The sequence below is a fragment of the Talpa europaea genome (assembly GCF_964194135.1).
Source record: "Talpa europaea genome assembly, chromosome: 3".
NCBI classification, from domain to species: domain Eukaryota; kingdom Metazoa; phylum Chordata; class Mammalia; order Eulipotyphla; family Talpidae; genus Talpa; species Talpa europaea.
This window is the reverse complement of record NC_140069.1, coordinates 61,043,781-61,100,152: the sequence shown is the minus strand read 5'-3', so window position 1 is coordinate 61,100,152 and position 56,372 is coordinate 61,043,781. Positions and strand designations below refer to the sequence as shown.

Sequence of the window (56,372 nt, the reverse complement as noted above, 5' to 3'; positions counted from 1 at the left end):
TATACTACATAATCTTAATGAAAATCACCTCAAATCCTTTGTGTAAGAAACAGAAAATGAATCCATGAAAGAGACGGAGGGAGAGGGAGAGACAGATATACAAGAGCAATATATGTTGTCACCACACCAAAATTATCTCACTAATTGACTTACTGCTATTATTGTTCCTCTGGAGAGGGAGGACTTAAAGTCTAATTTCCTTGAAAGCAACAGCATTTACTTGCAATACTTCACTGCTCCCTACTAGATTCAGATTTATACAGTAAACCTGTCCATTTGGTGATTTCTTAAGTGTCAAGGCAACAATAATGAATGGCAAAATTCTATTTTTCTCCTTGTCTGAATTCTTAACTCTTTCTTTTTTTTTTTTTTTAATAGAGGCATGATTTATTTATTTATTTATTTGCTTGTTTGTTTGTTTGTTTGTTTATACATGCACTGGGTACAGTCAGAAGCGCGGGAGGGTGAGAGAATTCACCAGAGCCAGAGCGGGGAGCAGAGCAGGCAGAAGGACCGAAGTACACTGCTGAGGGGAGCAGCGGGCGGCAGGAGAGGTCTGCGCGCCATGTGGGACCCTCCTCCGGTGGCCGGGGAGCAGCCGGGGATCGAACCGGCGCCGCAGAGGCCGCGGGCAGCTTCGCAACCCAGCGCTCTACCGCTGCGCCACCGGGGAAGCCCAATTCTTAACTCTTTCAACTATTCCTCAGACCTTGGTTTCTTAAACTTTCATGACTCAGGTAACTCAGTGATTGGCTTCAGTTATCTGATAGTGAAATGATATATATGTGTGTGTATATATATACATATGTGTATATACATATATGCACACACACACGCTCACACAATAACACTATATAGATATTATCCCTATCTTACAAACATATATGTGCATATAAATATGTGGGGGTAGAGATATAGAGCAAGATTAAGAGGGTTATGGAGGTTATGGAGGGTTTTGGTGCAGCAGTTGAGCGCTGAGCGCTGGGCTGCGAAGCTGCCCACAGCCTCGGCAGCGCCAGTTCGATCCCCGGCCGCCGGCAACGGTCCCACATGGCACACAGACCTCTCCTGCCATGCCTGCTGCTTCCCTCAGCAGTATATTTTGTCAGTCTGTCTGTTCTGTTCCCCGCTCTGGCTCTGGTGAATTCTCTCACCCTCCTGCGCTTCTGACTGTACCCAGTGCTTATATTAAAAAAAAAAAATTTAAAAAAAGAGGATTATGGAGTTCTTTAGCTGTCAAGAGGGGAAGGTATTGCTATGTAACATAGTTTGGGAAGTTACTCTAAAATTTAATCAGAGACCTAAGTGAGGAAGCAAATCATGTGTGTATTTGGAAGAGAATTCCTAGCTAAATGAACACAAGTACACAGTGTGGTCTCAGAAGCAGCAAGGTAGGAAGGCTGAGAAAAATAGGGAGAGCAGTCAGAAATGGGTATAGAGAGGTAGCATTGTAATACCTGTAAGACAACTCTTATATACGTGAGAAGGAGAGGTGTGAAGCTTTGAGCAAAAGGGTGAAATTACCTGACTTGGTTTTAAATAACTGCTATGTTGAGAATATACTATACAGGGAACAAATAGAAAGCTACTGCTATATATATGTAAATGAGATGAGTGATGTAAGTGACTCGGACAGTGGCAAAGAGACGGTGGCATGATGAGATCGGTTTCTGGATGTATTTTGAAGATAAAGTCAAAGGACTTGCTGATAATAGGTGTAGAATGTGAATGAGAGAGATGTTTGAGATGACTCCGTGTTTTTGGCAACAAGGGTTTGTATCATGGGCAAGTTACCTACCTGTATGACCTAGGAAAGTTACTTTACATCTCTCTGTCTCAGTTTCTTTACCTGTAAAATGAGGAAAGTAACAGCACCTACTTGTAGTATGTGTTTTGAGCACGTGAAGTTTAAGATTCTATTCTAGTAAAGGCATGAAACAGACAACTAGAAATAAGCAGAGTTCAGCAGGAAGGTCAGAGCTACAGAAATATAAATATATAAAAATTTCCTCATATAGGAATTGATATACAGAAGTATTAAAAACCACAAAACTTAAGAAGATCCTTTAGGGGGTGAATACAGTATAAACAGACTTTCCAGGACTGAGCCTTGGAGCACTCAACATTGCAGAAGTTGGTGAACAAGGAGTAACCAGCATCCTCCTTCCAGAAATCTCATCCTGCGTCTCAAAATAAGAGTGTTTAAAGAAGGGAGAAATAATCAACCAGCTGTTTCAAATGTTGCTGAGTTTAGTGCGGTAAGGAATGATAACTGACCATTGGATTTTATAACATAGCAGTACTGGGAACCCGTGATAAGAATTATTTTGATGTAAGGTATGAAATTCCAGGAGGGGGCCACTCTCGTGGCACAAGGGATTAAGCACAGCACTGTGAAGTTAACCACAACCTCTGCAGCATGAATTCCATCCCCAGCAGGCCAGAGAGTTACCCACATGACACAGCAGGCCCACTGCTCCCCTCAGCAGTGCATTTCAGTCAGTCTGCCTGTTCCCTACTCTGTCTCTGGTGAATCCTCTCACCCCACCCCACCCCCACACCGCTGGCCCGTACCCCAGTTCTTGTATGCATAAATAAATAAATCTTAAAAAAAAAAAAAAAAATTCAGGTAGGGAAATACAAGAATGAATGGGAACAAATGAAGTGCAAACAAATTCCTCCTTCAGAGGAATACAGCTGCTAAAAAGGTACAGTAGAGAAGCAGGTGAGTGTCTAGAGGGGAATGTATATAACTTTGTTGTTGCTTTAAGATGAAATAAAATAAATCAGCATTTAATGCCAGGGGTAATACATCACTGGGAAAGTGAGAAATGGATAATACAGCACAAAAGATAATTCCGTGGGGCCTGTCCTTGATTAAGCCAGCGGGGATAAATATGGCATATTAGAGAGGGGGTGGTCCAGAGAAGACCTGCTTCCTCGGATTATTCATTTATTTACTCTATTAGATACTTATAGTTTGTCCTCAGCACTAATCCAAACACTGGGGATAAATCACTAGATAAAATAGTTAGATGAGAAAACATAAGTAAAGCACTTAGAATTATGCCTGGCACATCTTAGATATCTGACAAAGATGTGACAATTATGTTCTTCCAAATCTACAACAAAAATGTAGAGCAAGGGACCTCCCCGGTGGTGCAGCGGCTGAGCGCTAGGTTGCGAAGCTGCCCACAGCCTCTGCAGTGCTGGTTCGATTCCCGGCCACCGGGCGAGGGTCCCACATGGCACGCAGGCCTTTCCTGCCGCCCACTGCTCCCCTCAGCAGTGAACTTCATCTGTCTGCCTGTTATGCTCCCCGCTCTCACTCTGGTGAATTCTCTCACCCTCCCGCACTTCTGACTGTACCCAGTGCTTGTATAAATAAATAAAATAAAATCTTTAAAAAAAAAAATGTAGAGCAAAACAGTGTCCTAAAACTTGCCAATGAAGATCAGAAGAGTATGTATAACAATGCAATACTTACAAGTGATAACATGAGAAAATGGCTTTAAAATTCAACCAGATGACCCTTTAATTATGCAGAAAACAAGTTAAAAACAGGAAGCCAAGGTGATACGCTCAAAGTTTCTAAATTAATTAGGTAAAGAACCAAGAGCCAAAATTAAGGCCCAGTTTCTACTTCCTAGTCTTGCTATCATTGCACTTTGTTTACTCTCTCTAATAGACAGGCTGAAAATATTAAGAATCCAATTTCCCTCTACTCTGCCTAGCTCTTCTGCCCCCTTCCCATAGGCTGTACTGGACTCCTTACCACTTTATTTTAAACCAGTTAAAAACAGGGCCTTCCTGGTGGTGCAAGGGGTTAAGTCTTAGCACTGTGAAGCTATCTGCAGCAGCATGAGTTCAATCCACAGCCAGGGAGGTACCCACATGGCATAGCAGACCTCTCCTGTCGCAACTGCTGCTCCCCTCAGCAGTGTATTTCAGTAGATCTGCTTGTTCTGCTCCCCACTCTCTCTGGTGAATCTCCACCCCCACACCTCTGACCTATAACCCAGCTCTTATGTGCATAAATAAATCTTAAAAAAAATAAACCAGATAAAAGCTAAAGTTCATAAAAGGTGTTTTTTGGCAGATATGTTTTAGTTACCAAATTGCAGGTTATTTCCTATCCCAAAAATATCTGCAATAAAACACAGTCCTATGTATCACATACAAAGTATCTTAATTTTTCCAGCTAGAATTCATGTAACTCATAAAACAAAGTTGACAATCTGAAATATCACCATGTTGATGATGAGAAATATTTAGTAAAATTGATTTTCTAGTTGTCTAAAATCAGAATATTTGAAAAATTAATAAATAAGAACAGTGGATTTTTTTGCTGGCTTTCCTGGAAAGCTTAAAGAAATAAAGCTTTTTTTTTTTTAATTGTTACTGAGATAGCATTGGCTTACAGTATTAATTGTGTTTTAGAGGTATAGGAACTTGCCCCTCAAATGCTGTTACTATACCACACCCACCAGCAAAGCACACAGTTTATCCCCACAGTCCTCTGTGCTCCCTCCCCACCTTGCTCTTGCTGTTCCCCTACCCCCTCAAAAAGAAATTGATATTTAAACCCCCATTACCAGTATGTGTACTATCATGGATGATAGCAGATCCATTTCTTACTTCTAGTTTATGAGTCATAGTGAGGATAGTGTGAAAATGTCCATTAAAAAATACTCACGGAAATTCAAATTAATTTTCCCTTTTTCTTTTTTGCATGTTTTAATAATGGAAATTAAAGTTCACCTACTATTTCAGTTAGGTTATCTGACAAACCCCATCATTTTAACTTCAAAACAATACCTTTTCGATTTCAAGCTTTAAACTGTAAGGTTATTGTTTTTTTTTAAAAAAAAAAGATTTATTTATTTATGCATACAAGAACAGGAGTGTAGTCCAGAGGTTGCAGAGGATGAGAGGATTCACCAGAGATAGGGTGGGGAGCAGAGCAGGGGAATCTACTGAAATACACTACTGAGGGGAGCAGCTGGCAAGGCAGGAGAGGTCTTCTGTGCCATGTGGGTTAGCTCCCTGGCAGGGGTTTGAACTCATGCCACAGTGGCTGGTGATAGCTTAATAGGCTGAGAATTTAACCCCTTTAACACCACCAGGGTGGCCCCAAATGTAGGTTTTGATATGAATTATCTTTCAAGGTTTGGTTTTTTGTTTGTTTGTTTTGTTTTTTAAAATCTTAGACTGTCCCTCAAATTTTAATTAAGATATCCCCCTGGGTTTGATAATTACTGTTCTCTCCTTATTTTCTTAACCTAGCCTCATCCCCAAAGTGTTGCATATCTAAACTGGTGTATCCATAACTTTGCAACACTCTTACCTTCTTGAGTCATTAAAATGATTCTACCTCTGACATCAACATAAAGCTGTAGGAATTAACCTTTCATTTGTAAGTTAATCTTCTATTTCCACCCACTAGTAAATGCAGCCAAAATAATAGTGAATATTTGTTTTCATATTTTCAAAGAAATAAATTCTTTTCAATATCATTTCAGCATTAACACCACAAACGAAGTCCTAAGTGCTCCAACAACTTCAAGTCTGTACATGCTTCTTTGAAGAAGCAGCCTGGGCAGTTTCAGCGAATACCACGCACTATCTGCTTTTTTTTTTTTTCCCCCAAATTAGCAGAGCTGTTCCAGTTTTCGACACTCTGGTTATGTGCACATGTATTTTTCTTGTTAATCAGTAGCTTGAGGGAAGAGAGCTGTTTTACAGGGTGCAAAAACTCTTGAGACCGAGTCAGTGCCTGGCGTCTACAAAGTCTGTAACGACTCCAACTATTAATAGCACAAATGAAAGGTTTGATATAGCTAGTTTCAATTAGACCATCTCAGCAGCTCTAAGAAGCAGGTATTAAACATCCCCATTTTACAAATGATCACAATGAGGCTCAGAAGGGTTAAGTCGCTTGCCCGGAGTTCTAAGCCTGATGTGTCAGGACTCGAGCACCCGTGCAGCCTCGCCACTCCATTCTTGAGATCGCCAAATGATTCCCGTCAGCTTTTACAGACACTAAGCTCGAACCAGGTCCCAGAATCGCAGAGGTCAGCGGGACAGCCAGGGGTCTCTAAAAAGGTTGGAGCACCCTCGTCCCACCACCCACCTATGGTAAACCAAGACGAAACCCGCCGAAGTTGGGGGGGCGGGGGGGGGCGCGCCAAGACAGACACTGGGCGATGTGAATGGGCTCGTTGTGACCCAGGCAGGGCCTCCCCTCCCGCCACTCCGGCGCCCCAGGCCGCCGCCCGCCCGGGTCTGGGATTCCAGAGAGGCCCCGGGAAGACCAAACAGCGGCCTCGGCCGCTCCCAGCGCCCCGTGACTGACGCGCCTAAGGGCGATGAAGAATGCGGGAAGGCTACAGCGGGGGACCCACGCACCTAGGGCGGGAGGAGGCAGGGGCCGCTCGCCGTCACTCCCGAGCAGCGACGGAGCGATCCGGTGGCCCAACGACCGACGGAAGCAGCGAAATTTGAGCGCCTGGCTCTCCCGGGCAAACGGAGGGGGAAAAACAAGCGCCAAGCGGCGGCTGCAGGCCGAGCCGCGTTGAGTGTGACACCACCGGTCGCCCCGCCTTTTCCTGTGGCCTCCCGGAACCACTTCCGGTGGTGGCGCTCCCCGTTACCTCCCCGCTCGAGCTGCCCCGGGCCCGTTCCTAACCCCTCACCCGCGGGCGCGCGGCGAGACCTTCTTCCGGTCCTCGAGGAGCGAACCGGGACGCCTCGTTCCTGCCACTTAGGACGGGGGTGTCGCCTCTGAAGTGGTATAATGTGCTGCGAGAAGTGGAGCCGCGTGGCGGAAATGTTTCTCTTCATTGAAGACCTGGAGGAGGATTATAAAATCCTTTGCCTCTGCTCCAGGGCGTTTGTGGAGTAAGTAAACACGTGGTCGTCTTCATTTCTCGGAAATATGTTGTAATTGGTCCTTGAAACCTCGGCGGCCCTCGAGCAAGGTGATGTTTAAGAAAAGAAGTCCCCAGACCTTACAGGGTGGTCGTTTCCTGGCCATTAAGTGAAGGAGTATATTTTTCCTGTTAGGAAAAAATTGGTGCCTGATATATGCCAGCTTTATAAATGCAGGGGACACTTAAAAATTGGGGGGAAGTGGGCCTCCCTTTGCGGCGCAGCGGTTGAGCGCTGGGCTGCGAAGCTGCCGCCAGCCTCTGCAGCGCCGGTTCGATCCCCGGCTGCTCCCCGGCCACTGGGTGAGGGTCCCACATGGCGCGCAGACCTCTCCTGCCGCCCGCTGCTCCCCTCAGCAGTGTATTTCGTCAGTCTGCCTGTTCTGTTCCCCGCTCTGGCTCTGGTGAATTCTCTCACCCTCCCACGCTTCTGACTGTACTCAGTGCTTGTATAAATAAGTAAATCTTTAAAAAAAAAAAATTGGGGGAAAGTGAGGCGTAAAAATTTTTTTTTAAAGATTTATTTATTTATACATGCACTGGGTACAGTCAGAATCGCGGGAGGGTGAGAGAATTCACCAGAGCCAGAGCGGGGAGTAGAACAGGCAGAGTGACGGAATACACTGCTGAGGGGAGCAGCGGGCAGCAGGAGAGGTCTGCGTGCCATGTGGGACCCTTGCCCTGTGGCTGGGGGATCGAACCAGTGCTGCAGAGGCTGCGGGGCAGCTTCTCAGCCCAGTGCTCAACCGCTGCGCCACCAGTGGAGGCCCAGAGACGTAAAATTTAATGAATGTAACCTTAGAAGGTTAAAGTTTGAAGATGAGTGATTTGTGTTCGTTAAGTTTTTTAAAACCTTAAGATTCATTAAAGCGCACGTTCACATAAATAGAACTCTAGCTGAGATCAAAATTTTGACTATAATTTCATCAGTTTTTTGAGCGCTTTATTTTGGCGGTGGGAAAATACTTTTTTTGAGTAAAAATTCCCTGCATGGAAAAAGCTAGTGGGTGAAAAAAAAACTGACCGAAGAATTGGAGTCTAGGGATGGCATCTTTATACTCTTATCAGGACTATGAGTTCAGCCACTTTGTATTTTCAGTCCTAAAACAGGTTTATTGTTAGATTCCACTGTGGAAGTGAATTTTATGTGATATTTCTAACACAGTTCAATGTACTTGAATTTGTTTGAAGGAATTCTTACTATTCTTAATGTGTTAAGTTAAGTTAAATACAGTTTAATGTAAAAGATTGTCTTTGTAGCATGCGTGCGTGTATTCTCTCATTCTTTTGTGCTATGTATGGATAGACTGGTCTACAAGTCAAAGCTTGCCCTACACCCTTTGAGTTTACTTTCTGGTAAAGATGATGAGTGTTGACAACTGTTAAAGAATTATTTAATTTTTTTTTTTTTTAATAGAGGCATGTTTTATTTATTTGTTTGTTTGTTTGTTTGTTTATACATGCACTGGGTACAGTCAGAAGCGCGGGAGGGTGAGAGAATTCACCAGAGCCAGAGCGGGGAGCAGAGCAGGCAGAAGGACCGAAGTACACTGCTGAGGGGAGCAGCGGGCGGCAGGAGAGGTCTGTGCGCCATGTGGGACCCTCCTCCGGTTGCCGGGGAGCAGCCGGGGATCGAACCGGCGCTGCAGAGGCTGTGGGCAGCTTCGCAACCCAGCGCTCAACCGCTGCGCCACCGGGGAGCCCCTGTTAAAGAATTATTTAAATGCTGTGGAAATACCCTGCGCAGGAGAAGTCTGCACACCATGCGGGACCCGTGGCAGGGGCCAGGGATCCAACCAGCGCTGCAGGGGCTGTGGGCAGCTTCACAATCCAGCACTCACTGGGGAGGCCCTGGCTCAAGTTTTTAAAACCAGCCTAGACTTCTCCAGAGTTCCAAACCAATATATACATCTACTATAACGTCTCCAGACAGGTACTACAAAATCAAAATGGACAAAATAGTTTCTTTCACCACTTAACAAAATAAAACCCATGCCTCTCTAAAGATCCCTATCTCAGTGAAAGGCATTAATACAAGCCAGAAACCAGGGACTTGCCCTTTCCATTCTTTGTTTTCCTTTTATCCCACATCCCCACTTCAATCCAACCCCTTAAATCAAACAATTTCTCTTCTATATTCTTCCTTTCCTCCAGTTCCTCTGCCACCAATCCTAATCCATAATCTGTTGGCTGAAAATGGTTTTAAGTAGCTCTTCTCCAAGCACCCACACTGCTGCTAGTGTAATCTTTAAAAGTAAGAGTTCAATAATACCTTCTATGTCCCTGGCCAGGGTCCCACATAGCGTGCAGACCTCTCCTGCTGCCAGCTGCTCCCCTCAGCAGGGTATTTCATCGGTCTGCCTGTTCTGCTCACCGCTCTGGCTCTGGTGAATTCTCTCACCCTCCCACGCTTCTGACTGTACCCAGTGCTTGTATAAATAAATAAATCTTTAAAAAAAATTTAAATAAAAATAATATAAAAACTTGAGCCATTCTAGTGCAGATGATAATTGAAACCATTTACATTTTATACTTTTTACCCACTTTGCACCCACACCCTGAGGTGTCACGCGTTATTCTTCCTTTATTGTAGAAGAAAACTAGGTCTCAGTAATGACTTAAAAAAAATCCCACCACCAGTTAAGTGGCAACCTGGGTCTACGTGACTTTGTAGTCTTTCTGTTATCCCACTGATTAGCCTAACACGTACAATTTTATAAAATGTTCTAGGTTTAAGTGGTATAAAATCTTTTAGGACATACAGGTGACCTGGTGAAACAACAAATTCAGTGCCATAGATAATGGACAAGTGGCATAGGTGTCAGATAGCTTCTCAATAAGTAGGAGTTGATTATCGTACCAGCATTATTTACACACCTCCCTTCAGAGGCAGGCAATAGAATAGAAAAGTCTGAAAATTGTAATTTTCATTTTCTGGAGGTATTTACAAACATCTTGTTTTATGAATTCTATAATTAGAGTAGTAATTCTGTTTCATCTGTATATTCAAGTTTCTATACGTGTCCTATATAAAGAAGATATGATTGCAATGTTGTGGTGCTCTTTAAAATAATCATACAGTGACTCCATAGTGACATGAAAAAGTCCTTGTGCTCATTAACATCAGAATATAAAATGCATTATGATTATAATTATATGAAAATTTTGTGTGTTTCTGTACAAAACTTAGAACATAGGAAAATGCTGGCATGGAGTTAATAGATTTTTTTTATATAAATTTGATTATGCTATAAATAGCAGGCTTAATTATTTTTCAATAATTCGTCTTGGGCCTCCCCTGGTGGCGCAGAGGTTAAACGCTGGGTTGTGAGGCTGCCCACAGCCTCTGCAGCTCCAGTTCGAGCTGCGGCCACCAGTGAGGATCCCACCAAAAAAAAAAAAAAAAAAATTGTCTTGAAATAATTTCAAACTTAGAATAGTAGTTCAAAAAAACTCCATATTCCCCTCACATATTCAGTCAGTTTTAGCACCTAACTGCAGTCCTTCCATCTTTCCCTCTTCCATACACACACAAATTGAGGACCTTTTTCTGAATCACTTGAGGGCAAGCTGCAGGCATGTTTCCTCATCATTCCTAAATACTTCATTGTACATTTCCCCAAAACAAGAGTATTCTCCTCCATGGCCACTGTAGTAGATTCAGATTAAAATTTCCCCAGCTTTCCCAACTGCTTTTTTTCTTTCTGATCCAGGATTCCAGGTATGAATGACCCTACTATATTTACTTATTATCTCTTGTCAGTCTCTGGAAAAATTTCTCACTCTTTTCATGCTCTCAGGAGTATACAAGATACAGACTTTACCTTCTATAGAATGACTTTACTTAGGTCTGTGTGACCTCTCAACAGGAACATAGTTGGGCCATACAGTCTTGTCAGGGATGCCACAGAAATGATCCTGGTGCTTGATTCTGTGTCATTTCCAGGGAATACTTTCTGTAAACCTCTCCTACCACTATGGATGTTGAACTCCATTGCCTAATCATGTTGCTATCTCCCAATCTTCTCCACTGTAAAATCATAATGGTCCCCTTGTACTTATTACTATTTTGTGAGGAAGTCTTCCAGTGTTAAAAACCTTTTGGGGGAGGCCTCCCTGGTGACACACACAGGGGTTGGAGACACAGCACTGTCAAGCTGCTGCCAGCCACTGCTACATGAGTTCCAACCCTGGCTCTGCCAGGGAGCTAGCCCACATGACACAGCAGACCTCTCTTGCCTCACCCACTGCTCCCCTCAGCAGTGTATTTCAGTGGAAACAATACCCTATTCTGCTCCCCACTCTATCTCTGGTGGGTCCTGTCACCACCCCCAGCACCTCTGGCCTACAACCCAGTTCTTGTATAAATAAATAAATCCTTAAAAAAAAAAAAATCCTTTTCCTGCCTGAATCCACTATCTCTGAAAGTTACTGAAGAGTGATTCTGTCTCCATCGTTCCTTCTACATTCATGGGTTAGCATTCTCTATGGAGCACTTTTTCTCTCCCGGTGGATTTGTTTGCTCCTTTATATTAACTTGGGCTATGGGTTCTTAGTTTATTAATGGGTATGTTCTATTATTTTTTTCTGTTTTTGAATTCGTACTGTCACAGATGAGGCTTGTGGGGGCTTCTCAAAGTGACTCCTGTACCCTTTCTATTGATATATGTCCCTGGTATTTTCTAAGCTCTTCCTAGTCTGGGATAAGTTCAGCCAGGCTTATCTTCTATACTGTGTGCTTCAAGTAGAAACCACTCTATTTCCATGGTACCCTGGTTCCTTTTAGGGAGTGTTTCTTGCACTTAATTGCTTCTGCATTTTCAGTGTTTCTGTACCCTCACAATAGACAGTATGTACATATATATGTGTATTTTACATACGTGTGTGTGTTTGTGTGTGTAGGAGAGTCTTGGCTATCATCATCCTCAGTGTAACCAATCTGGGAATCTCACTGGCTCAGTCCTCCACTTGACACCTTGATGCCCCATATTCTCAGATGCTGGTGGGCACAGCATTGATCGCTTATGTGGCTGCTGCTCTCAGTCCTACCTCCCACCCTACCAATGCACTCACTGCCTCTCTTATCCCATATTTCTTGGGAGTCATGAGGCATACTACCAGAGCACTCTTGCAGTTGATTCCTTAACCCTTTCACTGTCCTGCTATGAGTCACCACCTACTTTTATGTTTTATAAAGTATTAAAAAAGATAAACTCATGCAATTTGCAGCAACATGGATGGAGCTGAAAAGGATCACGCTCAGCAAAATAAGCCAGAAAGAAAAAGAAAAATACCGGATGGTCTCACTGACAGCAGGAATTTAAAAAACCTAAATAAGGGACCAAGAAAAAGACTAATGCTAATGAAGTAAAAATCAAAATCAACAAGCAACTATAAACCAGAGACATACTACGGGGGTGGGGGGGATTGTATGGGGACTATAACCAAGATGAAAATGCCTACATTGTGCAAAAATGAAAAATGATATAAAAAAATATATAAAATAAAAATAAAAAATAATAAAAAACAACAAAATAAGTAGGTTTGTTAAGAAGAATTAAGCCATTAATTGTTTTTCATAAGTCAGTCATTGAGATTGCATTGCTTTGTCTTGATTTATGTTTCAGTCTGATAAAATATTTCAGTAAGAACTTTGTAATATACTGTCAATCCTGATAACAACTCCTTAATATGTAGTATTACATCTGTATTACAAATGAGGAAAATGAATAAGCAAATTGCTTTTCAGTTCCTTAAGTTTTATGAGTCTATGCTGCCTTCAACTTGTTTTTCCTCTAAACATATAGTTTAATTATTTTTTCAATACTGACTGTTTAATTTGCTTCACAGAGATCGAAAACTATGCAATTTGGGCTTAAAGGGCTATTATGTCAGAAGAAACGGCAACAGTGCAGGTAACACAGTATAAAACAATATAATTCTTTCTTGCTAAAGTTAACTATTACTATATTAATTTGTTAGAATAAAATATTATAAGTGGAAAGTAATCCTGTAATCGTACAGTCCTTATTTTTTATTATAGCACAGTTCTATCAAAGCCAGGCTTGTTTTCCTATAGGTCCTGTCCTGTGTGAACTTGACTTCTTTTTCCTGTGTAATGTTCCTTAGTTGTCTCCATTAAATAAGAGTAACCTGAGATGTGAAGTTTTGAAAAGTATATATCATACAGTTTTTTAGCAGAATTTATTGTGTTAAAAGTTAAACTGAGGCACATAAATATTTTTCAAAAGTTTATCTGAGCATACAACAATTTACAAGAGACAGGGCCAAACCAAAGGTGGTTAAGGAATGTTCCACTAACAGAAACTAAGGGGAAAGTTTCTTGGTTTTTTTTTTTTTTTTTTTTTTTTTTTTTTTTTTAAAGGAGAGGCATTTTTTTATTTATTTATTTATTTGTTTGTTTGTTTCTTTTGTCCGTACATGCACTGGGTACAGTCAGAAACGCGGGAGGGTGAGAGAATTCACCAGAGCCAGAGCGGGGAGCAGAGCAGGCAGAAGGACCGAAGTACACTGCTGAGGGGAGCAGCGGGCGGCAGGAGAGGTCTGTGCGCCATGTGGGACCCTCCTCTGGTGGCCTGGGAGCAACCGGGGATCGAACCGGCTCCACGGAGGCTGCGGTCAGCCTTGCAACCCAGCACTCAACCACTGCGCCACTGGGGAGGCCCCTAAGGGGAAAGTTTTTTACAAAAGAAAATGGACAAGCAAATCAAGGAACTTACTTGATTTGCCATAGTTTTAGTAGTTTCTTTCTTTGGGAAAGTCTAGTTGGCTGTACTTAAATTTTCATTTTCTCAGATTCAATTCATTGACTCAGTTAGGTTTGATTTGCTTGAGTAAGCTATCAAGGCATTAGAGTCACCTCAATTTTATAGCCTCCTTATTTAACTACCAGTTGTATTGAAAACAATTCAGGATAAACTCTTAAGTGAACATCATTGTCTGTTGTCTGAAGTAAAGAGGCCACAGTCTAGGTAATTTTCCAAGTAACAGACAGAATTTTTTGTACTTTGAGTTTCGCCTAGCTACCTAAAAGCCATTTTAATGTCACTCAGGCCTCAGGACCCAAGTTTTCCTTTCTACCCAGATATTTTATGTTTTTCTAGCCATGGGAAAAACAGCAGCATGAGTTATAGTTTAAAATCAGCACAAGTGAAGGATGTCATATTACCCTCAAAAATCTTTTTAACTGCAACATTGAGGGAATAAATCACTTTTTTTTTCAATTGAGCACTGGACAAAATGTTGTGCTTGTAATTCAATATTATGTTGTACAAAAGATTTATTTGGATACTAAGCTCTCACCAAACACAAGAAAATATGCATTCATGAGAGGAACATAAAATTTAACAGATTTATTTTCCCTATTTTGCTCTTCTGTGCTTTAATAAGTTAATTGAATAGAATGGTGAGTTGAATCCCCTTCATTATTTAGATAAATATCTTGGTTCCCTCTCTTTCAGTAGAATGTATACACTTGAGATTTCTCTTTCAGTCTTTATTTTTACTATTTTCACTGTTCTGTTGCCTGAGATCATTTAGCCAGTATGCAACTCAAGCCTAACTGAAAATGCTAATATAGAAAATTCAGATTTTTAAACGGTTAAGGGCATTTAAATGGCATTTGTCCAGTTAGTGGAATGAGCTACTTTTAAATAACCATGTGAGGAAAAAGTAAAACTTGTTAAAATAAAACAGGTTTTCTGGAAGACCTAGATTCATGGAGTTTAAAAGGATCTTCCATGATGGTGGATTTCAAATTTTTAATAGCAGAGCCCTTAAATTAATTCAACCTTCCCACAGAACCCAGGGTATCAATCCCACTTGTGATTAAGATGCCTGTGAAGGGCTGAAAGATGTATTTCTCATTTCTCTTATTAACAATTGCTACGATAATTCCACAGATCATTTTTAAAGCCACATAGTTAACTCAGTAATTTTTCAGATAACGAATGTAAAGATTTTACGCATTTTCCTGTGGTAACTCTGCTATGGTCCCTCTTACATCCTTACTGTTTGCCAGGTGCTCAGCACAGAGAAGATAATGGTTAAGTATAAATTGAATGGGAAGCTAGATGGATAGTTCAGGCAGAGCCAGACTAGAAGTTGTGTCTTGATTCTTTATTAGCTATTTTTTCTATTTCATGTTACCATCTATTTCCATTTCTCCTTTTTTTATTCTTCCCCTGAAAAATTCTAACATTTGCACACCTTTCCTTTGAACAAGTTGTAATTACTCTGGGTCTCAAGTTCTTTAAAATGAGGATGATAAAACCTGTGTCTATATTTTCTCTAAAACTAAATAAATAGGGCCTCCCCTGTGGCACAGTGGTTGAGCACTGGGTTGCGAAGCTGCCCGCAGCCTCTGCAGCGCCAGTTCCATCCCCAGCTGCTCCCCGGCCACCGGAGGAGGGTCCCGCATGGCAAGCAGACTCCTCCAGCCACCCGCTGCTCCCCTCAGCAGTGTACCTTGGTCCTTCTGCCTGCTCTGCTCCCCGATCTGGCTCTGGTGAATTCTCTCACCCTCCCGCACCTCTGACTGTACCCAGTGCTTATATAAATAAATAAATCTTTTTAAAAAAAAGATTTTTAAAAAAGAAACTAAATTAAATAAACATCTGTAGGAGACCAAGCTACAGATGAGGAGGATGGCAGTCATTCCACCAGCATTACAGAATCACATGACAGCAAAGGCCTGGACCAAGATGAAAGTGAACTTGATTCTGAGGCTGAACTCATGAGAAGTATGGGACTTCCCCTTCAGTTTGGTGGGATATCTGCACATAAGAATTTTGAGGTAAGTATTCATTTATATTACTTGTTACTTTGTTTTGTTTTGTTTTGTTTTGTTTTGTTTTGTTTTCATAAAATACCACATTGAAATTTTTCTTATCTCAAATTTAATGTATTCATGAGTTAGAGCATTTGCTCTCTTTAAATGTATTTATTTGTAAATTAACCAAAACTAAGCTGTGATGTGTGCCATGTGTGATTATTTTTTTCCCCTCTTCTAGGAAACTTAGTAAGATTCATTTGTTTGTATAAGGACTCAGAGTATGTGTTTGAATTGAAAGTTGTTTGTTTTTTTTTTTAATGTCAAAAGAGATTGTATTATCTGTTATAGTTTATGAAGTACATTTTATATTCAAGATATTTATCTTATGTAGGTATCTATGAATACTAGAAATAAAGTTAAAATTAAAAAGAAAAAGAAAAAACATCAAAAGAAGTACTTAGATGAAATTATAAGGGAATCTTGGAAACAATACTATGAAGATGACGATGTTTTGGCTTCAGATGATCCATCTTCAGTTAAGCAGTCTGAGAACATCAGCAAATATAAACTTCAAACCAAAAAAGATAATGAAATTGAAAATCTTCCTGTTGAAACTGCATTATCTCCAAAACTAGAAATTACAGAGAAATGGGAAAAGTATTGGAATGAATATGGTGGAGGACTGTTGTGGCAAAGCTGGCAAGAAAAACATTCAGATCAAACACAGTGTTCTGAACCATGGAACATACCTGAAACAAAGGAAGAATGGGAACAACATTATAGTCAACTTTATTGGTATTATCTGGAACAGTTTCATTATTGGGAAGCTCAGGGTTGGACATTTGATGCCTCACAAAGCTGTGACACAGATACTTATGGGTCTAAAACAGAAGCTGACAATGAGAAAGATGAAACTTGCATGAAAGGTGACTTAAATTCTTTTCCATCTGTTAGAATTGATAGTGAAAGCTCTAGTTCAAGTGACAAAGATCATAGTGAAATACTTGGTAGAATGAGTAATATAAATCTAAATTCAGAGAAAGTAGAACAGAGACTATTGGATTCCTCTGTAAGTTGTGATGGACATCAGTGGTTATGTGAAGTTAGCAACAGAAGAGAATGCCCTGCTTCTGGCCAAAGTGAACCATGTAATGGCGGAACCAAGGAAAACAGCTTGTCCAGGAATAAATGCACAAACCAATCTTCTCAAGGTAAGATTGGCCAAGTTTATCTTACAAAGTAATGGTTAACCAAATGAGTCTTTTACAAAATAACACCATCCTTTATGGTAGAATTTAGTCATGACAACTACATTTTACTGTACAATTAAGGAATTAATTTACACATCTCATTTTTGTATTTCAAGTTATTTATTCTCCTTTTATATAAATTGGGAAAAAATTCCATAAGGTATCAAAAGTATTGTTTCTTCCTATTGTACCTTGGTGGCCAATGAATTTAAACTTCAGAATCCCTTAAGAGATCTAATTTACATTGAGCTTGGAATTTCCGAGTTTCTCCAGAGGGCCAGAGTTTAGAACACAGGTTAAGGAGTGATTGGGAGCACACATTTGACATCTTGCAAATCTGATTGTGAATCATTTGGAATTCATTTGGAACAATTGAAGTCTTGCTCTATTGAGAATCTCAACAGAGCCTGAAATTTATAACTAGAAGGATTGATTTTAGGATTCTTATAAAATATCCAAGGTAGGGAGCTTTGTTGACTCCTACCTAAGTGAATTAAAGGAAAAAAAGAAAAAAAAAAAACCCTCATCATGCAGACTGATACCACTCTCAGAACTAAAGAAAGCCAGTAAGAAGTATTTGGGAGGGCCTCCCCGGTGGCGCAGCGGTTGAGCGCTGGGTTGAGAAGCTGCCCGCGGCCTCTGCAGCGCCGGTTTGATCCCCGGCTGCTCCCCGGCCACCAGAGGAGGGTCCCACATGGCACGCAGACTTCTCCTGCCGCCCGCTGCTCCCCTCAGCAGTGTGCTTCAGTCCTTCTGCCTGCTCTGCTCCCCACTCTGGCTCTGGTGAATTCTCTCGCCCTCCCGCGCTTCTGACTGTACCCAGTGCATGTGTAACCAAACAGACAAACAAACAAACAAATAAATAAATAAAGCATGCCTCCTTTAAAAAAAAAAACAAAAAAAAAAAAACAAAAAACTTAAATTGTTAAAAAAAATAAAAAGAAAAAAAAAAGAAGTATTTGGGAGAAGTTAGAGTAAGGTGAATATAAGAATGCTCTTGCTGCATGGGAGGGTCCTACCAAGTCATGGCTCTGGGAAAGTGGCAGAGGCAGGAAATTTCACAACATTTTGATTTCCTGAAGTCCACTGAGATATTATTTTGACATTCTTGATGTTTAGTTTTAGAAAAGTCTGGTTTATCAAAACTTCTTAGCCTTATTCCTAGATGAAGCAAAAGGTTTTGGCCTTTGACTAAACAATTGGTTTTGCTTTGCTCATTTCAGATTGATAATCTTTATCTGGTTCAGTTTCCTTTAAAGAGTACCTATAGAACTCCATCTGTTTTTTTATTGGCGTTTTCTCTACACTCTTATAATGGAGCTTAATGTAGTATGGTATTCTCATTCTTTTCTGCTTGGTGTTATTTTTATAGTTAATGTGATTATTTTAAATTAGTCCAGATAATTCTGTTGATTATTTTTTGTACTTATTGACCATTAAACTTGAAATTTGTATATTGGTCAATATGTTAGCCCTTAGCTTACTGCTTCATGTTACTCGCTTTGATTTTCCTCCCTTCTCTTTCTGCTTTTTTCTTATGTCAAATGTAAATTTTACTGTCTATGCCTTCTGTTGCTTGCTTCCTACATTATATGTAGAGATTAACCATTTTTATTGCTTGTTCTCTTAGTTGTATAGGTAATTGGCCATTTCTCTAATTAGCTCCATTGTGACTGCCATCAGGATCAATTTGAGAATTTTAGGTTTTGATTTCTTTTAGGTCAAACACAAAGCACATACTGCATTTCTATCTTTCTACTTCTGTTGGTGGTTGGGCATTCTTTTTTGCAATCTGAAAATAAGTGAAACAAAGACACAAGCCTCAGATGGAGCCATGACAAGTAAAAAACATTCTTTTTAAGTGATGATACTTATCTTTCTGATGTTTCCACTATTTAAGAGCTATAGTAGAAACAAATGCATTTGCTTCTTCATAAAAAGAGTTACTTAATCCATGTGATCATGCTGTTGTTAAAGTCATTAAATTAAAATTTCATCAAAATATGATAGCTAATGACCATCACAAAGTAAGTTGTGGACTAATTTGTGTAGATCTGGATGTCAATAAGTAGTTAGAACTGGAAACTTAGACTTTAATAGAAGTAGCTACTTTTTTTTTTAAATTTATACCAGTTAAATTTTAATAAAATACGGAAACTGTGCTTCTTTACAACTTTGTCCCAACCCTTTGAGTTGTTGATGTCATAAATTACGTCTTTATACAATGTGTGCCCCAATTTATGAACTAATATTTAATTTCATTAGACTCAAATTATATAGGAAATAAAAGGTGAAATTAAAATCAGAGTCATAATATTAACTTTTAGACTAATAATTTTTGAACATGTATTAGTTTCTTAAATCACACAGAAAACAAAAAGTGGTGTTACAAACTGTTGTTGCAATAATACTTCCTTTAATGTATACCAAGATCTTTGTTTCTACACATGGTGTAGGCTGTTATTTAGTGTGCTTTCTGCTCACCATGCCAGATTGCCATTTCTTGCAGAGCAGGTTTAGTGGTAACAAACTCTCTTAACTTTTGTTTGTCTAAGAAAAATCTCAATTTCTTCCTCAAATTTGAAACCATTTTGCTGATGATAACATTCTTGATTGTGTAACCTACTACTTTACTAAACTGGTTTATTGTTTAATTACTTTTTCCATGGATTTTTATTAGGATCCTCTCTAAATAATATCTTCTCATCTGCAAATAATGATAGTTTTAGTTCTTCTTTCCCAATTTGGATTCCTTTCATGTCTTTCTCTTGCCTAATTGCTCTAGCTAGGGAATTCCAGTATTATATTGAAAAGCATTATGAGAGTGGACAGTCTGTCTTGTTCCAGAACTTAATGGGAAGAATTTTGGTTTTTCACCATTGAGAGTGATGTTAGCTGTAGATTTGTCATACGTGTCTTTTATTATGTTCAGATACATTCCTTTTTATCCCTAGTTTTCCTAGGACCTTCATCGCAAATGGACATTGAACTTTATCAAATGCCGTTTTGGCATCTATTAATTAAATTACATGGTTTTTCTTTTTGTTGATGTGCTGAATCACAATTGATTTTAGGATGTTGAACCATCTTTGTGACCCTGGAATAAATCCCACTTGGTCATGGTATATAATCCTTCTGATGCATTATGGATTAGTTTGCTAAGAATTTATTAAGGATTTTAGAATCTTTGTTCATTAGGGAGATCGGTCTATAGTTTTCTTTGTTTGAGTTGTCTTTGGTTTTGGTTTTAATGTAATGTTGGCTTCATAAAAGGAATACTTAGTACTATTCCTTTTTTCTTGATTTTTTTTTGGGGGGGGAGCATTTTTGTAGGATAGGCATTAGTTCATCTTTGAACATTTGATAGAACTTGCTTGTGAAACTATCTGATCCTGGGCTTTTGATTTTGGGGAAGGTTTCAATTTCTTGGCTTATTGTTTTAAAATTCTATTTCTTCTTCAGCTTAGGGTGATTTTGTGATTCCAAGAATTTGCTAACTTGTTTGCATAAAAATGTTCATAGTACTCTCTGATTATCCTATAGATAGATCTCTGCTGTGTCTGTTGTAATTTCTCCTCTTTATTTATTATCCTATTTGAGTTTTCTCTTTTTCCTTGTTAGCCTAGCTAAAGTGTTTTCTATTTTGTTTATTATTTTCATTAATCTTTTTGTTTCGTTGATCCTTTGGACTGACTTTTTAATTTCTATTTCATTTCTTTCTGCTGTAATTTTTATTATTTCCTTCTACTTTTTTGGATTTTTTTTTTGTTGTTCTTTTTCAGTCCCTTGCAATGGGAGATTAGGTTGTTCTTTGGGTTCTTTCTTATTTTTCTTGATGTGGACCTTATTGCTAAATATTTTCCTCTTAATACTGCTTTTGCTATGACTCACACATTCTGGAAGGTTGTGTCCTCATTGTCATTCACCTCAAGGTTTTTTGTAATTTCATCTTTAATTCCCTTGCTAATTCAGTGGTCTTTCATTAGCATGTTGTTAAATCTCTATGTGATGGGGGAGTGCATTGATTTCTTTTCATAATTGATTTCTAGTTTGATGCCTTTATAGTCAGAGAAGATACTTAGTATTATTTCAATCTTCACGTACTTATTTTTTGTCTTGTGATCCAATATGTGGTCAGTCTTGAGAATGATCCTGTGTATTTGGATTTTGGGGAGTGTATTGTCCTATAGATGTATGTTAGATCTTTATTTAGGGCTATTGTGCTCTTGTTTATTTTTTGTCTTGTTGATCTGTCCGTTGATGAGAGTGGGGTGTTGAAGTCTCCTACAATGTGTGTATTTTTCCAATGTCTGTTTTCAGAGGTATAGTAATTGTCTAATATATTTTGGTGCTCCTTCATTTGTTAAGTATATGTTTATGAGCATTATGTCTTCCTGGAGTGTTGTCCTCTTGATCATTATATAGTGACCATCTATGTCTCATCACCTTTTTTAGCTTGAAGTTCATTTTATCAAAATATGGTTGCCCCTGCCTTCATTTAGGGGCCATTTGCTTGTAAAATTGTTTTCCAATCCTTTACTTTCAATCTGTGCTTATCTTTGGAACTTAGTTGTATTTCCTGGAAGCAGCAGAAAGTTGGATTTTGTTTTCTAACCCAACATGTTACCCTTTATCTTTTTATTGGTGAGCTCAGACCATTAACATTTAGAGTGATTATTGATATGTGGAAGTCTGTTATTGCCGTTTAGCTTATCATTTCGAAACCTTGTTTGGTTCTTTGTGTTTATTCCCCTGTTGGTTTAGGGTCCAAGGCTTCTTTTAATATTATATCTTGAAGTGGGGGGTCAGTAGTAGTGAATTTCTGAAGACTTTAAGAAGGTCCTTAATTTCTCCTTGTATGGAAAGGAGAGGAGAGCATTGTAAGATAAAGTATGTTTGTCTGTAGTGTTTTAAACATAGCTACAGTTATTTTATGCTCCATCTCTACAGGTAGTATATAATCAGTAGATGTGGTTTGACACTTTGACATACACATACAATTCATTGCAGGAAAGGCACTGAAATATTTTGATTGCCTATGCAAATGGCAGAAGAGTTGTCAAACCAAAGGGAGAAATCTACTACAATACCTCTGCCTCTTTAGATTTGCAGGAGTCTTCAAAAGCAAATGCAGTCAAAGAAAAAACACATACCAACGGTGCTGATGGAGATGAGAGTGAAGAAGATCCACCTGAGCATAAGCCCAGTAAACTCAAGAGAAGGCAAGTTGCATGTTAATGTTCTCTCCAGAATGTATTAGCATAAGCTAGTATGTCTGAATGAGTCTTTAGAAAGTACTTGTTAAATTAAAACACTGCTAATCCATGAGAAAAAGAGGCAAGACATACTGGGAAGACTACATTTTGAAACATGATCATTTCCCAACTCTACCGCTTATTCTGCCACCATTTCTCATAAGATGGAATCGATGCCTTTTTATGTGAGATCATTGGGACGACTGGAACTAATGTGTCTCATATCTAACACTTAGATCTATCAATAGGTGATAGATTTTAAGTAATACTGATAATAAATAGGTATGGTCTTACAAGAGAGTCCTAATTTTTTCAAAAGTCTAGGTATATATTATCACAGGATTTCATTTCTAGTAAGATCTCAGTACATCAAAGCTAATGCTTTCATTCTATAGATACAAATACTAAATTGAAAGGGGGGTGGGTGGTAAATGCCTTGCCCAGAGTTACATAGCATGAATGGCAGCTCTAAAGCTAGAGATTAGACTTTAGAAGACAGTGTTCTTTCTAGTATTAATAAATATGGAGCAGCAAACAGGGAATAATCTAAGGTAGAATATGGTCAGATGTTCATGTTATAAAATACAAGGAATGGATTGATATTATAGAATTTGGACATTAAGGAAACATTTATTTCTCTGACAGAATATGAAGTGCTTCCATAAACCTTCCATTTTTTACAGCTTCCGAAAAACAGAACGATTTGGAGGTGTAGTAACATAGTATGGGTATTCTTTTAAGTAGTAGTAACATAGTACTTAAAAGCATATCTGTAGTATGTTCCTTCTGCATGGTAGACATTGCTTGTAAACCCCTCCATTAGCTCCTGGAAACTATATATGCACATATATTCCTGGGACCTTGTAGATACTCCATAAATGTTTAGTGCACTTAGCTTAATTTATAAAAGCTATTTTTCACCATTTTTATTTATTTGGTGCTGTTGCCCAGGTAGTGTAGAGATACCTAGAAGGCATTCCCAGTAGGTAGATGATCCCATATTACTTAATATCACTTGTATCACAACCTTGTTCTTCCCTAACAGTATTTTTCCTTTTTTAATTTTTTTGGTAGGGTTCAACTTCTTGAATGTTACCTTGCTTGATTTTAAGGAAAACCTCTAGATATATCAGTCTAGGAGATTAGTTTAAGGCTATAACTTTTATTGGTGTTTTTTCAAAGGAAAATGGAGAATCTTTATTTGTACCATGTTCAGTGGCTTATGATTTGACATAGTTTGTTACTGTGTTCTAAATACTGCTAGATACTATATCCAATTTGGAAAATTCCAATTTAAGTACTCTTTCTTATCTTCCTAAATTTGTGTGCTTATAGTTGATAGTCATGATGGAAAAGTTTGCATTGGTACCTTTTGATATTTGCCTGAACTGACTCTGGGGTAATAGCTAAGTACCATTTACCTTTTGTTTCTTTGTTTAGCCATGAACTGGACATTGATGAAAACCCAGATTCAGACTTTGAAGATGACGGTTCTCTGCTAGGATTCAAGCATGGCTCAGGACAAAAGTAATTATACATAAATTCTGTTATCTTTCAGAAATCTTAACTGCTTGAGCTATCTTAAAGGTCTCCAATATTCGGATAGCTAAGAATGATTGATGATGTATTCCATGGTGGTATGTTACAATTAAAATATTAACCTCTCATTTAATAAGAACTGTAGGACTATCACCATACATTGTGACATATTCAGATGTTAGTTAAAGTTGCACTTTATAGCAATCCAATGCCGTTACTCAATTTCATAGCTAAAGCAACTGCAGCTTAGAGAACCTTTGAATTGGTCAAAATCATATAATTTCCTGGAGAAAGGATGTAATCCTAACTGTTGAGACTTCAAAGCATGATTCTCTTTTCATCTAGAGTCTCACATGTCTACCCTGGTACACTATCTGAACTGTTTAAGCAAACATGCATGAAAAGTTAATAGCCATGGTATTTTTTTTTCTTTTTTCTTAAGAAAGTAGCAAAACTCAAAGCAGAAGTACCAACTATAGAGTAAAACTCTTTTATTCAAATCATTCCTAAAATGTAGACAAAACTTGGCATATATCCATCCACATTAATGTGTGTGTTTTATAATTATGTGCATATAAACACACGAGTCCCTTTTTATAAAACATAAGAATCATTTTATAAAACACAGATATGCATATTCTGGGGCTTGCCCTTTACCCCAACAGTGGACAGTGAACACCCTGCTGTGTCAGTACACATACATTTACTGATCCTTTCAGTGGGGCTGTGTGTTTCATGCACCATCCTATATGCACATCTATGTTACTTTCTAAGATCTAAGCATATGCCCTTGAGATTCCCCCAGGTTATTGCATTGTACAGGTAGCTCATTCCTTCTTACTACTGGAATAGTATGTCATTGTATGGATATACCATTTGTTAGATATTCATTTGTTTAAGGACACTTGAATCATGTGTGATATTTTGCTGTTACAAATAAAGCTGCTGTGAACATTCATATCCAGAAGATTCAAGTTTTTCTCTGGGATTAAATGCCCAAGTATTAAATATAAGGAAACTGAAGGATTTATTGCACACAACACAAAGATTGAACTTGAATTAAGGCACACAAAGACCTACTGTCTCAAGAGCTAAACTTAAATCCTCTCCAATTTACACCAGTGATTTTAGTTAAGATTAAGGTATTTGATATTTCTAAGGGTTGAGATTTATTTTTGTTAGCTGTGAAAATTTAATGGGGACCTACACATTATGAAGTTAACAAGGAGATTGTTCTTATGGTTGACCTGTAAGTTGAATTCAAATTAGTTCAGAAATGAACGTTCATAATTATAGTACTGTGAATATTTTTATTATTAAAGACTCAGTTATCACTTCCTTATGGTACTTAAAGGCAATTGTAGTTCATATAGTTATCTAAAACTAAAGATGAGAAAGATTAGTAATATAAAAAATTTTTCTGATATTGCCATGTTTAAATTGCTAGTAGAATTTATTTCTACCCACATATAATTTTATTGAGAAATTACTTGGATAGCTCTTGGCTTATATACACAGATTTATTCTTTTTTTAACTATCTTCTTTCTACTTAAAGCACCCTAAGAGTAAGATACACTTTTTATAAAGAAGTTTATAACTAAAAAATAAACTTTATTTTTTAATTTTAATTTTTTTATTACATTGTTGTTACTTTTAGGACAGTATTTGATTTCTCCCCTCCGGTGTAGTCCCTGTAGCTCTCCCTCCACCATAGTACCCATGATCTGTCACCATAGTCCCTTCTGCTCTTCCCTCCCTGTTTTGACCCTTCTCCCTCTCCTGCTGTCTGCCTCAGGTCTATGGCCAGCTTGCAAGTTTTGTCTTTTACCTGACTTTGGTTTCTCTGTATTCCACATGTAAGTGAAACCATTTGTTATTTATGTTTTTCCTTCAGACTTATTTCACTTAGCATAACCCCTTCTAACTCCATCCATGTTGCCACAAATGGCATGAATATGTCTTTTTTGATCACGGAAGAGTAAGCCATTGTATATACATACCACATCTAGATCCATTTGTTTGTCTGGGGGCTTTTAGGTATTATTTCCCATATCTTGCTGTTGTAAATAGTGCTGCAGTGAGCTTAGGAGTGTGTTTGTGGATTTTATTTTTTGTGTCCTTTGGAACATCTGACATTTACAATTAAATTACTCAGGAATATATAAGTGCTAAATTGTATATTATAGTCCAAGACCCAAGTAGTGTGTAGGAGGGCCAGTTAAATGAGACTTGATATAGTCAAAGGAGGCTTTATAGTGGACACATATTTTTAGGACTGCAAAATTCAGATGGTTAAATCAACATACATTCTCTAATTATTTTGATAATAGTGACTTGCTTCTTTGCTAAGCATGGACTAAATTTGATTATGAATATAGGAACCATTTTTAAGATAATTCAAACTTAACAGATATTTGGCATCATCTCACCTTCACATTTAGCTGAGAGTTAACATACAAACTGGACCTCAGAGTTCCTTCCCTTCATTTTGAACTTTATTTCATAATTTTCTTCACTTAGAAAAATGAAATGAAAATGGTGACTACTAATAGAAAATAGTGAAAATTGTTAGTTTTATTCTCTTTTCACGTAAGGAGACAAGCCCATAGAATTATGTTTGAGTCCAGTTCTTTTGGTTTGGTCACAGATATGGTGAGATTTCAAATTTTAGTCATCGACGGGTCAGGTATCTACAGAAGAACGTAAAGTATAAATCAAAGTTCCTGGATATGCGAAGGCAAATAAATATGAAAAACAAACACATATTTTTTACTGAAGAGTCAGAAAAACCGCTTTTGAAGAAAAGCAAAGCTTTGAGTAAGGTATGTATAAATTTTTTTTTATACTTACAGATAGAATTTCATTTTGTGAGCGTGGCTCCTTAAAACTGTTGTTTTCAAATGGAAACCCTTTTTCTACCTGATAATAAGGGTACCTAAAAAGCATATATTGTATGAACTAAATTTAAAAACCTAAGTTGGGGGCAGTGTGTAAAGGAGATGTGTCAAAACTACAAAGTAGTAGTGTCTAGGAAGATAAATAGGTAAAATTGCCCTTTATAAAGTAGTAAGGATAGTAGGATTTCACATCTCATTCAGTAGGATCCTTGGTAGTCCATTTCCTTATCACCTTTTATTGTAAGCCTTCCTTTTTTAGGTCATCCAGAAGCAATAGATCAAACTTTGTACTAGTAAGTTCAGCTTAATAGCACGAGACTCAGGATTAACTTAGTAATTTACAACCTTGCTAACTGGAGTATTCACATCCCCCTCTCTTGGACTTTGCTATACCTTTCTGTCCAAGTAACTCGCATTATTTTTGCTTCATTTGATGAGTTATCCTTCATTATAGAAAAAACACACCTTCAAATGAGCAGAACCTTGGTTAACAAAATCTTAGAACAATACTGAGTTTTAACCTAAGGTACATTATTCTCCCTAACTTCAGCATATTTCCAAAACATGCTACAAATTTACAACTACTTTTATTTTTATATTTCCATTGGTTTTTTGCTGATGGTCTGTTTGAATAAATATTTCGGTGACTCTGTTTCTCTCTGAATCTGTTATCCCAGTATCAGTCCAATCAATCCTGTGGGATTTTTTATGATGTATTTGATGTGATGGTCCCCATCATTTATATGTATCTAAGAATAGAAACATAATTGCTAAGGTTTGGTGAGGAAAAAATAAATGTGAGTGTTGTGTCCTTAGATATCTAATTGTTGTGTATGGTTCAGTACCGTCAAAGGAAGATTCTGGGTTGTTGTCCATTTTCAGCATCTGTGTTCAATTCTTGTTCTGCTTTATTAACTCAAGAAGGACATGAAGATCTGTTATGAAGAATATTCATGTTACTGAAAATGCAAGGAAATATTTATCATCTGCCTTATAACCTTGTTAACATTTCAGAGAATAAATCCTAGTTTTTGGGCATCATCTTACTGACTCAGCTGATTTCTTTCTAAGATAACACTGCATTTATTCTCTTCTTTTTTTTTTTTTAATTAAAGATTTACTTCATTCACACACAAAAGAGCTGGGGCATAGGCCAGAGGCGTGGGGGATGAGAGGATTCACCAGAGACAGCAGGGAAAAGAACAAGCAGATCCACTGAAGCACCCTGCTGAGGGGAGCATTGGGCGAGTCAGGAGAAGTCTGCTGCGCCATGTGTGCTGCTCCCTGGCGGGCCGGGGATTGAACCAGTGCTGCAGAGGCTGCGGACAGCTTCACAGGCTGTGTCTTAACCTCTTGTGCCACCAGGGAAGCCCAACACTGCTTTTATTCCTATAGACAGATTGGCAGTGTCCTTTTTTGAGTTCATCTTTGATTTTGAGTACCACAGATTGTAGCCTGAACCATTGCAGAAAGCTCTACATAATTTGAAAAACCAAAATTAATAGCTCAGTAATAATTATATTTGTGATGGTAACATCACACAGTATGGTTATATGTTAGGAAAGCTACAGGAACAATTCAGCTTTATCCTTTTAGTGTTAAATGATAATAGAGTGGCCACAGTCTTACGTTTAATCTGATGCTTTTTCTCTTTTAAAGAAATCTTTAATAAGGTTGTGGTATATCCAGACAGCAAAGTGCAATTAGAATTATTTACTCATAATAGCATGTGTGATGCGTCATACTTCTTGGAGATAATAAGTATGACACAGCTTGTCATTAAGTAATAACTGGTAAAGCAGGTGGAAATATTTTGTGTAATTTGGGATTAACTCATGCTTATTGACATCTTTCACTCTTAGGTTGAAAAATTTCTAAAATGGGTCAATGAGGAAACATCAGCTTCTCACAATAATGTGCTAGACACTTGTACAAGCAGTGATTCAGAGGAACAAGAAATTTCTGTTAAAAAGGGTGATGACCTGCTGGAGATTAGCAGTCCACAACCTGAAAAGTGCCATGCCGTATCTTCAGGTTGTGAACCTGAAACAGAAAAAAATGAAATGGATAGCTCAGTAGCAGCTGTTACAGATAAGCAGGATTGTGTTACTCAGGATATACCAGACTGTCTTCAGGGAGAAACTGAAGGTAAGACTAAATCTATTTCACCTTGCTAGGGGGTTTAGACAAATACATTTTTTAAATGTCTTTCCTTAGTTTTCATTTATGAATCATCTCTATCTAAATTATCATACCTGCTATTTATTTTTTTAAGTTGAAAGAGCATATTAAAGAGAAATGTTCTAATGGCTATGGCTTAGCACCCAGGGCATACTTAACTCTTTGCTGAGCAAGTACAATAAAATAAAAGGTAAAGCATGTGGAAAAAGGACCTCTTCTGCCAGTAAGATTGGTCTCTGCCACCATGGGCATGACGTTCCGTGGGCTAATGGTGGTCAATTTCCTTTAATTTTTTTGGTTTTTTTGGTAGTGATTTTTGTTTGTTGATGATAATTTTTTTTGATGGTACATATATGTAAAAAGTATAGTACATGGCTTTAATGTATGTAGAAGAGAATAACATGTTTACTATGCCCTTTTGTACTATTTGAATATTTTTTACAGCAAATGTTCTTTTATAATTTAAAAGAATAATCATTGTATTCGATTTAACATTGAGGCTATTATAAGGTAGAAATTTCATTTAACATTATTCAGTTTTATTGAATTTTTCAGACATACCGTAAATGGAGCCAGTAAGTATTGTTAAGATCCGTCATAGTTTTAATTTAGTATTGAGGAAAATACTTTACTTGAACCTTGATTTTTTTTTTCCATCTGTGTGTGTGTGTGTGTTTGTTGACCATTGCTTTTTTTTTTTTTTTTTTTTTTTAAGATTTATTTATTTATTTATTTATATAAAATCACTGGTACAGTCAGAAGCGTGGGAGGGTGAGAGAATTCACCAGAGCCAGAGCAGGGAGCAGAACAGGCAGAAGGACTGAAGTACACTGCTGAGGGGAGCAGCGGGCGGCAGGAGAGGTCTGCGCGTCATGTGGGACCCTCCTAGGAGGCCGGGGATCGAACTGGCACTGCAGAGGCTGCGGGCAGCTTCGCAACCCAGCGCTCAATCGCTGTGCCACCAGGGAGACCCGACCATTGATCTTTGTAATGCACATTTCGTTGCCTTTCTAAACAATATACTTAAGGTAGTTTTAATTTTATTATCATCATGCAACTAATGTTCACTGGTACTTGGAGATTTCTGAATGTTTTCACGTTTTATTCTCATTTAATCTGTAAAGTAACCCAGTGAGGTGAGTAGAATTATCCTTGTTCAAGAAATATAGAAAGTAAAGCTCAAAGAAATTAAGAAAGTTGGGGGCTTCCCTGGTGGCGCAGTGGTTGAGTGCTGGGCTGCGAAGGTGCCCGTAGCCTCTGCAGCGCCGCTTTGATCCCCCTCCCGCGCTTCTGACTGTACCCAGTTGCATATATAAATAAATAAATCTTTTAAAAAAAAATAAGAAATTTGCCAAGGATCATTTAGGTAGTATATAGTAGCTATGACTCAGTACCAAGTGATCTGATTCGTAAATTTCATTTTCCCTACCCTACTACTCTCGGGTATTTGGAAGATATTGGTTGTGAGAATGCCTTCAGGAATGCTGGCATTTAATAGTCTAGGTTACTGTGTGGTTTTGCAGAACAAAAAATTGTTCACTCAAAATATAAGTATCCCCTCTCTTGAGAAATCTTACTGGATTTTGCTATTGATGACATTTTTGCTGGTAATAATGACCACATGTCCATATTAAGACATGGTCCTTTCCTTGGAATTATTTTAAATATAGTAGTTTCATGTGTCTGTATCATTTTTCTCATTATACATAGTTGATACAGCACACTCATCTTTCTAAGTCACTGCTTCTGATTTGCTCAAAATTGAAATCAAATAGTCAAACTACTAAAAATTGCAGGTAAAAAAAAAAATCAGTCTTTGATTGAATGAAATAGAGATAATTACTCCTATTTCACACCTTCTAGTTGATAGCTAGGTTCTAAGTACTGATGTGACTAAGAATGAGAGCTTTATCAATCCTTAAGTGATTTTATTTTAAAGAAGGTAAGGGAAATATTTAGATTTTTATAATTCAAAAACTAAGTAGTGTCTTATCTAGCAGGGGTAATAACTTTTATAGCTATGATAGTATTTCTGCTTATTGCCTAACATTCCTATGAAATAAGTAGGTGGTTAAATAATACTCATTCATTCACTCCTGATAAGGAATTAAAAATAAGAGCTTAGAGAACTCAAGTCACTTTATAAGCTCAAGGAGCCAGTAATAGCAAAATGGAGACTGTAATGTAAAGTGCTGTTTCCATTTTGCCTTCTGCTTCTCCATACATGTTCTGGAGCACAGTCCCAAAATGTAAACATTTGATATGTCTGTACTTTTAGATCAATTCACTGTGATTTTCTTTTTTTAGACTGAGCTCTATGTTTTTTTATATTCTTTTATTGTAGCTGAAATTAAAAAGAAAAAGAAGAAGAGAAAAAACAAGAACAAAAAGGTAAATGGTCTGCCTCCTGAGATAGCTGCTGTTCCTGAACTGGCAAAATACTGGGCCCAGAGATACAGGCTTTTCTCCCGATTTGATGACGGGATTAAGTTGGACAGAGGTGAAGTATATGTATTTTTTTACTTTATTTTGAAATTATTTCAAATATACAGAAAAATAGTAAGCGCTGTGTAGAAAACTTTCAAAATTTTCATATCCCCATTTTCAACTATTAACATTTTGCCACATATGCTTTTTCAATCTCTGTAGATGTGTGTGTGTGTGTTACTTGTTTGTATTGCTAATTCAGTTGTTCCTACCCCTTAACTTCAGTGTGTTTTCTTAAACCAGAATATTTCTGCATAACAATAGAAAAATTATAAATTATAAATTTATAATTATAAATCTAACATTGTTACATTATAATAATCTACACAACTTATTCTAGTTTCTCCAGTTATCCTAGTCATGTCCTTTATAGCATTTTTTTCATCCAGTATAGGGTCATGTATTTTCACCCAGTATAGGGTCATGTATGCACTTAGTTCTCAGACTTTTCTGTCTTTCATAACACTGACATTTTCAAGGGATGGTCATCAGTTTTCCACAGTATCCCTCTATTTGGTTATATACATATATATGTGTGTGTATGTGTGTATATATATATATACACACACATACATATATGTGTGTATACATATACATGGATACATACATATATACATATATATACATACGTATATGTGTATATATACATATATGTGTATATATAAGTTTTTTAAACTTCAGGTTTTGGATTTAGTTTGTATTTGTAGTCTAGGATAGATAGCAAAAATATTTGATAGATTATTAATCAGGACATTTGATGAAAAAATATATAGTGCAGAAAAATAAGTTTAATAAATTAACACTAAAATTAGGTTTTTTCCAGCTCTTCTGTTCAGCTCTTGAACAGCTTACTTAACTTGATCCTACAAATTGATACTTATTTTCATATCAGGGCTACCTAAATATTGGTATTAATTAACTCAAAACCAGGAGCTGTTAATCTGGTGAAAATTGAGAGGTTCTATGAAATATGAATTATATACAAAAAATTGTGTATTGAGAAAAGTATATTGAAGTTTGTTAATGGCAATATGACTGGAAAAAGATCTTCTAATTCTACAAAAAGTTTGTGTTTTTTATTCTTTCAAAAGCAAGGAGAAGCTATTTAAAGTTTCAGTAAAGAACAGGAAAATTGGTATATCATTATTTTCAGAGAAATATCTTTTTTGAGATCAAATGGCAAAGTTGGAAATCAACTGTACTATAAACAGGAATTCTGTGGGTGTACAAAACAGAGAAATATCTTTTTTTTTTTTTTTTGAGGGAGAAACTATATTTTTTAAGTCGATTTTTTTTATATTTTTTAAATTTTATTTTATACATTTTTTACATCATTTTTGCACAATGTGTGCATTTTCATCTCGGTTTTAGTCCTCATACTATTCCCATCCCCCTTGTTTTGATCCCTCTCCCCTCCCCACCCCCCCCACCCCCTGGTGTGTCTCTGGTTTATAGTTGCTTGTTGATTTTGATTTTTACTTTATTAGAATTAGTCTTTTTCCTGGTCCCTTATTTAGGTTTTCTAAATTCCTGCTATGAGTGAAACCATCTGGTGTTTTTCTTTTACTTCCTGGCTTATTTCGTTGAGCATGATCCCTTCCAGCTCCATCCATGTTGCTGCAAATTGCATGGGTTTATCTTTTTGATTGCTGAGTAATATTCCATTATGTATACATACCACATCTTCTTGATCCAGTCATGTATTTTTGGGCATTTGGGTTGTTTCCATAGCTTAGCTATTGTAAATAGTGCTGCTATAAACATACAGGTGCAGGTGCCCTTTAGAATTAATGTTTCAAACAGAAAATTATCTTTTTGAAAAATATAAATATCCTCTTGGGAAAGGAGGACACTATGCTCTCTTTTGGAGTGAATGACTCGGCCTCATTTCTGAAAATAGTTAGTGTTCTGCCATCCCTACTACACTTCTTTTGCGATCAGCTTCTTGCATTTCCTGACACTTGAATAATGTGAGAATTTTTCCAAAATATCCAGTGCAAATGTGGTTCATTGCTTCCTTATTAGGTATGAAGTAATTGAAGAACTGTGTGAACTTAAGAGAGTTGGCAAATTAGAATAGCTAACTTTCCATTTTCCCTAGTCAGTAATGGCTCAGGCAGAGAAATTGGAATTATATTCATTTATGGACATATTGCCAAAGAATCATACAAAAATGGAAGTGATTTTTTTTTTTCTCTGAAGATTGGAAATAGTAGTTAATTTTTAGAAAGCTTTATGGAACTCTTCTTTAAAACTAGGTAATTCATACTTTTTTTGAAAGGAATGAGTTTTTAAGTATATAATATGTAGTGATGTTTGTTATGTTTGTTTTTCTTGGCTTCTTGATATTGAACATTATATTTTAAGAGAAATACTTTTCTTTCACAGAGGGCTGGTTTTCAGTTACACCTGAAAAGATTGCAGAACACATTGCTGGCCGGGTCAGTCAGACCTTCAAATGTGACATTGTAGTGGATGCGTTTTGTGGAGTTGGAGGGAATACCATTCAATTTGCCTTGACAGGAAAGAGAGGTAATTAGCTGTCAATGGAAGAGACCTATTTTATTCTAATTTATGCAGTAAATGTTTCATTTTGCTTCAGCCTTTGTTGAGATTTAATATATAGTTAATAAATTAATACCAAATATTTAAAATAGTAGTATATATTAAACACTTTGTATCACATCTTAATGTAAGTACTTAATATGTATTAATTTATTCAGTCAGCAGTCTTGCAAAATGTTTCTTTTACTATCTGTGTTTCATAGATTAACTGAGAAATAAACTGATGAAGTAATTTATCCAAGATTAGACAGGCACAAGTTGGTGGAACCAAGGTTATAACTTATAAAACCAAAAATATTAAAATGGAAGCCTATTCTTTAGAAGAAAGGGACAGTGGCAGTGCACAGAGCCCCAGGTTTGCCATACAGTACCGTTCTGACTTTGGACATCATTTATCCTTAATTTAAAGGACACAATAAGTTGAGATAATCTTTGTGATATCTTTCAGCTTTTAAATTCCTAAAATTCCAAAAACCTTTCAAGTATTAGGTTATCTTTGTAGTTGTTCGATTTTGGAATCGCAAGAAAGAAAACTTACTATAATAACTATATATCGACCAGGAACTACGTCAAGTGGTTTTATATGCACTCTTTCACAGGGCAAACAAAGCTTTAATAAATTGAACAGTCTGTCCAAATTAACATAATTGAATCATAAAGCCAGAATTTATGCTCAATTTTTTGTATCTAATACCCTGTTCTTTATAAATCCTTTTTAAAGTATAGCGTGGTTGGATATTTTAAAGATAATAAGTTTTTAAGTCATACACTGCAGATGCCTTTTTTTAAGTATCTTTACATTATGTATATCAGTAATAATTTGTCTTTAAACACACCTCATACAAATCACATTTGTTTACACAAAGTTCTTAATATTAACTGGGAAAGCATGTAACTTTGAAAAGCTGGAAGCCACAGAAAATGCAAAGTGATTAATTCTAACATTGATTTTTTTTTTTAAACCAGTGCTGATGGATTGTCTCCCTTATTCAATCACTCTGGTGTTTCAAGCATGACATTTGCTAACTTTATTATGGTCTCCTAGCCTCCCTATATTGAAGCTATTTTCACATGTACCAGAATAGTAATTATGTCCTTGTTTTTCAAGACTTTGCTCTTTATTCTTAAGGTTCTCTGCCTTTGCCTATCCTGTGAACTCAAATTAGTGTTTATTGCCAAAAAAGATTTTTCCTCAAAGTTGTAAACCTTTATAACTTTTATTTTGGCATTGTATCATAACATGACAATAAAAATGTCTTATCTCTGATAAAGCAGCAAATCTGGAAAATTTCTCAAAACATTATGGAAACAGTCTATATGGTATATTTGTATTTCTCCAAATACACCTTTATTGCCAAGGGTTTCTGGAGCTTAATACACATCTTACACATTTCGTAAAGGTAAATGTCTTAATGTTGGTCTCAAGTTAAAAGGAAATTACTTCTACCATGTTCTCAAAGTTTTTAGCTTCTTTACATCACTTACACTTACAAATTATCAGCCTAGCCTCTGGGAAGGAAAGGAGACGCACAGCAAACACTTTCCCATACCATGGTGATCTGGCTTCTGTCCTTGGAACATATGGAAGTGGAAGCTTAGGAACCTTCTAGCATGTTCAATATAGTGGTATCTGCTCCCCAGAGCAGAATAACTCATTGGTACTTTAGTATTAGTCATATATGTTGCTCTAGTATGCTTGAGCTGACCACAGAATAGTAGAAAATTCAAAACAAAGTATAATTGATTGTGTATGAATGTGTGTGTGCACATGTTTATATACATACCATATGAGAAAATGGCATTATGACATGTTTCCTGTTTCCATTCAGATACACAGAGTCAAACAAATGGTTAGAGTATCCCCAAAGGTTTACATTTTGTTGTTAAAAGATTTTTTCCCCCTTTGTATGTATTTCAGTAGTGCATTATCAATGTTGCTCAATAGAACTTTAGTGATGATGAAAATAAGTCTCTATCTATCCAGTATGATAGTCACTAGCCACTGGCTGTTGAACACTTGAAATGTGACATTTGACTGAGTATTTTCTTAATAATTTATCAATGTAAAGGTAATCACCACTAGTGGCTGCCATTACTGGACAGTTATTTATATAGTATCATCCATCATTTGGCAACATTGCATGTATATGATAGATTGCTTATGTTCTGTTAGGCCTAAAAACAAAATATGACCTCCAAGGGAAGGTGAAAACATGAGAATTAACTGTGTATATTTGATATTCAAAGCCATTTTTCCCTTTGAATTTTTTGGTAGTGTCAGCATATCTTTCCATCTGTCTCTGAATTATAAATACAGCAGATTGAGCAGCTGAAAAGGATCTTTTATAAAAATAAATGTTTATTTTGAACAGAAAACATAGAATTATAAATGCATGATTTTGCAACATATAATTTGTTCTTATATTCTTGATTCATGTGATTTATTTTGTGCAATATTTCTCAAAAACATTAACAAACACTGAAACCTGCATTTTCTAGAAAATAACTGTTTCCATGACTACCATTCTGCATGCATTAGGGTCCCACTTAGCCCTTCCAAACAAAATATTGCCATTAATATACAGGCACACATACAAGTGCGCTTGGTAACTTACTACAGGACATGAGTGAGCTAAAATTAACTTATGTTTGTGCTGCAAATTATGAAATTACAATAAGTTAAATGAAAGCGCATTCAAGGAAAATAAAAACATTACCTGTTCCCTCTACCTGACATGCCTCATTAAACATCATTAACAGATGTCTTTACATTTCTTCTTTATAAGTTGGCTATATAGGTTTCTTAAAATGTGTTTTATTTTAGTTTTCTGTAGAAGTTGTCAAATTTGTCTTCCTTTTGGGAAGTTGCTTCTATTTGAAGAGATTGGGCTTTTCTGAAGTTTTAGCACTATAAGCTTTTCATGTGGTTGGTGACCTTTCCAAGAATTTGCTGCTCAGACTGTTCATAGAGCAGAGTGCCAAGCACATATTTGGCTCTCTAGGTGGCAGCTTTCACTATTTGCTTTGGTAAAACTGGCTGACTAAGATAGCTTTGAAAACTAGGTTCTTCATTCATATTTTCTTGGTACAAGACAAGTGAATCTTTAAATTGAAAAATTTGTCTCTGTTTCTTTGTGCCTATACCTCCCTTAATCTGTACTTTTTTTTTTTTTTACAGAAGATAAGTAGATTGCTCAGAAGATGAACTGTTCTCTGTAACTAATAATCACTGTATTTGATTCATTTTTGTTTTCCCCTTTTTAGTGATTGCCATTGATATTGATCCAGTTAAGATTGATCTGGCTCGCAATAATGCAGAAGTTTATGGGATAGCAGACAAGATAGAGTTCATCTGTGGAGACTTCTTGTTGCTGGCTTCTCATTTAAAGGCTGATGTTGTGTTCCTCAGCCCCCCCTGGGGAGGGCCAGACTACGCAACTGCAGAGATCTTTGATATTAGAACAATGATGTCTCCTGATGGATATCCTTTGGAATTCTAAAAGTTTACTCAAAGAATAATTATGGAGAAAGAGGGAGAAGAGAGTTTCAGAGAAAGAGACTGAAAGGGGAAGGCGGACACTTATTAGATTCCAGGTTTTTTGCATCTAAAGCAGATTGTATGTAAAATTAAGTGGTGATTGATATCCAAAAGTAATGGCAAATGTGAAGTCATGGTTCCTTTGGTTACTGTCTAGTTTTCCCATTGCAAAACAAGAACTAGAATGCAATAATTTTTGGCATTGTCTGGAAATAGGTAATTTGCTCAACACCTATCCCTAAACTACGTCACCATCCCTTACTTAACCTTTATTCAACTCATACTAACTTTTGCTAATTCTCTGTGTATCTTCAAATTTTCCGTTATTCTTCCAAGATACTCGAGCAAACCCTGATTTCATAAATAATAGCACAGTTAAATTTAGAATGTAGACTAAAGTATGTTTCTGACTCTTAGCTACCTAACACTAGGATAATCTAATAAATAGGTTTAACTTCTAACCTCTGACCTATCAGGGACAGTATGTTGCTGAGTTACAAAATCTGCTATGTATTTCTCTTCTAGGTTCCATTTAAAGATTTAGGTTTGTTCCTTACTGCTACATATCAACATTCATTGGAATTATAATAAGTAAAGAACATACCTCTGATAAAAAATTAACTGCTTTTTTTGTTACTTTTCCTTAACTGTTCACCACCTTTGAAATTTTCAGACTCTCCCAGAAGATCACTAATAATATTGTTTATTTTCTGCCAAGAAATGCTGACATTGATCAGGTAAGCTATTACTCAAGAACATACATGAGCCTCTGGCATCAATCACTGTTACAGAGAATGGGCAGAAAAAGACACATGCTATTTAATTAAGAATTTTTATGAGTAGTCCTTGGTTTTTCCACCACTAGGAAACTGGAAGTGCTTGGTACTTAATTTATCCCTGTTTCATTGTCTTCATCTCCACAGTTCTTGGCAGACATGTATATGTAAATAGAGCTCTTTAAGCTTTTATTACTTATATTGAGAGGATGATTGAATATGTTGTTTCAAATGCTCAATACCTAAACTAGTCAAGATTTATCCTTCTTAAAACCTACCTTGAGAATAGAGGTTTTGGTGTTATTGAAAATAACCTTAAAAAAAGTACAGATAAAAACCTTAATTTGTCCAAGAACAATTTAACTATAGTTAGGATATAGAACACTTGGCTAACATTGAAATATCCTTATTCTATTCTTAACTGTAAACATGACTACTTTAATCATGTTTTTTTTTTTCTTAGTACAGTTGGAGCTGATATATCTGCCTCATAAGATTAGATGATATCTTTATTTCATGCTTTTGTTGATTTTTCTATAAACATTTTATGTTTTTCTGCTTTATGCTAAGCAATCTGTTGAAAGTCTTTTGTTTGTCTTACCCTAAATTTTGGTTTACGTTTGCTGGACATGGGTTTTTCTTTTCTCTCCTGTTTGATACTTTGAGAACTGGCCTTATCATTCTGAGATTCTCCCTCATTTTTGTGGAGAATTTATTTCTTCAACTGTGTTTTCATCATTTTTTTTTTTCCTTTTTCTGGGATGTCTATTATTTGAATGTTAGTCTTCCATAATTATACTTCCTGGTGTTTTGTCTCTTTTTCCTTCTGTGAAATTACTTCAATTATTCTTTCAAGTAGTACATTCCTTAGGTATATGAATTTTATTGTTTATCCCATGTTTTATGCTTTTCAATGGAATAATTATACTCTATTATATACTTAATATTTCTGTATTTTTATTTTCTTTTGCATCCTAATAACATCTCATTGTATATTGTTATAAGAAGTTTAAATTCTTTTTATATATATATTTTTTAAATATTTATTTATGCATACAAGAGCTGGGGTATATGACAGAGATGTGGGGGCTGAGAGGATTCACCAGAGACAGAGCAGGGAACAGAACAAGCAGACTGACTGAAATACTCTGCTAAGGGGAGCAGCAGGTGAGACAGGAGAGGTTTACCTTGCTATCTGAGTTGCTCCCTGGCCGGCCTGGGATCAAACTTATGCTGCAGAGGCTGCAGGATTGCTTCATAGTGCGGTGCTTAACCTCTTGAGCCACCAGGGAGGCCCAGGAAGTTTAAATTCTTAATCTATTCTATCTTTTTCTGCATTTTTTATAATTTATAATTCATTTTGTTTTTCTTCCATGACACACTCGTGATCATCACTTAATCTTGTTTTATTGGATACTGGCTATTCTCAAGTAATGCAAAAGGAGAAAGGCTAGGCCAGAACCCAGTATCAACCCTGGTTGCATTTTAGAATCACTAGAAACATGCAAAGACAGACTGTCCACGCTCCATTCCAGAAATTGACCTAACTGGTTTTTCAAAACTCTGAGGCAATTTAATGTGTAACCTGTGTTAACGTCAGGGATAAACTCAAGCAGTGAAGGTGGGTATGCTTTGAGTTAGCAAACCCAGTTACTTATCACAAAATACATTGGTCTCAGGATATACCCTCCCCTGTGGGGGGAAGCTGGATAAAATCAGTATCTGAAGACTACTCTTTAACTTAAGGTTTAACTTCTCCATTATGGGGGTTTGGAAAGGGAGGAACAAGAAAGCAGCTGCAACTTCTCACAGCAATACTCTCTCAGCTTCTCACAGCAATACTGCTTTCTGTATTACTCTAAATTTAAATGTAGACCAAATAGAAATAAAACTAGATCTTGTTGCCTGTCATCTATTTATGAACTGTTGTGTCTACCATCAGACCATCCAAGGCAAAAGCACTGTCTCCTTGCTTCATGCAGTTTTTATATTAAATATACTATTAAACCTGTTCATGTGACTCATATCTGCATCCCAGATTAAGCCAGTTCATTGACATTTTCTACCTCTAGAGGGAGTAATGACACTAGAGAATAATAAAAGTCAAACAGGAAGTGCATTGTTTTGGTTGATATTGAATTTGAATCAAATTATAATGGAAAATCAATTTTTCCTTTAAAAATGAAGGAAATTTGTACATATGTAGGATTTTTTAAATGACAGAAGAGATAGTTCTATAAGATTGAAAGAGAGATCTAAGTTACAGAGAAGTTCACTTTTTTGTTAAGGAACGTTAATTTAGAATGTCACAACAATCTGAACCCATTAAACTTACTTGGGTTAGGTTTTCAAATGTTTATGAGACTCTCATTTTAAATTCAGACTGCATTTTCCCATGGAAATGTTTCTAAAAGAACAATTAATTGCCTGTCAGGGAAAAATTTGTACTCTGGATAATATTTATATTTAGAGACGCTAAACTGAATATGGACTAAATACTAATACAACTTTTCTTGCAAGTTTGCCATTCAGGAGATGAGGCTGATTGTTTTCTGGTCTAGTAAATTGTTTTTCTAGGACCCTATTACTTTGATCTCATATTTTCCATTTTCTGTTTGGAGTTATTTGACAACATGTGTCCCTTTTTATCTGAATTCTCACTATGAAACTCAAGAATGAATAATTTGGAAAATCTTTTTATAATAGGCTCTTTGAAAAGACGGTATATCTCACTCTCAGAAATCACTATTGAAACTTGGAAACTGATTAGATTCAATTCAGAGAGTCCAGATTTTGTCTTCTTGATGCCTATATCTTGCTATTTTCCTTTATGTCTTTGTTTTGAGAACCATAGACCTCTGGCCAATGTTGGCTTTGGATCTACCATGCTTTTCAAAGATGAAAAACTTTTCTTTTAAGTGGTAAATATATATATAAGTAGAGGACTCTGAGCAGAGAAAAGTGGTTAGTTTCCCCAAAGAATCTATACTGCAGTGATTTTCAGACACCACTGTGAATGAAATACCTGTGGTAGAATCTTTAACTGGATGAGTCCTGTCTCCTGACTAGCAGCAGGAATGTGGAAGATTAGCTACTGGATGGTTTATCTTTTTGCAATTTCCTATCTCTTAAAATGGCTAACTTGAGAAAAGTAATGATAGCATTTGTACCTTTCAGCACAAACTTAAGTTACTTTTCTTTGTATTCTGTTCATACCAGTACAGAAAACAGGGAAATCTTGAAAAGCATCCCCAAAGATTGAAATAATTAACTAGAAAGTCCAGCATCTTTCAATTTCTGGCACTTGGGCCAAACCCCACCTATTTTATTTCCTGATAATGCAGGAAAATATTTACAAATTAATCTGATACCATAGGAAGAACTTACTCTGTAATTAAGTTGTGTCTTTAAGTATAGAAATTGCTGTTAGATTTAATCAAGATATCTTTCTAGTTGACTGGGTTTGTAAGGCATCCATTGAATTCTTATATTCCATTCCATCATGAAAGAAGGGAAAAGTTTCTAACTGTAGAAGTCATTATACTTTTTATTAGTTAGGCACGTCTATCTAATAGATAGGTAGAAGGGAGGGAAAACTTATTTATCAGCATGATTCTGACATTTTTAAAACTTAACATGTAGAAAAGTATGTGCTTTTGACTAATTAAAACTTGATAAATATGTAAACTATTTGGTGACAGTTATTTAGAGAATAATTTGACTATAACTAAATTCACTTAATTATTTTTTTTTGTTTTGGAATGAATGCCAAAAAAGTCTGCAAACAGTTTTATTTGCAAGTATTTTGGTTTTTAGCTATGGTGCCTGCATATTTAATAAATAGAAGATTGGGGCTTACTGGTTTTCTAAATATTAAAATTGATAAAAGACTTACTGTTCTAAATGAAATTTCCATAGTGAAAATCTGGTCTTACAGCATCACTTTCATAGTCAAAACCATAACCATGGTTAAGTATTATAAAGTCATTCCAGAAGTTCTGGGCACCAGCAGCAGAAGAGTAGAAAGAGGGCTAAGAACTGTATTGGATTTATGGTACATGGTACTTGTAGGATTAATAAACTGCAGAGCACTGAAAAGTACCTTTTACTATTAAGGAACATTGCCCTACATTTATATGCAACATAGGAACTTAATAAATGTGTCTTGTCTAAATGGCATACTTAGAATTTGTAAGTTTCTCTGAATTGGATCATCATCACAGCTTTGGAGTAAGCAAGTCAGGTTATCAGCATGATCTTATTGACGTGAACTAGAGAAGTTTAGTGATTTACCTGCTTGTTCTGCCTCACAATGACAGAACTATCTTCCGCTATCAAGGTATTCATTACCAAAAAGGAACAGACTCATCTCTTATCACAGTTAGCCCACCAAGAACTTGTTGGAAGCAGTGAATAGAAATTGAAGTGGCTAACAAAGCAAAGGAAAATACAGAGAGTTCTGCTAAATCACTTCTGTTCCATTCCTGATTGGTAAGACAGTAGAAGGCTAAAAATTCACAAGACAAAAGTCACTAGCTGCTGAGCTTTATCTGCCACAGATATTCTTTTATCTCTGATAGTAATCCAGGTTTTTAGTCCCACTCTATACCTTGTGAAATCTACTACTTAATCGCTATTAAGAATACAAAGTTGATTAACTTAATCTTATTTGCCAGCTTTTCTTTTGGAAAGTTTGCCCCTGCACAGTTGGAGCAGTATCATATTATTGGCTCTGGTATTGCATATATTTTTCTCAAGCAGTCTAGTAAAATGGCTTTGTGAGTCAAACTGAGAAGGCACAGAGGCTTTTAAATATAAGCTTATATTTCTTTTATTCCGCTGAATAAATTTTCAGTGAGGTAGATACCACATACAGTGTTACACACATATAGTGCTAACAGCCAGGGCCTTACTGATTCTTGCGTCTATTGTGTTTTATTTAAGGACAATCTTTACATTACCACTGTCCTGTTCTAAGAACAGGTAAAGTACAAAGATTAGTGAACTGGATATTGGTAGCCACCTCCTAAAACACTTTGTAGATGAGCTTTTAAACATCACAGATATTTTGATCAACAAATAAATGTTTGAAAAAAGATAAAAGAATATCTGTGAGAGACTGAGGTAACTTTCAAGGAATCTGAAATGCTATCTGCAAAAAAAAAAAAAAAATTATACACTTACACATTGAAATCTCATTTAACTTAAAGAAAGAGTAAGGAGCCAAATAACTTCTGTCAAAAGTGAAAAGTAAAGACAGCTGGTAATTGATGGCATTGAGTTTACGTGAAGCAAAGTATTATTAATTGGCTTGAAGTATATAGTCTTTATAGTCTTCAACTCCAGAATTCTAACATTTAAGATATATATAGTTGTAAAATGTGAAAAAACTATTTCTAGTTAGAACCCTTGAAAATTTTTAATTTCTTTCTAAACACTACAAGTTTTCTCATATTTTGACATATTAACCTTCCAGTTTTGTCTGTCGTCTGACTTTAACTAAAATGTAAGATTCATGAAACCAGAGAAGTTTTTGTCTGCTATGCTCCACTGACCAGAACAAAAATGTCAGTTCTGGGCAGTGGAGTTGGTAAACAAAAAAATCTCTGCTCAGTAAATAGTTGTAGAATAAAATAATCTGACTGTTTCATAATTGACTTCAAAAACTCCCATGTAATCATATCTTCATTGCTTCTTAAAAAAGGCCTAGAAAGTGGACAAAAAGAGTAAAAAACTATCCCACCTTTTCAGAGATGTATTTCAGTGTAATTTTATGTGTGGCTTATATTTTTTAAAGTAATAACCATCCATTTTTATATTGCTTTTGATTTTTTCCAAGTAAATTTTAGAAATCTTTTTTCAGAATGCCCTATTTTAGGGAGATAATGATATTCTGTTTTTCAGATCTTGAAAGCCAGTGCCTATTTTAAAGACTTTTTTAATTGATGTAGGAAATTAGTGGTAGGACTGGTAATAAAATTTGCCTCTGACTGCTTGTTTCTGCTAGGAATATCCCAGCAGAGTTTTCACTATTGTTTGACCTCTGACTCCGTTCTCAATCTGTTCTCTACTTTGCCCTCCCCTTTTTTACCCAACTCCCCTTCTCCCTTAACCCCAAAGAAAATGTCAGCTTGCCAATCTCACTTTCTTTAAATAAGTCACTTGTTTAAAAGAACAAGAGAGGGCCTCCCCGGTGGCCGCGGCCTCTGCGGCGCCGGTTCGATCCCTGGCTGCTCCCCGGCCACCGGAGGAGGGTCCCACACGGCGCGCAGACCTCTCCTGCCGCCCGCTGCTCCCCTCAGCAGTGTGCTTCGGTCCTTCTGCCTGTTCTGCTCCCTGCTCTGGCTCTGGTGAATTCTCTCACCCTCCCGGCTTCTGACTGTACCCAGTGCATGTATAAACCAAACAAACAAACAAACAAACAAATAGATAAATAAATAAGACATGCCTCTAGAAAATTAAAAAAAATAAATAAATAAAAGAACAAGAGAAATACTTCATTTAATACCTTATTCATATAAAATTTATTGTGATAAACTAGATGTACTAGTCAATATGTCTTTGAGTATTTATTCCGTTAGCTCTTTATCCAACATGAGAATTCATAGACTTCCTCCACCAACAAGCAATTCTCAGACACCAGCAGGGTATCAGAGAACTCTATTCTGTCACTGCCTATCCCAAGATAGTCTCTGATTCCACAGGTTTAAAACTCGGTCTCCCAAGACCACCCTCCACTTTAGAAGCCAGTCATAAGTGCAGGTTGTCACCTGTGTTTTCATCTACCAACTTTAGACCAGAGGTCCCCAAGACACCCTTCTCAGTTTCAATTAATTTGCTAGAATGACTCAGAACTCAAGAAACCAATTTACTCACTAGATCAACAATTTATTGTAAATGATGTTCAGGGACAGTCAGGGGAAGAGATGCATAGAGCGAGGTATGGGAAAAGGGGTGAGGAGCTTACAAGACTTTTAAAGCCATGCCACTTACCCCAATTTCCATGTGTTAACCCAGAAGCTATCTGAGGGGGTTCTTTAGGGAGTTTTTTGATGGCTGAATAACTCGTTAAGTCATTGGCTGTTGATTCAACCTTCAGCTCCTTTCCCCTACCAGGGGGTCAGGAGAGTGAGAACAAAGTTCTAACCAGAACACATCCTTAGGTGCTTCCAAAAATGTCACTTCAACACTCAGAAAATTACAAGGGGTGTGAGGCTGTGAGCCAGGAGCTATAGATGAAGAACAAATATGTATGAGAAATATACTTTGGCCATCCAAATGATAGAATACATACCTTATAAATCGCAATATCAAAGCCTTTTTATTCGTTAAATTCAGAATCTTCATTTTTGTCATTCTTTGTGAAAAATCAGACTGATATAAACATATCAAAATAGTAAAACTATTATACCTAATAATTGCCACTCTGAGACTACATAGCTCTCTTTGATTTCTAGTGCTACTTTAATTATTATTTCCTTATTAACAAATAGTGGGGTATATGTGCTTGTTACTATTTTAACAACTGGGTTTGATTTGTATTGTCATCTATTACTATTCATTGAAAAAAAAAACAGTTCTTTTGTGTCTCTTTGCTGGCAGAGATTAATGTTGACCTTTTTACCTACTTGGTAGACAGCTAGCTGTGACTTTTTTTTCCTAAGAGGAAGTTGCAGTACTTTAAAATACATATTCATGGGCGATGTACATAAACCTTACCTTCTGTCAGTGCGGGTATAGTATGTGTTATACCACTGAGGTGCTCTCGGTCTCCAAACCAAACTAGACCAAAATACACAATTATAGTTTTGCTGATTACATTTACAGAATTAATTTCAGAAAATGCATGTCTCCTATTGTTTGTACCTGTCCCTGCTACCTGGTATTCCCTTATCACAAAATGTCTCCTGTTTCTCTGAATCCCAGGGTTTTTCACTTCATTCCCCTTTCCCTTATTCCTTACTTGCTACTCTGATAAACTGATCTCTGCTGATGTGATCATGGGTTACAAGGTAATCTGTTTGCCAGTTAATAAATCTGGGAAGCTAGATGAAAGATGTTGGCCCCAAACACAAGTTTTATCTATGTAAGAACTTGACAAACATTATTGTCATGGAGCAAAAAAGAAGTCTTTAGCAGCTGTCTGTCCCTGTTACCAGGTCATTTGATTAGCATCCTTTTCATATCAACTCTGGATGGGGAGGTGACGGTGCTTTTAGCTTCCTAAAAAGAGTTGGTTGCATTATGGTCTAGCAGATCTCAAAGAATAATATGTTTTTGCAAAAGAATGAAGCTTGACTACTACCTCACACCATGCACAAAAACCAACTCAAAATGGATTAAAGAACTAGACATAAGTCCTGAAACCATAAAATATACATAGAAGGAAATATAGGCGAAACACTACATGACATGCCCTCAAAGACATTTTTACAGACACATCACCCAAAGCAGTGATAGTGAAGGTAAAGATAAGCAGCTGGGACCACATCAAATTGAAGAGTTTCTGTACAGCAAAAGAGACAGTAACCAAAACAAAGAGACACCCCACTGATTGGGAGAAGATTTTTGCACACAACACTAATGATAAAGGACTGATCACAAAAATCTACAAAGAGCTGATGAGACTCAACAAAAACAAAGTAAATAACCCAGTTAAAAAATGGCAGAAGAGCTCAAAAGAAACTTCTCCAAAGAGGAAATGCAAATGGCCAACAAGCATATGAAAAAATGTTCAGCATCACTTGTCATCAGGGAAATGCAAATCAAAACTACAATGAGATACCATCTTACACCAGTGAGAATGGCACATACTAAAAAAATTAGCAACAACAAATGTTGGTGAGGATGTGGAAAAAAAGGAACTCTCCTGCACTGCTGGTGGGAGTGCAAACTGGCCCAACCAGTTTGGAGAGTTGTGTGGCAATTCTTCACTCTGCTAAAGATGGAGCTTCCATATGATCCAGCAATTCCACTCCTAGGTATTTACCCAAAGGACACAGAAACAATTCAAAAGGGCACCTGCACCTCTATGTTTATAGCAGCACTATTTACAATAGCTAAGCTATGGAAACAACCCAAATGCCCAAAAATAGATGACTGGATCAAGAAGATGTGGTATATATTCACAATAGAATATTACTCAGCAATCCAAAAAGATAAACTCATGCAATTTGCAGCAACATAGATGAAGCTGGAAGGGATCATGCTCAGCAAAATAAGCCAGAAAGAAAAAAATACCAGATGGTCTCACTCAGCAGGAATTTAGAAAACCTAAATAAGGGACCAGGAAAAAGACTGATTATAATAAAGTAAAAATCAAAATCAACAAGCACTATAAACCACAGACACACTACAGGGGGGTGTGGGGGGAGGGAGTAGAATCAAAACAAGGGGAGTGGGAAGTGTATGAGGATTATAACCAAGATGAAATGCATACATTACATGAAAATGAAAAATGGTGTAAAAAATATATAAAATTAAAAAAGAATAATATGTTTTACCTCAATACAAAGGAAGGGGGATTTTAAAACACTAAAGAACAGCAGCTGGATGGGGTAGTTCAAGTTGAGAGAACAGCAAAAGGGATCAATTAGAAATGGAAAAAATGGCTGCTGAAAACTAGAACCCCCATGAGAGTGGGGTCGCACCTGTCTTGCTCTCTGATATATTTGTAACATCATATAGCAGGTACTCAGTAAATATTGTTGAAAGAATGAAAGTGGATAGAGAAGCTAAGAACAGGACAGAAGCTTTCAGGAAAGGGAATTAGTCTTTAAATTCCTATTTTAATAAGTAAACCTTGTGTCACACTTGAGATGCCTCATTACTTGAAGGACTTAAATATGAACTAGTCTTCCTAATTCATAAAGAATATTTAAAAATTATAAAGCATATGAACGAAAGATTTCTCTTGAAATCAAGCTTATGTGTCTGTGATTTTGTTCCTTTTTTTAGGTGGCATCCTTAGCTGGACCTGGAGGACAAGTGGAAATCGAACAAAACTTTCTTAACAATAAGTTAAAGACAATCACTGCTTATTTTGGTGACCTAATTAGAAGATCAGCCACTGAAACATAACTGTGAGGTTGTACCGAGGACAAAAAGATCATGTAGTGGTCAGAACATTAGTCAAATGAGACACTTGAATTTCTTTGTATATTCACTAATATTTTGTACCCATTATCTTATATAACCATGTGAAATGAGAACTTTAAACAAAATTAATATTATTAATAAATATTAATGACGTTTTTGAGATTTTTGGCTATAGTAACAATGTATATTGTTTAGTAATATTTAATATAGAGAAAGACTTTCCACCATGCTTAATGTCAGTCAGGTATGTGTATGTATATGTATGTGATTATGTTGTAATTTTTTTTTAGTTTGTATGTTTTGGTTTAATGTGTGTGTGTATTTGTGTGTAAAAAAGTTATTGCACTTTTTTAATATAGATACCAAGTAGACAGTGACTGAGTTAGTCTGTTTACCTGTTTAATACTGTGTAAATGAGTAATGTTTATGTTTAAAGCTAAAAGCATAAACAGTAGATAGAATGGTAAAACTGAATAGTAAGTCTTCCACCCTCTTCCTCTCTCTTTTATTCATCTATCTAACAAATACAGCTTTGCAGGACAAAAAGGAGTTTCAGTATATCCTAATAATAGTTTTTCTCCCTCGTTGATGCATTATTCAGTACACCTCCCTTTTTTTTTTTTACTTATATCCTTTTTTTAAAAGCATATACTTTTTTACTCAAAGACCTTTTTTATGTCAGTATACACAGAGACAGACCTACCTTGTCTCACTTAAAGTTCCGTTATATTCCATCTTCTGAGTAGGCCGCAATTTAACCAGTTTCCCATTGTTTGACTTTTGGGACTATTTCAGAATTTTTGCGCTTTTCAACTATGTTGTGCAGTGAGTAGTATAAATATTTCTCTTTGCCCCCACCCTACCCAAGTTCTGGGCATCTCAAACACTTAAATTTCTGGTATCTCACTTCAGAAAAAAAAGTATCTTATTATTTCTATGTATTCTCTTAATTTTGAATGTGACTTGAGCATATTTTCATGTGTTTGGTCTTTTTTAAATAACTTTTCTCCTTTAAGCTTACTATTCCTACCTTTTATTAATTTTTCATTTGGGTTGTCTTTTTCTTATTAATATGTATGAGCACTGTGTAAATAAAGAACCTTTAGTCATCATTACATGTTTTTTCCATTTTTTTATCTTTAGACATATTTTGTGATTTTTAATTTTTTTACCATACATAAATTTTACATTTTTATGTAGTCAAACTTAACAGTTTTTTTTCTTCATTGCTTCTGGATTTTGGTCTTTTTGAAAACTCTTCTATTCCCAGAACATAAGTACATTTAGCCAGACTTTTTTAGGATTTCTTATTTTCATGTCTTTACCCCATTTGGAATTTGCTTTTAACATCCTTTCATAAAGCTATTTTTTTAAATTTCCATTGCAAAAACAATATGAAATATATTTTGCAATATAGGACTTTATAATCTTTTTATTAAAATGGCAATGAAAAGAAAAAGAGTATGTATTGTTTAATCATTCACCTAAAAATTATATTCTGTCATTTTACAAGTTAAAAAGACAAGGATGTAGGACTTGGCCATGGGGATCTGTGACTTTATCTTTTAATAACCTGAGCATAGTAAACATTAAGCAAAATAGGGTTTTGACTGGGATGGAACAGAGAGAATTGAAATAAAATGGGAGAATTCACAGTAGTGTGGGAAAAAATAGCTCTTAAATAAAAAACAACTTTGTTGGACTGTGGAGAAGCAATGCTAACTTCTGTCCCTTGAAGTTTTACAATGTATGCCTGCAATAAAGTAGCAGTTGAGCTGGTCATTAAGTATTATATTAATTTTATGTATATTTGCAATATCAAAATCTTACTCTTCTCAGGTTTTATACTTCTTTCCTCATGTACCATAACAATATTTGTCAACATTTTTTAAAATAATGGTCGCATTGGTCCTGACAGTCTTGTTTGCCCCTTACAACTAGTATGACGTTACTTAGCTACTGGAGGGTGCGAGGTAGAATGGTAAGAGGAATTGATTACTTTTTAGTTTTTGTTATTTAACATTTTATGCATACTTTTTCCCCACAGTACATTGTCATACTTATATATTGTTAATATACAAACTTTTTTGTCTTCCTGAACCTTACACAAGTAGAATGGGAAACCTAAGGTTAAAATATTCCTGCCTGTTAGTCACACATGACACAATTGATTTATGGACTCATTTATAGGTTGTTAGTGCTCAAAAACAACTTTAGAAATGTTCTATTCTTTTATGCTACTCTTGTGTTAACATAAAAATCTTAGGAAAATCCAAGTATGTAAAATGTATTAAAAAAAGGCCCTGAAACTACTTAGAATAAAACAGAAATGAAGCTAGCAACTCTTGTACTAGTGAAACATTTTTTTTCTTCTTAAGTGGAAAAACTTTTTAAAGACCTTCTTAATTAATATGTGCATATTCTTTTAAAATTTAAATATAAATTGAGCAACTAAAAAAGTCACAGCTCACCTTTACCCTCATCCCCTTCCTTAAGCCCTTTCTCTCCATCTCCATCTCCCATGTTTCCTGTCCCCTTCCCAGGGACAACCACTGTTTACATTTTGGTATGTTCGTTCAAGGCATTTCCCTGAGCAATAAAAAGCAAACAGTAGGGTGGGATAGATTTATATTTTGACATTTGGTTATGTTTTTACTTCAATATGTCTTACAAATTTTCCATATCACTACATACAAATCTGCTACACTATCATTTTAACGGTTGCACCATACAAATACACAAGTTTCTTTAGCCATTGCCTAACAATGAGCATCTAAATTGTTCCCAATTTTTGCAATTAGTACTGCAGTGTATTTCTAAGTAGGGTAGATTCCAAGAAGTGAAATTTTTAAGTCAAAAGTCATGTTTTTTTTAGGGGGGGGCATATCATGTCAAGTTGACTCCCCCCAACTATATATTCTTACCTTCAAAAACTGCATATTTTACTAGTCTGTTCAACAAAATTATTTTTAATTTCATGTCATGTTTACTAATGACGTATAAGCAATTTTTCATATAGTTATTACTCAAATGTGTATGTTAAGTATCTAATTTTTTCACTAAATGACTAACCAATTGCTATATCATTTCTTATTTTTAAAAAAATTGCTTTTCGGGCCTCCCTGGTGGCTCAGTGGTTGAGCGCTGGGCTGCGAAACTGCCCGCAGCTCTGCAGCACCAGTTCGATCCCTGGCTGCCAGCGAGGGTCCCTCATGACATGCAGACCTCTCCTGCCATGCCCGCTGCTCCCCTCAGCAGTGTATTTCGTCAGTCTGCCTGTTCTGTTCCCCGCTCTGGCTCTGGTGAATTCTCTCACCCTCCCGTGCTTCTGACTGTACCCAGTGCTTGTATAAATAAATAAATCTTTTTTAATAAATAAATAACATCAAAAGAACATTAATCTTTAAAAAAATTGCTTTTCTCTGTTAATTTGAAATCTAATCTTTGTGTATGTATAAATAATTCTGGTTCTGGCATTTTTTTTGCTCCATTGATTACTTGTCCATTCCTGTGCCCTATGTTTTTAATTATTGTAGTTTTCACTATATGTATTGATAGTTGCAAATACCCCCATTATAGTCTCTCAGAAATTTCTTGGCCCTTGCTGAGCTTTTTTTTTTTTTAGATGAGCTTGAATTTATCAAATTGTATTTTAAAAATTGTCTTGGGATTTTAAATTTGCCATTTAAGGAGAGTGGTATCTTTACAACATTGAGTCTATCCAAAGACTTGGTATGTCCCCCCCATTATTCTGACCTTTTATATCTTTTAGTGAAACTTCATCTTAGTGATACTAATATTGCATTTTTTTTTTGCTGTTTATTGCTTGGTATTCACACTTTTTGTTTGATGTTGAATGAGATCTTTTGTTAAATTTTCTAATATTTATATGTAACAGTGCTTTTTTGTTTGTCTTGTATCAAGTCACCTTGTTGAACTCTAGTAGTTTCTTTAATAGTTTTTCACATAGCTTTTGAATTTTTTCAGCTTCATGTTCTAAATAATAGAATCATGATGTCCACACAGCAGCTTTTCCCTTTGCCAATATATATACCTCTTACATGAAAAAATGTTCAACATCCTTTATAATCAGGGAAATGCAAATTAAAACCACAATGAGATACCACCTTACACCAGTAAGAATGGCACATATCAAAAAAACTAGCAGCAACAAATGTTGGGGAGGATGTGGTGAAAAAGGAACTCTCCTGAACTGCTGGTGGGAGTGCAAGCTGGTCCAGCCACTATGGAAAGCTGTCTGGAGGTTCCTCAGTCTAATAAAAATGGAGTTCCCATATGACTCAGCAATTCCACTCCTAGGGATCTACACAAAGGACACAAAAACATTGATTAAAAAAAATACCCGTACCCCTATGTTTATTGCAGCTCTGTTTATAATAGGTAAAACCTGGAAACAACCCAAATGCCCAAAAATAGAGGACTAGAGCATGAAGATATACATATACACAATGGAATACTATTCAGCAATCAAAAGATAAACTCATGCCATTCGCAGCAACATGGATGGAGCTAGAAGGAATTATGCTCAGTGAAATAAGTCAGAAAGAAAAAGAAAAATATTGGATGGTTTCACTTATAGGAGGAATATAGGGGAACCAAATAAGACATCAGGGTAAAAAAATAATAACAATATAAAACTCAGCAAAACAAAAACAGACAATTCTAAATCAGAGACATCCTTCAGGGGAGAGTAGGAGAGGGATCAGAGGGAGGGCAGGAAGAGCACTGGTGATGGTGCGTGGGTGCATTGGTGAAGGAAATTCTATGGGGACTATACCTGAGTGGGGTGGGGCGGGGAGAGGGGAGAAGCAAATATTGTTTAAAAATGAGCAATGATATAAAAATATATATATATTGCCTCTTAATCTTTATTCTTTTCCTATTGATTGGTTAGACCTGCCAAGAATGTCATGATAATGGCACTTGTTCTTTTTATTTTATAATGAAAAATTAGAAGCATTTCTATGAAATGTTATAGCTTACATTAAAATTAAAAACATTACTTTTCTTCCCTGGAGTTTTTTGTTCTTATTTAATTAAGTACTAAATTACTCCCAGAATTTCAAACTAATCAACATTATATACATTCTTATTAAATCCTGTTGTATAATAATGTATTATCTCAAATCACTGTTGGATTTCACTTGGTAACTTTGTGTAACTTGCCTAGTTTTGGTACCTGTTAGACTGTACTGGCAAAATACTTAGAAAGTGTTCCATTTTTTTCTTTGTCCTAAATAACAGTTATAATATCTGCTCATTGAACCCTTGATAGAACTCCAGGAAAATTGACCTGATAACTTTTTAAGCAAAGTGTTTTGATTGTGGCATTTTTCAAATAATCATTTTATTCAGGCTTTTTAATAATGCCTTCCTTCATGTTTTTTTTAATAATTTATAACTTCTTTGAAAATCTCCATTTATATTTCTTTTATTGATGAAAAGATAGTACATTATCCATATTTGCTTTCATTCTTTGACTTTCATTTTTTAATAATATTTACTTTGAAAAACTAACACAATTTTCATACAGTTGGCTCATCTTTCCAGATGTCCCAGACCTACTTCAAATTACCCAAATAGACCCAAGTGAATTCTAGTGATAATAGCAGAGGGATCTAAGAGTCATTGTGGAATTCACCCCAGGTTCTCACATGCAAGGGTCGTAGCCTAAGCAGGCAAAGGCAAGACTTCAGCCAGCCCAGTGCTTCCAGTTTTTAAACTTGAGACAATTTTCTGCTACTATCAAACTATCTGTATCAATATGTACTGACAGTTACATAATCATTTTTAACTCAGTTAATTTTTTCAAAGGCTTAAAATTTATTTGGAGGGCCTTCCCTGGTGGCACAGCGGTTGAGCGCTGAGGTGCCAGACTGCCTGCAGCCTCTGCAGCGCCGGTTCGTTCCCCCGCCAGCGGCGAGGGTCCCGCAAAAAAAAAAAAAAAAAAAAAAAATCATTTGGAAAACAATTTCAAATGCTATAAATGAAAAAAAGCACTGTCCCTTTTTTAATATGTGCACATTAATATTAAAAATGGTCATCTATTTACTATCTAAAAGAATGCTACATACCACACTGAAAGAAAAGTTCAATAGATCATGAAAAAGATGATAAAGACCCAAAGTGTCCCTTCAAGGAGCTAGGAAATGTGACACTGTGTGCTGTGATTAGGCTGCCACTTGAACAGGTTGGTAAGTTATCACAGGAGGAGATGCAGGAGTTGGAATTTTCCAGGTTAACATTGGGACAAAATATTCTAAGAAAGGAACCAAAATTTAGAAGGCACAAAGGCAAAAGAAGGCTGAGTATATTTAGACATCAATAAACGTAGAACTGAGATGTATTAAAGCTCTAGCTGAAGAGTAAGCATGGAATACCAGCTGCTTCCCAAAATCAGTGGCTTTAAGCCTTGGCTATCCTAAGGGTCTCTTGTTAGAAAAATGTTTTTAAATGCATAGAATAAAACCCTAGGATTGCAGGGAATCCCTGTATATCAAAGTAAGTTATTTAAATGTCAAGGATAATTTGCATAAAGATGTGCTTTTTTTGTGAACATTAAAATCTATAAGAGCTACTACACTTTTTAAGCAATGTTACATGTAAATGGTATTTCAGAAATGCTACAACAGCTAAAATAGTACATGAAAATAATATTTCCATGTAGCAGAACACAGATACTACTAGAAGCTTAGTTTTGTTTTGCCATGCACACTTGAATCCTATCCATGATCCTCTGAGAGGCCCAGAGACTCCAGGTGAAGAGCCTCCCTTTGATCCTATAATTCAAGAAGTAGGTTTGTCCAGAAGTAGGAGGCATTGCAGGAGACATTCATCCACATCAGTGATGTGGATGTGGCCATGAGGACCTAGAGGTAGACATGAAAGGAGTGAGGCAAGTTTGTATCATCTCTGTTTGCAATTCCTTACTCCTCCCAATAAACTCATTTCCTGGTGACCCTATGAGACAAAACCATTTTTTCCACAAGAGTAGCTAAATTTAGTATTCTGGGGGAAAAAATTAATAATATATTTAATATTCTGGGGAATCCCTTATGAATCTGAATCACAGCAAGGGTCAAGGCTGCTTGACTCTGTTTTAAGACATAGACTCCTGGGGCCTCCCCGTTGGCACAGGGGTTAAGCCTCAGCACTATGAAGCTATCTGCAGCCACTGCAGCAGGAATTCGCTCCCAAGCCAGAGAGCTTCCCACATGGAGCAGCATACCCCTCCTGCCTCACCTGCTGCTCCCCTCAGCAATGCATTTCAGTAGAACTGCCTGTTCTGTTCCCCAATCTGTTTCTGGTGAATCCTCTCACTCCCCACACCTCTGGCCTACACCCCCATTCTTGTGTGCATAAATAAATAAATCTTTAAAAAAAAAAAGTCTCCATTTGTTGAAGTTCATTGTCTTTAAATTGTTTTTCTCGAAAATAAGGGGGAAAGAATCTCAACAGATAATTACATGAGGAAATGTAAATAGTATGCAATCAAAGGAATATATTTCTTTCCCTAATAATCATTTATTAAATAAGTGTGCCAGATACTGCTGTATTTTGAGGATTCATGATACCAATTTCAACAGCCTTTAGATACCGATTTACATCTCATCAGTTAGAAATTTTAAAATAGTAACATCCATTTGCTAGCCTGTGACAATAAAATAATTCACTGATTTACTAGCTCTTCATCATTAGTGCCTTTTGCAAAAGAAATGGAATTAAGATCGGAAATGGCTTAGAAACCATTAAAGCTTATCCCCAAATCAAGTCTGTGTGGCCACAACTCAAGGATTAATGTTTGAACAGGTATCTTTAACTCCAAATACTCAGTTTCTTGTCTTTTGTCTCTCCTAGCTGTTTCCTTGTCCCTGGATTCTGCCACTGTCCCCGCTAGGCCCTCCACTTTGATGCATTGACTGACTGGCTGCAAAGCTGTCTGTTTCCATTTTCCCTCTGGATGTGGTTTTGAAGTATCCTGACTTTTTGCTCTTCAACCTGCAGGCCAGTCCAGTTATACCCGCTTTGTCACTTATCTGAC

The 56,372-nt window shown here is 36.5% G+C and overlaps 1 protein-coding gene across 1 annotated transcript; it reads left to right on the top strand.

The window, feature by feature from the left end:
* Positions 1 to 6,674: 6,674 nt before the first annotated feature.
* TGS1 (trimethylguanosine synthase 1) lies at positions 6,675 to 48,292 on the top strand (the record flags this gene model as incomplete). The annotated part of the gene is made up of 13 exons (XM_084229657.1): positions 6,675 to 6,900; positions 12,780 to 12,844; positions 15,572 to 15,744; positions 16,115 to 16,934; positions 22,078 to 22,195; positions 23,669 to 23,755; positions 26,416 to 26,590; positions 28,528 to 28,813; positions 31,191 to 31,346; positions 33,722 to 33,865; positions 37,163 to 37,379; positions 38,095 to 38,173; positions 48,170 to 48,292. The coding sequence occupies exons 1-13, from the start codon at positions 6,797 to 6,799 to the stop codon at positions 48,290 to 48,292; spliced, it is 2,547 nt and encodes an 848-aa protein (XP_084085783.1). The 5' UTR covers positions 6,675 to 6,796.
* Between the last annotated feature and the right edge of the window lie 8,080 nt (positions 48,293 to 56,372).